This window comes from Haematobia irritans, chromosome 2, assembly GCF_050003625.1.
Source record: "Haematobia irritans isolate KBUSLIRL chromosome 2, ASM5000362v1, whole genome shotgun sequence".
Lineage (NCBI taxonomy): Eukaryota > Metazoa > Arthropoda > Insecta > Diptera > Muscidae > Haematobia > Haematobia irritans.
In genome coordinates this window covers 212,812,580-212,884,668 of record NC_134398.1, presented here as the reverse complement: position 1 = coordinate 212,884,668, position 72,089 = coordinate 212,812,580, and positions in this window count along the sequence as shown.

Here is a 72,089-nt window from a genome sequence, read left to right as displayed (position 1 = left end):
ACCCTCCAAAAATTGACAAAATCCACCCAAAACCTAAAAAAATTGAAATTTTTATATGAAAAACTTCTTTTGGCCATATCTCCTTAAATATGCGTCCTAGAGCGAAAAGGACGATAATTCGTGACCAAAAATTTAAAAATCCAAAAATTTAAAAATTCACTCAAAACCTAAAAAAATTGAAATTTTTATATGAAAAACTTCTTTTGGCCATATCTCCTTAAATATGCGTCCTAGAGCGAAAAGGACGATAATTCGTGACCACCCTCCAAAAATTTAAAAATCCACTCAAAACCTAAAAAAATTGAAATTTTTATATGAAAAACTTCTTTTGGCCATATCTCCTTAAATATGCGTCCTAGAGCGAAAAGGACGATAATTCGTGACCGCCCTCAGAAAATGAAAAAATACACCCAAAACCCAAAAAAATTGAAATTTTTATATGAAAAACTTCTTTTGGCCATATCTCCTTAAATATGCGTCCTAGAGCGAAAAGGACGATAAATCGTGACCACCTTCCAAAAATTGACAAAATCCTCCCAAAACCTAAAAAAATTGAAATTTTTATATGAAAAACTTCTTTTGGCCATATCTCCTTAAATATGCGTCCTAGAGCCAAAAGGACGATAATTCGTGACCACACTCCAAAAATGGAAAAATCCTCCCAAAACCTAAAAAATTGAAATTTTTATATGAAAAACTTCTTTTGGCCATATCTCCTTAAATATGCGTCCTAGAGCGAAAAAGACGATAATTCGTGACCACCCTCCAAAAATGGAAAAATCCACCCAAAACCTAAAAAATTGAAATTTTTATATGAAAAACTTCTTTTGGCCATATCTCCTTAAATATGTGTCCTAGAGCGAAAAGGACGATAATTCGTGACCACCCTCCAAAAATGGAAAAATCCACCCAAAACGTAAAAAATTTAAATTTTTATATGAAAAACTTCTTTTGGCCATATCTCCTTAAATATGCGTCCTAGAGCGAAAAGGACGATAATTCGTGACCACCCTCCAAAAATTTAAAAATCGACTCAAAACCTAAAAAAATTGAAATTTTTATATGAAAAACTTCTTCTGGCCATATCTCCTTAAATATGCGTCCTAGAGCAAAAAGGACGATAATTCGTGACCCCCCTCCAAAAATTTAAAAATCCACCCAAATTCTTAAAAAATTGAAATTTTTATATGAAAAATTTCTTTTGGCCATATCTCCTTAAATGTGCGTCCTAGAGCGAAAAGGACGATAATTCGTGACCACCCCCCAAAAATGGAAAAATCCACCCAAAACCTAAAAAAATTGAAATTTTTATATGAAAAACTTCTTTTGGTCATATCTCCTTAAATATGCGTCCTAGAGCGAAAAGGACGATAATTCGTGACCACCCTCCAAAAATTTAAAAATCCACTCAAAACCTAAAAAAATTAAAATTTTTATAGAAAAACTTCTTTTGGCCATATCTCCTTAAATATGCGCCCTAGAGCGAAAAGGACGATAATTCGTGACCACCTTCCAAAAATTTAAAAATCCACTCAAAACCTAAAAAAATTGAAATTTTTATATGAAAAACTTCTTTTGGCCATATCTCCTTAAATATGCGTCCTAGAGCGAAAAGGACGATAATTCGTGACCAAAAATTTAAAAATTCACTCAAAACCTAAAAAAATTGAAATTTTTATATGAAAAACTTCTTTTGGCCATATCTCCTTAAATATGCGTCCTAGAGCGAAAAGGACGATAATTCGTGACCACCCTCCAAAAATTTAAAAATCCACTCAAAACCTAAAAAATTGAAATTTTTATATGAAAAACTTCTTTTGACCATATCTCCTTAAATATGCGTCCTAGAACGAAAAGGACGATAATTCGTGACCGCCCTCAGAAAATGGAAAAATCCACCCAAAACCCAAAAAAATTTAAATTTTTATATGAAAAACTTCTTTTGGCCATATCTCCTTAAATATGCGTCCTAGAGCGAAAAGGACGATAATTCGAGACCACCCTCCAAAAATTGACAAAATCCGACCAAAACCTTAAAAAAATTGAAATTTTTATATGAAAAACTTCTTTTGGCCATATCTCTTTAAATATGCGTCCTCCAAAATTTAAAAATCCACTCAAAACCTTAAAAAAATTGAAATTTTTATATGAAAAACTTCTTTTGGCCATATCTCCTTAAATATGCGTCCTAGAGCGAAAAGGACGATAATTCGTGACCACCCTCCAAAAATGGAAAAATCCACCCAAAACCTAAAAAAATTGAAATTTTTATATGAAAAACTTCTTTTGGCCATATCTCCTTAAATATGCGTCCTAGAGCGAAAAGGACGATAATTCGTGACCACCCTCCAAAAATTTAAAAATCCACTCAAAACCTAAAAAAATTGAAATTTTTATATGAAAACCTTCTTTTGGCCATATCTCCTTAAATATGCGTCCTAGAGCGCAAAGGACGATAATTCGTGACCACCCTCCAAAAATGGAAAAATCCACCCAAAACCTAAAAAATTGAAATTTTTATATGAAAAACTTCTTTTGGCCATATCTCCTTAAATATGCGTCCTAGAGCGAAAAGGACGATAATTCGTGACCACCCTCCAAAAATGGAAAAATCCAACCAAAACCTAAAAAAATTGAAATTTTTATATGAAAAACTTCTTTTGGCCATATCTTCTTAAATATGCGTCCTAGAGCGAAAAGGACGATAATTCGTGACCACCCTCCAAAAATGGAAAAATCCACCCAAAACCTAAACAATTGAAATTTTTATATGAAAAACTTCTTAAAAATCCACTCAAAACCTAAAAAATTGAAATTTTTATATGAAAAACTTCTTTTGGCCATATCTCCTTAAATATGCGTCCTAGAGCGAAAAGGACGATAATTCGTGACCGCCCTCAGAAAATGAAAAAATACACCCAAAACCCAAAAAAATTGAAATTTTTATATGAAAAACTTCTTTTGGCCATATCTCCTTAAATATGCGTCCTAGAGCGAAAAGGACGATAAATCGTGACCACCTTCCAAAAATTGACAAAATCCTCCCAAAACCTAAAAAAATTGAAATTTTTATATGAAAAACTTCTTTTGGCCATATCTCCTTAAATATGCGTCCTAGAGCGAAAAGGACGATAATTCGTGACCAAAAATTTAAAAATTCACTCAAAACCTAAAAAAATTGAAATTTTTATATGAAAAACTTCTTTTGGCCATATCTCCTTAAATATGCGTCCTAGAGCGAAAAGGACGATAATTCGTGACCACCCTCCAAAAATTTAAAAATCCACTCAAAACCTAAAAAAATTGAAATTTTTATATGAAAAACTTCTTTTGACCATATCTCCTTAAATATGCGTCCTAGAGCGAAAAGGACGATAATTCGTGACCGCCCTCAGAAAATGGAAAAATCCACCCAAAACCCAAAAAAATTTAAATTTTTATATGAAAAACTTCTTTTGGCCATATCTCCTTAAATATGCGTCCTAGAGCGAAAAGGACGATAATTCGTGACCACCTTCCAAAAATTGACAAAATCCGACCAAAACCTTAAAAAAATTGAATATTTTATATGAAAAACTTCTTTTGGCCATATCTCTTTAAATATGCGTCCTCCAAAATTTAAAAATCCACTCAAAACCTAAAAAAATTGAAATTTTTATATGAAAAACTTCTTTTGGCCATATCTCTTTAAATATGCGTCCTAGAGCCAAAAGGACGATAATTCGTGACCACACTCCAAAAATGGAAAAATCCACCCAAAACCTAAAAAATTGAAATTTTTATATGAAAAACTTCTTTTGGCCATATCTCCTTAAATATGCGTCCTAGAGCCAAAAGGACCATAATTCGTGACCACCCTCCAAAAATTTAAAAATCCATTCAAAACCTAAAAAAGTTGAAATTTTTATATGAAAAACTTCTTTTGGTCATATCTCCTTAAATATGCGTCCTAGAGCGAAAAGGACGATAATTCGTGACCACCCTCCGAAAATTTAAAAATCCACTCAAAACCTAAAAAAATTAAAATTTTTATAGAAAAACTTGTTTTGGCCATATTTCCTTAAATATGCGTCCTACAGCGAAAAGGACGATAATTCGTGACCACCCTCCAAAAATGGAAAAATCCACCCAAAACCTAAAAAAATTGAAATTTTTATATAAAATGGAAAAATCCACCCAAAACCTAAAAAAATGAAATTTTTTATGAAAAACTTCTTTTGGCCATATCTCCTCAAATATGCGTCCTAGAGCGAAAAGGACGATAATTCGTGACCACCCTCCAAAAATGGAAAAATCCACCCAAAACCTAAAAAAATTGAAATTTTTATATAAAATGGAAAAATCCACCCAAAACCTAAAAAATTGAAATTTTTATATGAAAAACTTCTTTTGGCCATATCTCCTTAAATATGCGTCCTAGAGCGAAAAGGACGATAATTCGTGACCACCCTCCAAAAATTTAAAAATCCATTCAAAACCTAAAAAAGTTGAAATTTTTATATGAAAAACTTCTTTTGGCCATATCTCCTTAAATATGCGTCCTAGAGCGAAAAGGACGATAATTCGTGACCACCCTCCAAAAATGGAAAAATCCACCCAAAACCTAAAAAATTGAAATTTTTATATGAAAAACTTTTTTTGGCCATATCTCCTTAAATATGCGTCCTAGAGCGAAAAGGACGATAATTCGTGACCACCCTCCAAAAATGGAAAAATCCACCCAAACCCTAAAAAATTGAAATTTTTATATGAAAAACTTCTTTTGGCCATATCTCCTTAAATATGCGTCCTAGAGCGAAAAGGACGATAATTCGTGACCACCCTCCAAAAATGGAAAAATCCACCCAAAACCTAAAAAAATTGAAATTTTTATATAAAATGGAAAAATCCACCCAAAACCTAAAAAATTGAAATTTTTATATGAAAAACTTCTTTTGGCCATATCTCCTTAAATATGCGTCCTAGAGCGAAAAGGACGATAATTCGTGACCACCCTCCAAAAATTTAAAAATCCATTCAAAACCTAAAAAAGTTGAAATTTTTATATGAAAAACTTCTTTTGGCCATATCTCCTTAAATATGCGTCCTAGAGCGAAAACGACGATAATTCGTGACCACCTTCCAAAAATGGAAAAATCCACCCAAAACCTAAAAAATTGAAATTTTTATATGAAAAACTTCTTTTGGTCATATCTCCTTAAATATGCCTCCTAGAGCGAAAAGGACGATAATTCGTGACCACCCTCAAAAAATGGAAAAATCCACCCAAAACCTAAAAAAATTGAAATTTTTATATCAAAAACTTCTTTTGGCCATATCTCCTTAAATATGCGTCCTAGAGCGAAAAGGACGATAATTCGTGACCACCCTCCAAAAATGGAAAAATCCACCCAAACCCTAACAAATTGAAATTTTTATATGAAAAACTTCTTTTGGCAATATCTCCTTAAATATGCGTCCTAGAGCGAAAAGGACGATAATTCGTGACCACCCTCCAAAAATGGAAAAATCCACCCAAAACCTAAAAAATTGAAATTTTTATATGAAAAACTTCTTTTGGCCATATCTCCTTAAATATGCGTCCTAGAGCGAAAAGGACGATAATTCGTGACCACCCTCCAAAAATTTAAAAATCCATTCAAAACCTAAAAAAGTTGAAATTTTTATATGAAAAACTTCTTTTGGCCATATCTCCTTAAATATGCGTCCTAGAGCGAAAAGGACGATAATTCGTGACCACCCTCCAAAAATGGAAAAATCCACCCAAAACCTAAAAAATTTAAATTTTTATATGAAAAACTTCTTTTGGCCATATCTCCTTAAATATGCGTCCTAGAGCGAAAAGGACGATAATTCGTGACCACCCTCCAAAAATGGAAAAATCCACCCAAAACCTAAAAAATTGAAATTTTTATATGAAAAACTTCTTTTGGCCATATCTCCTTAAATATGTGTCCTAGAGCGAAAAGGACGATAATTCGTGACCACCCTCCAAAAATTTAAAAATCCACTCAAAACCTAAAAAAATTGAAATTTTTATATGAAAAACTTCTTTTGGCAATATCTCCTTAAATATGCGTCCTAGAGCGAAAAGGACGATAATTCGTGACCCCCCTCCAAAAATTTAAAAATCCACCCAAATTCTTAAAAAATTTAAATTTTTATATGAAAAATTTCTTTTGGCCATATCTCCTTAAATGTGCGTCCTAGAGCGAAACGGACGATAATTCGTGACCACCCCCCCAAAAATGGAAAAATCCACCCAAAACCTAAAAAAATTGAAATTTTTATATGAAAAACTTCTTTTGGTCATATCTCCTTAAATATGCGTCCTAGAGCGAAAAGGACGATAATTCGTGACCACCCTCCAAAAATTTAAAAATCCACTCAAAACCTAAAAAAATTAAAATTTTTATAGACAAACTTCTTTTGGCCATATCTCCTTAAATATGCGTCCTAGAGCGAAAAGGACGATAATTCGTGACCACCCTCCAAAAATGGAAAAATCCACCCAAAACCTAAAAAAATTGAAATTTTTATATAAAATGGAAAAATCCACCCAAAACCTAAAAAAAATGAAATATTTTATGAAAAACTTCTTTTGGCCATATCTCCTTAAATATGCGTCCTAGAGCGAAAAGGACGATAATTCGTGACCACCCTCCAAAAATGGAAAAATCCACCCAAAACCAAAAAAAATGAAATTTTTATATGAAAAATTTCTTTTGCCCATATCTCCTTAAATGTGCGTCCTAGAGCGAAAAGGACGATAATTCGTGACCACCCTCCAAAAATGGAAAAATCCACCCAAAACCTAAAAAAAAAATGAAATTTTTATATGAAAAACTTCTTGTGGCCATATCTCCTTAAATATGCGTCCTAGAGCGAAAAGGACGATAATTCGTGACCACCCTCCAAAAATTTAAAAATCCACTCAAAACCTAAAAAAATTGAAATTTTTATATGAAAAACTTCTTTTGGCCATATCTCCTTAAATATGCGTCCTAGAGCGAAAAGGACGATAATTCGTGACCACCCTCCAAAAATTTAAAAATCCACTTAAAACCTAAAAAAATTGAAATTTTTATATGAAAAACTTCTTTTGGCCATATCTCCTTAAATATGCGTCCTAGAGCAAAAAGGACGATAATTCGTGACCCCCCTCCAAAAATTTAAAAATCCACCCAAATCCTTAAAAAATTTAAATTTTTATATGAAAAACTTCTTTTGGCCATATCTCCTTAAATGTGCGTCCTAGAGCGAAACGGACGATAATTCGTGACCAACCTCCAAAAATGGAAAAATCCACCCAAAACCTAAAAAATTGAAATTTTTATATGAAAAACTTCTTTTGGCCATATCTCCTTAAATATGCGTCCTAGAGCGAAAAGGACGATAATTCGTGACCACCATCCAAAAATTTAAAAATCCACCCAAAACCTAAAAAAAAAGAAATTTTTTATGAAAAACTTCTTTTGGCCATATCTCCTTAAATATGCGTCCTAGAGCGAAAAGGACGATAATTCGTGACCACCCTCCAAAAATGGAAAAATCCACCCAAAACCTAAAAAATTGAAATTTTTATATGAAAAACTTCTTTTGGCCATATCTCCTTAAATATGCGTCCTAGAGCGAAAGGAACGATAACTCGTGACCACCCTCCAAAAATGGAAAAATCCACCCAAAACCTAAAAAATTGAAATTTTTATATAAAATGGAAAAATCCACCCAAAACCTAAAAAAATTGAAATTTTTGTATGAAAAACTTCTTTTGGCCATATCTTTTTAAATATGCGTCCTAGAGCGAAAAGGACGATAATTCGTGACATTCCTCCAAAAATTTAAAAATCCACCCAAAACCTAAAAAATTGAAATTTTTATATGAAAAACTTCTTTTGGCCATATCTCCTTAAATATGCGTCCTAGAGCGAAAAGGACGATAATTCGTGACCACCCTCCAAAAATTTAAAAATCCACCCAAAACCTAAAAAATTGAAATTTTTATATGAGAAACTTCTTTTGGCCATATCTCCTTAAATATGCGTCCTAGAGCGAAAAGGACGATAATTCGTGACCACACTCCAAAAATTTAAAAATCCACCCAAAACCTAAAAAATTGAAATTTTTATATGAGAAACTTCTGTTAGCCATATCTCCTTAAATATGCGTCCTAGAGCGAAAAGGACGATAATTCGTGACCACCCTCCAAAAATTTAAAAATCCACTCAAAACCTAAAAAAATTGAAATTTTTATATGAAAAACTTCTTTTGGCCATATCTCCTTAAATATGCGTCCTAGAGCGAAAAGGACGATAATTCGTGACCACCCTCCAAAAATTTACAAAATCCACCCAAAACCTAAAAAAATTGAAATTTTTTATGAAAAACTTCTTTTGGCCATATCTCCTTAAATATGCGTCCTAGAGCGAAAAGGACGATAATTCGTGACCACTATCCAAAAATTTAAAAATCTACTCAAAACCTAAAAAAATTGAAATTTTTATATGAAAACCTTCTTTTGGCCATATCTCCTTAAATATGCGTCCTAGAGCGAAAATGACGATAATTCGTGACCACCCTCCAAAAATGGAAAAATCCACCCAAAACCTAAAAAATTGAAATTTTTATATGAAAAACTTCTTTTGGCCATATCTCCTTAAATATGCGTCCTAGAGCGAAAAGGACGATAATTCGTGACCACCCTCCAAAAATTTAAAAATCCACTCAAAACCTAAAAAAATTGAAATTTTTATATGAAAAACTTCTTTTGGCCATATCTCCTTAAATATGCGTCCTAGAGCAAAAAGGACGATAATTCGTGACCCCCCTCCAAAAATTTAAAAATCCACCCAAATCCTTAAAAAATTTAAATTTTTATATGAAAAACTTCTTTTGGCCATATCTCCTTAAATGTGCGTCCTAGAGCGAAACGGACGGTAATTCGTGACCAACCTCCAAAAATGGAAAAATCCACCCAAAACCTAAAAAATTGAAATTTTTATATGAAAAACTTCTTTTGGCCATATCTCCTTAAATATGCGTCCTAGAGCGAAAAGGACGATAATTCGTGACCACCATCCAAAAATTTAAAAATCCACCCAAAACCTAAAAAATTGAAATTTTTATATGAGAAACTTCTTTGGCCATATCTCCTTAAATATGCGTCCTCCAAAATTTAAAAATCCACTCAAAACCTAAAAAATTGAAATTTTTATATGAAAAACTTCTTTTGGCCATATCTCCTTAAATATGCGTCCTAGAGCGAAAAGGACGATAATTCGTGACCACCCTCCAAAAATGGAAAAATCCACCCAAAACCTAAAAAATTGACATTTTTATATGAAAAACTTCTTTTGGCCATATCTCCTTAAATATGCGTCCTAGAGCGAAAAGGACGATAATTCGTGACCACCCTCCAAAAATGTAAAAATCCACTCAAAACCTAAAAAAATTGAAATTTTTATGTGAAAAACTTCTGTTGGCCATATCTCCTTAAATATGCGTCCTAGAGCGAAAAGGATGATAATTCGTGACCACCCTCCAAAAATGGAAAAATCCACCCAAAACCTAAAAAATTGAAATTTTTATAAGAAAAACTTCTTTTGGCCATATCTCCTTAAATATGCGTCCTAGAGCAAAAAGGACGATAATTCGTGACCACCCTCCAAAAATGTAAAAATCCACCCAAAACCTAAAAAAATGAAATTTTTTATGAAAAACTTCTTTTGGCCATATCTCCTTAAATATGCGTCCTAGAGCGAAAAGGACGATAATTCGTGACCACCCTCCAAAAATTTAAAAATCCACTCAAAACCTAAAAAAATTGAAATTTTTATATGAAAACCTTCTTTTGGCCATATCTCCTTAAATATGCGTCCTAGAGCGAAAATGACGATAATTCGTGACCACCCTCCAAAAATTTAAAAATCGACTCAAAACCTAAAAAAATTTAAATTTTTATATGAAAAACTTCTTCTGGCCATATCTCCTTAAATATGCGTCCTAGAGCAAAAAGGACGATAATTCGTGACCCCCCTCCAAAAATTTAAAAATCCACCCAAATCCTTAAAAAATTGAAATTTTTATATGAAAAATTTCTTTTGCCCATATCTCCTTAAATGTGCGTCCTAGAGCGAAACGGACGATAATTCGTGACCACCCTCCAAAAATTTAAAAATCCACTCAAAACCTGAAAAAATTAAAATTTTTATAGAAAAACTTCTTTTGGCCATATCTCCTTAAATATGCGTCCTAGAGCGAAAAGGACTATAATTCGTGACCACCCTCCAAAAATGGAAAAATCCACCCAAAACCTAAAAAAATTGAAATTTTTATATAAAATGGAAAAATCAACCCAAAACCTAAAAAAATTGAAATTTTTGTATGAAAAACTTCTTTTGGCCATATCTTTTTAAATATGCGTCCTAGAGCGAAAAGGACGATAATTCGTGACCACCCTCCAAAAATTTAAAAATCCACCCAAATCCTTAATAAATTGAAATTTTTATATGAAAAATTTCTTTTGCCCATATCTCCTTAAATGTGCGTCCTAGAGCGAAAAGGACGATAATTCGTGACCACCCTCCAAAAATTTAAAAATCCACTCAAAACCTAAAAAAATTGAAATTTTTATAGAAAAACTTCTTTTGGCCATATCTCCTTATATATGCGTCCTAGAGCGAAAGAGACGATAACTCGTGACCACCCTCCAAAAATGGAAAAATCCACCCAAAACCTAAAAAATTGAAATTTTTATATAAAATGGAAAAATCCACCCAAAACCTAAAAAAATTGAAATTTTTGTATGAAAAACTTCTTTTGGCCATATCTTTTTAAATATGCGTCCTAGAGCGAAAAGGACGATAATTCGTGACATCCCTCCAAAAATTTAAAAATCCACCCAAAACCTAAAAAATTGAAATTTTTATATGAAAAACTTCTTTTGGCCATATCTCCTTAAATATGCGTCCTAGAGCGAAAAGGACGATAATTCGTGACCACCCTCCAAAAATTTAAAAATCCACTCAAAACCTAAAAAAATTGAAATTTTTATATGAAAAACTTCTTTTGGCCATATCTCCTTAAATATGCGTCCTAGAGCGAAAAAGGCGATAATTCGTGACCACCCTCCAAAAATTTAAAAATCCACTCAAATCCTTAAAAAATTGAAATTTTTATATGAAAAATTTCTTGTGCTCATATCTCCTTAAATGTGCGTCCTAGAGCGAAAAGGACGATAATTCCTGACCACCCTCCAAAAATGGAAAAATCCACCCAAAACCTAAAAAAATTGAAATTTTTATATGAAAAACTTCTTTTGGTCATATCTCCTTAAATATGCGTCCTAGAGCGAAAAGGACGATAATTCGTGACCACCCTCCAAAAATGGAAAAATCCACCCAAAACCTAAAAAATTGAAATTTTTATATGAAAAACTTCTTTTGGCCATATCTCCTTAAATATGCGTCCTAGAGCGAAAAGGACGATAATTCGTGACCACCCTCCAAAAATGGAAAAATCCACCCAAAACCTAAAAAAATTGAAATTTTTTATGAAAAACTTCTTTTGGCCATATCTCCTTAAATATGCGTCCTAGAGCGAAAAGGACGATAATTCGTGACCACCCTCCAAAAATTTAAAAATCCACTCAAACCTAAAAAAATTGAAATTTTTATATGAAAAACTTCTTTTGGCCATATCTCCTTAAATATGCGTCCTAGAGCGAAAAGGACGATAATTCGTGACCACCCTCAAAAAATTTAAAAATCCACTCAAAACCTAAAAAAATTGAAATTTTTATATGAAAAACTTCTTTTGGCCATATCTCCTTAAATATGCGTCCTAGAGCGAAAAGGACGATAATTCGTGACCACCCTCCAAAAATTTAAAAATCCACTCAAAACCTGAAAAAATTAAAATTTTTATAGAAAAACTTCTTTTGGCCATATCTCCTTAAATATGCGTCCTAGAGCGAAAAGGACTATAATTCGTGACCACCCTCCAAAAATGGAAAAATCCACCCAAAACCTAAAAAAATTGAAATTTTTATATAAAATGGAAAAATCAACCCAAAACCTAAAAAAATTGAAATTTTTGTATGAAAAACTTCTTTTGGCCATATCTTTTTAAATATGCGTCCTAGAGCGAAAAGGACGATAATTCGTGACCACCCTCCAAAAATTTAAAAATCCACCCAAATCCTTAATAAATTGAAATTTTTATATGAAAAATTTCTTTTGCCCATATCTCCTTAAATGTGCGTCCTAGAGCGAAAAGGACGATAATTCGTGACCACCCTCCAAAAATTTAAAAATCCACTCAAAACCTAAAAAAATTGAAATTTTTATAGAAAAACTTCTTTTGGCCATATCTCCTTATATATGCGTCCTAGAGCGAAAGAGACGATAACTCGTGACCACCCTCCAAAAATGGAAAAATCCACCCAAAACCTAAAAAATTGAAATTTTTATATAAAATGGAAAAATCCACCCAAAACCTAAAAAAATTGAAATTTTTGTATGAAAAACTTCTTTTGGCCATATCTTTTTAAATATGCGTCCTAGAGCGAAAAGGACGATAATTCGTGACATCCCTCCAAAAATTTAAAAATCCACCCAAAACCTAAAAAATTGAAATTTTTATATGAAAAACTTCTTTTGGCCATATCTCCTTAAATATGCGTCCTAGAGCGAAAAGGACGATAATTCGTGACCACCCTCCAAAAATTTAAAAATCCACTCAAAACCTAAAAAAATTGAAATTTTTATATGAAAAACTTCTTTTGGCCATATCTCCTTAAATATGCGTCCTAGAGCGAAAAAGGCGATAATTCGTGACCACCCTCCAAAAATTTAAAAATCCACTCAAATCCTTAAAAAATTGAAATTTTTATATGAAAAATTTCTTGTGCTCATATCTCCTTAAATGTGCGTCCTAGAGCGAAAAGGACGATAATTCCTGACCACCCTCCAAAAATGGAAAAATCCACCCAAAACCTAAAAAAATTGAAATTTTTATATGAAAAACTTCTTTTGGTCATATCTCCTTAAATATGCGTCCTAGAGCGAAAAGGACGATAATTCGTGACCACCCTCCACAAATGGAAAAATCCACCCAAAACCTAAAAAATTGAAATTTTTATATGAAAAACTTCTTTTGGCCATATCTCCTTAAATATGCGTCCTAGAGCGAAAAGGACGATAATTCGTGACCACCCTCCAAAAATGGAAAAATCCACCCAAAACCTAAAAAAATTGAAATTTTTTATGAAAAACTTCTTTTGGCCATATCTCCTTAAATATGCGTCCTAGAGCGAAAAGGACGATAATTCGTGACCACCCTCCAAAAATTTAAAAATCCACTCAAACCTAAAAAAATTGAAATTTTTATATGAAAAACTTCTTTTGGCCATATCTCCTTAAATATGCGTCCTAGAGCGAAAAGGACGATAATTCGTGACCACCCTCAAAAAATTTAAAAATCCACTCAAAACCTAAAAAAATTGAAATTTTTATATGAAAAACTTCTTTTGGCCATATCTCCTTAAATATGCGTCCTAGAGCGAGAAGGACGATAATTCGTGACCACCCTCCAAAAATGGAAAAATCCACCCAAAACCTAAAAAAATTGAAATTTTTTATGAAAAACTTCTTTTGGCCATATCTCCTTAAATATGCGTCCTAGAGCGAAAAGGACGATAATTCGTGACCACCCTCCAAAAATTTAAAAATCCACTCAAACCTAAAAAAATTGAAATTTTTATATGAAAAACTTCTTTTGGCCATATCTCCTTAAATATGCGTCCTAGAGCGAAAAGGACGATAATTCGTGACCACCATCCAAAAATTTAAAAATCCAGTCAAAACCTAAAAAATTGAAATTTTTATATGAAAAACTTCTTTTGGCCATATCTCCTTAAATATGCGTCCTAGAGCGAAAAGGACGATAATTCGTGACCACCCTCCAAAAATTTAAAAATCCACCCAAAACCTAAAAAAATTTAAATTTTTATATGAAAAAATTTTTTGGCCATATATCCTTAAATATGCGTCCTAGAGCGAAAAGGACGATAATTCGTGACCACCCTCCAAAAATTGACAAAATCCACTCAAAACCTAAAAAAAATTGAAATTTTTATATGAAAAACTTCTTTTGGCCATATCTCCTTAAATATGCGTCCTAGCGCGAAAAGGACGATAATTCGTGACCACCCTCCAAAAATGGAAAAATCCACCCAAAACCTGAACAATTTAAATTTTTATATGAAAAACTTCTTTTGGCCATATCTCCTTAAATATGCGTCCTAGAGCGAAAAGGACGATAATTCGTGACCACCCTCCAAAAATGGAAAAATTCACCCCAAACCTTAAAAATTTAAATTTTTATATGAAAAACTTCTTTTGGCCATATCTCCTTAAATATGCGTCCTAGAGCGAAAAGGACGATAATTCGTGACCACCCTCCAAAAATGGAAAAATCCACCCAAAACCTAAAAAATTGAAATTTTTATATGAAAAACTTCTTTTGGCCATATCTCCTTAAATATGCGTCCTAGAGCGAAAAGGACGATAATTCGTGACCACCCTCCAAAAATTTAAAAATCCACTCAAAACCTAAAAAAAATTGAAATTTTTATATGAAAGACTTCTTTTGACCATATCTCCTTAAATATGCGTCCTAGAGCGAAAAGGACGATAATTCGTGACCACCCTCCAAAAATGGAAAAATCCACCCAAAACCTGAACAATTGAAAATTTTATATGAAAAACTTCTTTTGGCCATATCTCCTTAAATAATCGTCCTAGAGCGAAAAGGACGATAATTCGTGACCACCCTCCAAAAATGGAAAAATCCACCCAAAACCTAAAAAAATTTAAATTTTTATATGAAAAACTTCTTTTGGCCATATCTCCTTAAATATGCGTCCTCCAAAATTTAAAAATCCACTCAAAACCTAAAAAAATTGAAATTTTTATATGAAAAACTTCTTTTGGCCATATCTCCTTAAATATGCGTCCTAGAGCGAAAAGGACGATAATTCGTGACCACCCTCCAAAAATTTAAAAATCCACCAAAAACCTAAAAAAATTGAAATTTTTATATGAAAAACTTCTTTTGGCCATATCTCCTTAAATATGCGTCCTAGAGCGAAAAGGACGATAATTCGTGACCACCCTCCAAAAATGGAAAAATCCACCCAAAACCCAAAAAAATTGAAATTTTTATATGAAAAACTTCTTTTGGCCATATCTCCTTAAATATGCGCCCTAGAGCGAAAAGGACGATAATTCGTGACCACCCTCCAAAAATTTAAAAATCCACTCAAAACCTAAAAAAATTGAAATTTTTATATGAAAAACTTCTTTTGGCCATATCTCCTTAAATATGCGTCCTATAGCGAAAAGGACGATAATTCGTGACCACCCTACAAAAATTGACAAAATCCACCCAAAACCTTAAAAAAATTGAAATTTTTATATGAAAAACTTCTTTTGGCCATATCTCCTTAAATATGCGACCTAGAGCGAAAAGGACGATAATTCGTGACCACCCTCCAAAAATTTAAAACTCCACCCAAAACCTAAAAAAATTTAAATTTTTATATGAAAACTTCTTTTGGCCATATTTCCTTAAATATGCGTCCTAGAGCGAAAAGGACGATAATTCGTGACCGCCCTCCAAAAATTTAAAAATCCACTCAAAATCTAAAAAAATTTAAATTTTTATATGAAAAACTTCTTTTGGCCATATCTCCTTAAATATGCGTCCTAGAGCGAAAAGGACGATAATTCGTGACCACCCTCCAAAAATGGAAAAATCCACCCAAAACCTAAAAAAATTTAAATTTTTATATGAAAAACTTCTTTTGGCCATATCTCCTTAAATATGCGTCCTCCAAAATTTAAAAATCCACTCAAAACCTAAAAAAATTGAAATTTTTATATGAAAAACTTCTTTTGGCCATATCTCCTTAAATATGCGTCCTAGAGCGAAAAGGACGATAATTCGTGACCACCCTCCAAAAATTTAAAAATCCACCAAAAACCTAAAAAAATTGAAATTTTTATATGAAAAACTTCTTTTGGCCATATCTCCTTAAATATGCGTCCTAGAGCGAAAAGGACGATAATTCGTGACCACCCTCCAAAAATGGAAAAATCCACCCAAAACCCAAAAAAATTGAAATTTTTATATGAAAAACTTCTTTTGGCCATATCTCCTTAAATATGCGCCCTAGAGCGAAAAGGACGATAATTCGTGACCACCCTCCAAAAATTTAAAAATCCACTCAAAACCTAAAAAAATTGAAATTTTTATATGAAAAACTTCTTTTGGCCATATCTCCTTAAATATGCGTCCTATAGCGAAAAGGACGATAATTCGTGACCACCCTACAAAAATTGACAAAATCCACCCAAAACCTTAAAAAAATTGAAATTTTTATATGAAAAACTTCTTTTGGCCATATCTCCTTAAATATGCGACCTAGAGCGAAAAGTACGATAATTCGTGACCACCCTCCAAAAATTTAAAACTCCACCCAAAACCTAAAAAAATTTAAATTTTTATATGAAAACTTCTTTTGGCCATATTTCCTTAAATATGCGTCCTAGAGCGAAAAGGACGATAATTCGTGACCGCCCTCCAAAAATTTAAAAATCCACTCAAAACCTAAAAAAATTTAAATTTTTATATGAAAAACTTCTTTTGGCCATATCTCCTTAAATATGCGTCCTAGAGCGAAAAGGACGATAATTCGTGACCACCCTCCAAAAATGGAAAAATCCACCCAAAACCTAAAAAATTGAAATTTTTATATGAAAAACTTCTTTTGACCATATCTCCTAAAAAATTGAAATTTTTATATAAAAAACTTCTTTTGGCCATATCTCCTTAAATATGTGTCCTAGGGTGGAAAGGACGATAATTCGTGACCACCCTCCAAAAATTTAAAAATCCACTCAAAACCTAAAAAAATTGAAATTTTTATAAGAAAAACTTTTTTTGGCCATATCTCCTTAAATATGCGTCCTAGAGCGAAAAGGACGATAATTCGTAACAACCCTCCAAAAATGGAAAAATCCACCCAAAACCTAAAAAAAATAGAAATTTTTATATGAGAAAATTCTTTTGGACATATCTCCTTAAATATGCGTCCTAGAGCGAAAAGGACTATAATTCGTGACCACCCTCCATAAATGGAAAAATCCACCCAAAACCAAAAAAAATAGAAATTTTTATATGAAAAACTTCTTTTGGCCATATCTCCTTAAATATGCGTCCTAGAGCGAAAAGGACGATAATTCGTGACCACCCTCCAAAAATTTAAAAATCCACCCAAAACCTAAAAAAATTTAAATTTTTATATGAAAAAATTTTTTGGCCATATATCCTTAAATATGCGTCCTAGCGCGAAAAGGACGATAATTCGTGACCACCCTCCAAAAATGGAAAAATCCACCCAAAACCTGAACAATTTAAATTTTTATATGAAAAACTTCTTTTGGCCATATCTCCTTAAATATGCGTCATAGAGCGAAAAGGACGATAATTCGTGACCACCCTCCAAAAATTTAAAAATCCACTCAAAACCTAAAAAAATTGAAATTTTTATAAGAAAAACTTTTTTTGGCCATATCTCCTTAAATATGCGTCCTAGAGCGAAAAGGACGATAATTCGTAACAACCCTCCAAAAATGGAAAAATCCACCCAAAACCTAAAAAAAAAAAATAGAAATTTTTATATGAGAAAATTCTTTTGGACATATCTCCTTAAATATGCGTCCTAGAGCGAAAAGGACTATAATTCGTGACCACCCTCCATAAATGGAAAAATCCACCCAAAACCAAAAAAAATAGAAATTTTTATATGAAAAACTTCTTTTGGCCATATCTCCTTAAATATGCGTCCTAGAGCGAAAAGGACGATAATTCGTGACCACCCTCCAAAAATTTAAAAATCCACCCAAAACCTAAAAAAATTTAAATTTTTATATGAAAAAATTTTTTGGCCATATATCCTTAAATATGCGTCCTAGCGCGAAAAGGACGATAATTCGTGACCACCCTCCAAAAATGGAAAAATCCACCCAAAACCTGAACAATTTAAATTTTTATATGAAAAACTTCTTTTGGCCATATCTCCTTAAATATGCGTCCTAGAGCGAAAAGGACGATAATTCGTGACCGCCCTCCAAAAATTTAAAAATCCACTCAAAACCTAAAAAAATTTAAATTTTTATATGAAAACTTCTTTTGGCCATATCTCCTTAAATATGCGTCCTAGAGCGAAAAGGACGATAATTCGTGACCACCCTCCAAAAATGGAAAAGCCACCCAAAACCTAAAAAAATTGAAATTTTTATATGAAAAACTTCTTTTGGCCATATCTCCTTAAATATGCGTCCTAGAGCGAAAAGGACGATAATTCGTGACCACCCTCCAAAAATGGAAAAATCCACCCAAAACCTAAAAAATTGAAATTTTTATATGAAAAACTTCTTTTGGCCATATCTCCTTAAATATGCGTCCTAGAGCGAAAAGGACGATAATTCGTGACCACCCTCCAAAAATTTAAAAATCCACTCAAAACCTAAAAAAAATTGAAATTTTTATATGAAAAACTTCTTTTGGCCATATCTCCTTAAATATGCGTCCTCCAAAATTTAAAAATCCACTCAAAACCTAAAAAAATTGAAATTTTTATATGAAAAACTTCTTTTGGCCATATCTCCTTAAATATGCGTCCTAGAGCGAAAAGGACGATAATTCGTGACCACCCTCCAAAAATTTAAAAATCCACCAAAAACCTAAAAAAATTGAAATTTTTATATGAAAAACTTCTTTTGGCCATATCTCCTTAAATATGCGTCCTAGAGCGAAAAGGACGATAATTCGTGACCACCCTCCAAAAATGGAAAAATTCAACCAAAACCCAAAAAAATTGAAATTTTTATATGAAAAACTTCTTTTGGCCATATCTCCTTAAATATGCGACCTAGAGCGAAAAGGACGATAATTCGTGACCACCCTCCAAAAATTTAAAAATCCACTCAAAACCTAAAAAAATTGAAATTTTTATATGAAAAACTTCTTTTGGCCATATCTCCTTAAATATGCGTCCTATAGCGAAAAGGACGATAATTCGTGACCACCCTACAAAAATTGACAAAATCCACCCAAAACCTTAAAAAAATTGAAATTTTTATATGAAAAACTTCTTTTGGCCATATCTCCTTAAATATGCGACCTAGAGCGAAAAGGACGATAATTCGTGACCACCCTCCAAAAATTTAAAAATCCACCCAAAACCTAAAAAAATTTAAATTTTTATATGAAAACTTCTTTTGGCCATATCTCCTTAAATATGCGTCCTAGAGCGAAAAGGACGATAATTCGTGACCGCCCTCCAAAAATTTAAAAATCCACTCAAAACCTAAAAAAATTTAAATTTTTATATGAAAACTTCTTTTGGCCATATCTCCTTAAATATGCGTCCTAGAGCGAAAAGGACGATAATTCGTGACCCCCCTCCAAAAATTGACAAAATCCACCCAAAACCTTAAAAAAATTGAAATTTTTATATGAAAAACTTCTTTTGGCCATATCTCCTTAAATATGCGTCCTAGAGCGAAAAGGACGATAATTCGTGACCACCCTCCAAAAATTTACAAAATCCACCCAAAACCTTAAAAAAATTGAAATTTTTATATGAAAAACTTCTTTTGGCCATATCTCCTTAAATATGCGACCTAGAGCGAAAAGGACGATAATTCGTGACCACCCTCCAAAAATGTAAAAATCCACCCAAAACCTAAAAAAATTTAAATTTTTATATGAAAAACTTCTTTTGGCCATATCTCCTTAAATATGCGTCCTATAGCGAAAAGGACGATAATTCGTGACCACCCTACAAAAATTGACAAAATCCACCCAAAACCTTAAAAAAATTGAAATTTTTATATGAAAAACTTCTTTTGGCCATATCTCCTTAAATATGCGACCTAGAGCGAAAAGGACGATAATTCGTGACCACCCTCCAAAAATTTAAAAATCCACCCAAAACCTAAAAAAATTTAAATTTTTATATGAAAACTTCTTTTGGCCATATCTCCTTAAATATGCGTCCTAGAGCGAAAAGGACGATAATTCGTGACCGCCCTCCAAAAATTTAAAAATCCACTCAAAACCTAAAAAAATTTAAATTTTTATATGAAAACTTCTTTTGGCCATATCTCCTTAAATATGCGTCCTAGAGCGAAAAGGACGATAATTCGTGACCCCCCTCCAAAAATTGACAAAATCCACCCAAAACCTTAAAAAAATTGAAATTTTTATATGAAAAACTTCTTTTGGCCATATCTCCTTAAATATGCGTCCTAGAGCGAAAAGGACGATAATTCGTGACCACCCTCCAAAAATTTACAAAATCCACCCAAAACCTTAAAAAAATTGAAATTTTTATATGAAAAACTTCTTTTGGCCATATCTCCTTAAATATGCGTCCTAGAGCGAAAAGGACGATAATTCGTGACCGCCCTCCAAATATTTAAAAATCCACTCAAAACCTAAAAAAATTTAAATTTTTATATGAAAAACTTCTTTTGGCCATATCTCCTTAACTATGCGTTCTAGAGCGAAAAGGACGATAATTCGTGACCACCCTCCAAAAATGGAAAAATTCACCTAAAACCTTAAAAATTGAAATTTTTATATGAAAAACTTCTTTTGGCCATATCTCCTTAAATATGCGTGCTAGAGCGAAAAGGACGATAATTCGTGACCACCCTCCAAAAATTTAAAAATCCACTCAAAACCTAAAAAAATTGAAATTTTTATATGAAAGACTTCTTTTGACCATATCTCCTTAAATATGCCTCCTAGAGCGAAAAGGACGATAATTCGTGACCACCCTCCAAAAATGGAAAAATCCACCCAAAACCTGAACAATTGAAACTTTTATATGAAAAACTTCTTTTGGCCATATCTCCTTAAATAAGCGTCCTAGAGCGAAAAGGACGATAATTCGTGACCACCCTCCAAAAATGGAAAAATCCACCCACAACCTAAAAAAATTTAAATTTTTATATGAAAAACTTCTTTTGGCCATATCTCCTTAAATATGCGTCCTCCAAAATTTAAAAATCCACTCAAAACCTAAAAAAATTGAAATTTTTATATGAAAAACTTCTTTTGGCCATATCTCCTTAAATATGCGTCCTAGAGCGAAAAGGACGATAATTCGTGACCACCCTCCAAAAATTTAAAAATCCACCAAAAACCTAAAAAAATTGAAATTTTTATATGAAAAACTTCTTTTGGCCATATCTCCTTAAATATGCGTCCTAGAGCGAAAAGGACGATAATTCGTGACCACCCTCCAAAAATTTAAAAATCCACCCAAAATCTAAAAAAATTTAAATTTTTATATGAAAACTTCTTTTGGCCATATCTCCTTAAATATGCGTCCTAGAGCGAAAAGGACGATAATTCGTGACCGCCCTCCAAAAATTTAAAAATCCACTCAAAACCTAAAAAAATTTAAATTTTTATATGAAAACTTCTTTTGGCCATATCTCCTTAAATATGCGTCCTAGAGCGAAAAGGACGATAATTCGTGACCACCCTCCAAAAATGGAAAAATCCACCCAAAACCTAAAAAATTGAAATTTTTATATGAAAAACTTCTTTTGACCATATCTCCTTAAATATGCGTCCTAGAGCGAAAAGGACGATAATTCGTGACCACCCTCCAAAAATTTACAAAATCCACCCAAAACCTTAAAAAAATTGAAATTTTTATATGAAAAACTTCTTTTGGCCATATCTCCTTAAATATGCGACCTAGAGCGAAAAGGACGATAATTCGTGACCACCCTCCAAAAATTTAAAAATCCACCCAAAACCTAAAAAAATTTAAATTTTTATATGAAAAACTTCTTTTGGCCATATCTCCTTAAATATGCGTCCTAGAGCGAAAAGGACGATAATTCGTGACCGCCCTCCAAATATTTAAAAATCCACTCAAAACCTAAAAAAATTTAAATTTTTATATGAAAAACTTCTTTTGGCCATATCTCCTTAACTATGCGTCCTAGAGCGAAAAGGACGATAATTCGTGACCACCCTCCAAAAATGGAAAAATTCACCCAAAACCTTAAAAATTGAAATTTTTATATGAAAAACTTCTTTTGGCCATATCTCCTTAAATATGCGCCCTAGAGCGAAAAGGACGATAATTCGTGACCACCCTCCAAAAATTTAAAAATCCACTCAAAACCTAAAAAAAATTGAAATTTTTATATGAAAGACTTCTTTTGACCATATCTCCTTAAATATGCGTCCTAGAGCGAAAAGGACGATAATTCGTGACCACCCTCCAAAAATGGAAAAATCCACCCAAAACCTGAACAATTGAAAATTTTATATGAAAAACTTCTTTTGGCCATATCTCCTTAAATAAGCGTCCTAGAGCGAAAAGGACGATAATTCGTGACCACCCTCCAAAAATGGAAAAATCCACCCACAACCTAAAAAAATTTAAATTTTTATATGAAAAACTTCTTTTGGCCATATCTCCTTAAATATGCGTCCTCCAAAATTTAAAAATCCACTCAAAACCTAAAAAAATTGAAATTTTTATATGAAAAACTTCTTTTGGCCATATCTCCTTAAATATGCGTCCTAGAGCGAAAAGGACGATAATTCGTGACCACCCTCCAAAAATTTAAAAATCCACCAAAAACCTAAAAAAATTGAAATTTTTATATGAAAAACTTCTTTTGGCCATATCTCCTTAAATATGCGTCCTAGAGCGAAAAGGACGATAATTCGTGACCACCCTCCAAAAATTTAAAAATCCACCCAAAATCTAAAAAAATTTAAATTTTTATATGAAAACTTCTTTTGGCCATATCTCCTTAAATATGCGTCCTATAGCGAAAAGGACGATAATTCGTGACCGCCCTCCAAAAATTTAAAAATCCACTCAAAACCTAAAAAAATTTAAATTTTTATATGAAAACTTCTTTTGGCCATATCTCCTTAAATATGCGTCCTAGAGCGAAAAGGACGATAATTCGTGACCACCCTCCAAAAATGGAAAAATCCAGCCAAAACCTAAAAAATTGAAATTTTTATATGAAAAACTTCTTTTGACAATATCTCCTTAAATATGCGTCCTAGAGCGAAAAGGACGATAATTCGTGACCACCCTCCAAAAATTTAAAAATCCACTCAAAACCTAAAAAAATTGAAATTTTTATATGAAAAACTTCTTGTGGCCATATCTTATTAAATATGCGTCCTATAGCGAAAAGGACGATAATTCGTGACCCCCCTCCAAAAATTTACAAAATCCACCCAAAACCTTAAAAAAATTGAAATTTTTATATGAAAAATTTCTTTTGGCCATATCTCCTTAAATATGCGTCCTAGAGCGAAAAGGACGATAATTCGTGACCGCCCTCCAAAAATTTAAAAATCCACTCAAAACCTAAAAAAATTTAAATTTTTATATGATAACTTCTTTTGGCCATATCTCCTTAAATATGCGTCCTAGAGCGAAAAGGACGATAATTCGTGACCGCCCTCCAAAAATTTAAAAATCCACTCAAAACCTAAAAAAATTTAAATTTTTATATGAAAAACTTCTTTTGGCCATATCTCCTTAAATATGCGTCCTAGAGCGAAAAGGACGATAATTCGTGACCACCCTCCAAAAATGGAAAAATCCACCCAAAACCTAAAAAATTGAAATTTTTATATGAAAAACTTCTTTTGACCATATCTCCTTAAATATGCGTCCTAGAGCGAAAAGGACGATAATTCGTGACCACCCTCCAAAAATTTAAAAATCCACTCAAAACCTAAAAAAATTGAAATTTTTATATGAAAAACTTCTTTTGGCCATATCTCCTTAAATATGCGCCCTATAGCGAAAAGGACGATAATTCGTGACCCCCCTCCAAAAATTGACAAAATCCACCCAAAACCTTAAAAAAATTGAAATTTTTATATGAAAAACTTCTTTTGGCCATATCTCCTTAAATATGCGTCCTAGAGCGAAAAGGACGATAATTCGTGACCACCCTCCAAAAATTTACAAAATCCACCCAAAACCTTAAAAAAATTGAAATTTTTATATGAAAAACTTCTTTTGGCCATATCTCCTTAAATATGCGACCTAGAGCGAAAAGGACGATAATTCGTGACCACCCTCCAAAAATTTAAAAATCCACCCAAAACCTAAAAAAATTTAAATTTTTATATGAAAAACTTCTTTTGGCCATATCTCCTTAAATATGCGTCCTAGAGCGAAAAGGGCGATAATTCGTGACCGCCCTCCAAAAATTTAAAAATCCACTCAAAACCTAAAAAAATTTAAATTTTTATATGAAAAACTTCTTTTGGCCATATCTCCTTAACTATGCGTCCTAGAGCGAAAAGGACGATAATTCGTGACCACCCTCCAAAAATGGAAAAATCCACCCAAAACCTAAAAAATTGAAATTTTTATATGAAAAATTTCTTTTGGCCATATCTCCTTAAATATGCGTCCTAGAGCGAAAAGGACGATAATTCGTGACCACCCTCCAAAAATTTAAAAATCCACCCAAAACCTAAAAAAAATAAATTTTTATATGAAAAACTTCTTTTGGCCATATCTCCTTAAATATGCGTCCTAGAGCGAAAAGGACGATAATTCGTGACCACCCTCCAAAAATGGAAAAATCCACCCAAAACCTTTAAAAATTGAAATTTTTATATGAAAAACTTCTTTTGGCCAATCTCCTTAAATGTGCGTCCTAGAGCGAAGAGGACGATAATTCGTGACCACCCTCCAAAAATTGACAAAATCCACCCAAAACCTTTAAAAATTGAAATTTTTATATGAAAAACTTCTTTTGGCCATATCACCTTAAATGTGCGTCCTAGAGCGAAGAGGACGATAATTCGTGACCACCTCCAAAAATTTTAGAAATCCATCCAAAACCTAAAAAAATTGAAATTTTTATATGAAAAATTTATTTTGGCCATATCTCCTTAAATATGCGTCCTAGAGCGAAAAGGACGATAATTCGTGACCAACCTCCAAAAATTTAAAATTCCACCCAAAACCTAAAAAAAAGTGAAATTTTTATATGAAAAACTTCTTTTGGCCATATCTCCTTAAATATGCGTCCTAGAGCGAAAAGGACGATAATTCGTGACCACCCTCCAAAAATTGAAAAATCCACCCAAAACTTAAAAAAATTGAAATTTTTATATGAAAAACTTCTTTTGGCCATATCTCCTTAAATATGCGTCATAGAGCGAAAAAGACGATAATTCGTAACCACCCTCCAAAAATTGAAAAATCCACCCAAAACCTAAAAAAATTTTAAATTTTTATATGAAGAATTTCTTTTGGCCATATCTCCTTAAATATGCGTCATAGAGCGAAAAGGACGATAATTCGTAACCACCCTCCAAAAATTGAAAAATCCACCCAAAACCTAAAAAAAATGAAATTTTTATATGAAAAACTTAAATATGCGTCCTTAAATATGCCTCCTAGAGCGAAAAGGACGATTATTCGTGACCACCCTACAAAAATGGAAAAATCCACCCAAAACCTAAAAATCTGAAATTTTTATATGAAAAACTTCTTTTGGTCATATCTCCTTAAATATGCGTCCTAGAGCGAAAAGGACGATAATTCGTCACCACCCTCCAAAAATGGAAAAAATCCACCAAAAACCTAAAAAAATTGAAAATTTTATATGAAAAATTTCTTTTGGCCATATCTCCTTAAATATACGTCCTAGAGCGAAAAGGACGATAATTCGTGACCACCCTCCAAAAATTTAAAAATCCACCCAAAACCTAAAAAAATTGAAATTTTTTATGAAAAACTTCTTTGGGCCATATATCCTTAAATATGCGTCCTTGAGCGAAAAGGACGATAATTCGTGACCACCCTCCAAAAATTGACAAAATCCACCCAAAACCTAAAAAAATTGAAATTTTTATATGAAAAACTTCTTTTGGCCATATCTCCTTAAATATGCTTCCTAGAGCGAAAAGGACGATAATTCGTGACCACCCTCCAAAAATTTACAAAATCCACCCAAAACCTAAAAAAATTGAAATTTTTTATGAAAAAATTCTTTTGGCCTTATCTCCTTAAATATGCGTCCTTGAGCGAAAAGGACGATAATTCGTCACCACCCTCCAAAAATGGAAAAAATCAACCAAAAACTTAAAAAATTGAAAATTTTATATGAAAAATTTCTTTTGGCCATATCTCCTTAAATATGCGTCCTAGAGCGAAAAGGACGATAATTCGTGACCACCCTCCAAAAATTTAAAAATCCACCCAAAACCTAAAAAAATTGAAATTTTTTATGAAAAACTTCTTTTGGCCATATATCCTTAAATATGCGTCCTTGAGCGAAAAGGACGATAATTCGTGACCACCCTCCAAAAATTGACTAAATCCACCCAAAACCTAAAAAAAATGAAATTTTTATATGAAAAACTTCTTTTGGCCATATCTTCTTAAATATGCTTCCTAGAGCGAAAAGGACGATAATTCGTGACCACCCTCAGAAAATGGAAAAATCCACCCAAAACCTAAAAAATTAAATTTTTTATATGAAAAACTTCTTTTGGCCATATCTCCTTAAATATGCGTCCTTGAGCGAAAAGGACGATAATTCGTGACCACCCTCCAAAAATTGAAAAATTCCCCCAAATCCTAAAAATGAAGTTTTTATATGAAAAACTTCTTTTGGCCATATCTCCTTAAATATGCGTCCTAGAGCGAAAAGGACGATAATTCGTGACCACCCTCCAAAAAATTGACAAATCCACCCAAAACCTTTAAAAATTGAAATTTTTATATGAAAATCTTTTTTTGGCCAATCTCCTTAAATGTGCGTCCTAGAGCGAAAAGGACGATAATTCGTGACCACCCTCCAAAAATTGACAAAATCCACCCAAAACCTAAAAAAAATTTAAATTTTTATATGAAGAATTTCTTTTGGCCATATCTCCTTAAATATGCGTCATAGAGCGAAAAGGACGATAATTCGTAACCACCCTCCAAAAATTGAAAAATCCACCCAAAACCTAAAAAAAATAAAATTTTTATATGAAAAACTAAAATATGCGTCCTTAAATATGCCTCCTAGAGCGAAAAGGATGATTATTCTGACCACCCTACAAAAATGGAAAAATCCACCCAAAACCTAAAAATCTGAAATTTTTGTATGAAAAACTTCTTTTGGCCATATCTCCTTAAATATGCGTCCTAGAGCGAAAAGGACGATAATTCGTGACCACCCTCCAAAAACTTAAAAATCCACCCAAAACCTAAAAAAAATTGAAATTTTTTATATGAAAAACTTCTGTTGGCCATATCTCCTTAAATATGCGTCCTAGAGCCAAAAGGACGATAATTCGTGACCACCCCCCAAAAATTGAAAATTCCACCCAGAACCTAAAAGTATTGAAATTTTTATATGAAAAACTTCTTTTGGTCATATCTCCTTAAATATGCGTCCTAGAGCGAAAAGGACGATAATTCGTCACCACCCTCCAAAAATGGAAAAAATCCACCAAAAACCTAAAAAAATTGAAAATTTTATATGAAAAATTTCTTTTGGCCATATCTCCTTAAATATACGTCCTAGAGCGAAAAGGACGATAATTCGTGACCACCCTCCAAAAATTTAAAAATCCACCCAAAACCTAAAAAAATTGTAATTTTTTATGAAAAACTTCTTTGGGCCATATATCCTTAAATATGCGTCCTTGAGCGAAAAGGACGATAATTCGTGACCACCCTCCAAAAATTGACAAAATCCACCCAAAACCTAAAAAAATTGAAATTTTTATATGAAAAACTTCTTTTGGCCATATCTCCTTAAATATGCTTCCTAGAGCGAAAAGGACGATAATTCGTGACCACCCTCCAAAAATTTTAAAAATCCATCCAAAACCTAAAAAAATTGAAATTTTTATATGAAAACCTTATTTTGGCCATATCTCATTAAATATGCGTCCTAGAGCGAAAAGGACGATAATTCGTGACCACCCTCCAAAAATTTAACAATCCACCCAAAACCTAAAAAAATTGAAATTTTTTATGAAAAAATTCTTTTGGCCTTATCTCCTTAAATATGCGTCCTTGAGCGAAAAGGACGATAATTCGTGACCACCCTCCAAAAATGGAAAAATCCACCCAAAACCTAAAAATTTGAAATTTTTATATGAAAAACTTCTTTTGGCCATATCTCCTTAAATATGCTTCCTAGAGCGAAAAGGACGATAATTCGTGACCACCCTCCAAAAATTTTAAAAATCCATCCAAAACCTAAAAAAATTGAAATTTTTATATGAAAAACTTCTTTTGGCCATATCTCCTTAAATATGCGTCATAGAGCGAAAAGGACGATAATTCGTAACCACCCTCCAAAAATTGAAAAATCCACCCAAAACCTAAAAAAATGAAATTTTTATATGAAAAACTTAAATATGCGTCCTTAAATATGCCTCCTAGAGCGAAAAGGACGATAATTCGTGACCACCCTACAAAAATGGAAAAATCCACCCAAAACCTAAAAATTTGAAATTTTTATATGAAAAACTTCTTTTGGCCATATCTCCTTAAATATGCGTCCTAGAGCGAAAAGGACGATAATTCGTCACCACCCTCCAAAAATGGAAAAAATCCACCAAAAACTTAAAAAATTGAAAATTTTATATGAAAAATTTCTTTTGGCCATATCTCCTTAAATATGCGTCCTAGAGCGAAAAGGACGATAATTCGTGACCACCCTCCAAAAATTTAAAAATCCACCCAAAACCTAAAAAAATTGAAATTTTTTATGAAAAACTTCTTTTGGCCATATATCCTTAAATATGCGTCCTTGAGCGAAAAGGACGATAATTCGTGACCACCCTCCAAAAATTGACAAAATCCACCCAAAACCTAAAAAAATTGAAATTTTTATATGAAAAACTTCTTTTGGCCATATCTTCTTAAATATGCGTCCTAGAGCGAAAAGGACGATAATTCGTGAGTACCCTCCAAAAATTGAAAAATCCCCCCAAATCCTAAAAATGAAGTTTTTATATGAAGAACTTCTTTTGGCCATATCTCCTTAAATATGCGTCCTAGTGCGAAAAGGACGATAATTCGTGACCACCCTCCAAAAATGGAAAAATCCACCCAAAACCTAAAAAATTTAAATTTTTATATGAAAAACTTCTTTTGGCCATATCTCCTTAAATATGCGTCCTAGAGCGAAAAGGACGATAATTCGTGACCACCCTCCAAAAATTGAAAAATCCACCCAAAACCTAAAAAAATTGAAAATTTTTATATGAAAAACTTCTTTTGGCCATATCTCCTTAAATATGCGTCCTAGAGCGAAAAGGACGATAATTCGTGAGTACCCTCCAAAAATTGAAAAATCCCCCCAAATCCTAAAAATGAAGTTTTTATATGAAGAACTTCTTTTGGCCATATCTCCTTAAATATGCGTCCTAGTGCGAAAAGGACGATAATTCGTGACCACCCTCCAAAAATGGAAAAATCCACCCAAAACCTAAAAAATTTAAATTTTTATATGAAGAACTTCTTTTGGCCATATCTCCTTAAATATGCGTCCTAGTGCGAAAAGGACGATAATTCGTGACCACCCTCAGAAAATGGAAAAATCCACCCAAAACCTAAAAAATTAAATTTTTTATATGAAAAACTTCTTTTGGCCATATCTCCTTAAATATGCGTCCTTGAGCGAAAAGGACGATAATTCGTGACCACCCTCCAAAAATTGAAAAATTCCCCCAAATCCTAAAAATGAAGTTTTTATATGAAAAACTTCTTTTGGCCATATCTCCTTAAATATGCGTCCTAGAGCGAAAAGGACGATAATTCGTGACCACCCTCCAAAAATGGAAAAATCCACCCAAAACCTTTAAAAATTGAAATTTTTATATGAAAATCTTTTTTTGGCCAATCTCCTTAAATGTGCGTCCTAGAGCGAAAAGGACGATAATTCGTGACCACCCTCCAAAAATTGACAAAATCCACCCAAAACCTAAAAAATTGAAATTTTTATATGAAAAACTTCTTTTGGCCATATCTCCTTAAATATGCGTCCTAGAGCGAAAAGGACGATAATTCGTGACCACCCTCCAAAAATGGAAAAATCCACCCAAAACCTTTAAAAATTGAAATTTTTATATGAAAATCTTTTTTTGGCCAATCTCCTTAAATGTGCGTCCTAGAGCGAAAAGGACGATAATTCGTGACCACCCTCCAAAAATTGACAAAATCCACCCAAAACCTAAAAAAATTGAAATTTTTATATGAAAAACTTCTTTTGGCCAAATCTCCTTAAATATGCGTCCTAGAGCGAAAAGGACAATAATTCGTGACCACCTCCAAAAATTTTAAAAATCCATCCAAAACCTAAAAAAATTGAAATTTTTATATGAAAAATTTATTTTGGCCATATCTCCTTAAATATGCGTCCTAGAGCGAAAAGGATGATAATTCGTGACCACCCTCCAAAAATTTTTAAATCCACCCAAAACCTAAAAAAAAGTGAAATTTTTATATGAAAAACTTCTTTTAGCCATATCTCCGTAAATATGCATCCTAGAGCCAAAGGGACGATAATTCGTGACCACCCTCCAAAAATTGAAAAATCCACCCAAAACTTAAAAAAATTGAAATTTTTATATGAAAAACTTCTTTTGGCCATATATCCTTATATATGCGTCCTAGAGCGAAAAGGACGATAATTCGTGACCACCCTCCAAAAATGGAAAAATCCACCCAAAACCTAAAAAAAATTGAAATTTTTATATGAAAAACTTCTTTTGGTCATATCTCCTTAAATATGCGTCCTAGAGCGAAAAGGACGAAAATTCGTGACCACCCTCCAAAAATGGAAAAAATCCACCAAAAACCTAAAAAAATTGAAATTTTTATATGAAAAACTTGTTTTGGCCATATCTCCTTAAATATGCGTCCTAGAGCGAAAAGTACGATAATTCGTGACCACCCTCCAAAAATTTAAAAATCCACTCAAAACCTAAAAAAATTGAAATTTTTATATGAAAAACTTAAATATGCGTCCTAGAGCGAAAAGGACGATAATTCGTGACCACCCCCCAAAAATTGAAAAATCCACCCAGAACCTAAAAAAATTGAAATTTTTATATGAAAAACTTCTTTTGGCCATATCTTCTTAAATATGCGTCCTAGAGCGAAAAGGACGATAATTCGTGAGTACCCTCCAAAAATTGAAAAATCCCCCCAAATCCTAAAAATGAAGTTTTTATATGAAGAACTTCTTTTGGCCATATCTCCTTAAATATGCGTCCTAGTGCGAAAAGGACGATAATTCGTGACCACCCTCCAAAAATGGAAAAATCCACCCAAAACCTAAAAAATTTAAATTTTTATATGAAAAACTTCTTTTGGCCATATCTCCTTAAATATGCGTCCTAGAGCGAAAAGGACGATAATTCGTGACCACCCTCCAAAAATTGAAAAATCCACCCAAAACCTAAAAAAATTGAAAATTTTTATATGAAAAACTTCTTTTAGCCATATCTCTTTAAATATGCGTCCTAGAGCCAAAGGGACGATAATTCGTGACCACCCTCCAAAAATTGAAAATCCACCCAAAACCTAAAAAAATTGAATTTTTTATATGAAAGACTTCTTTTGGCCATATCTCCTTAAATATGCGTCCTAGAGCGAAAGGGACGATAATTCGTGACCACCCTCCAAAAATTGAAAAATCCACCCAAAACCTTAAAAAATTCAAAATTTTTATATGAAAAACTTCTTTTGGCCATATCTCCTTAAATATGCGTCCTAGAGCGAAAAGGACGATAATTCGTGACCACCCTCCAAAAATTGAAAAATCCACCCAAAACCTAAAAAAATTGAAAATTTTTATATGAAAAACTTCTTTTAGCCATATCTCTTTAAATATGAGTCCTAGAGCGAAAAGGACGATAATTCGTGACCACCCTCCACAAATTGAAAAAATCCACCATAATCCTAAAAAATTGTACATTTTTTATGAAAATTTTCTATAATTAAAATTTTGAGAAAATTTTCTACAGATATAAAATGTTGAGAAAATTTGCAATAGAAATAAAATTTTGAGAAATTTTTTTATAATTAAATTTTTGACAAAATTTGCTCTAGAAATAAAGTTTTGAAAAAATTTTCTTTAGAAATAAAATTTTGACAAAATTTACTATAGAAATAAAATTTTTGCAAAATTGTGTATAGGAATAAAATATTCACTAAATATTCTGTCGAAATAAAATTTTGACAAAATTTACTATAGAAATGAAATTATGAAATTATGATTTCCATAGAAATACAATTTTGAGAAAAATTTCTATAGATATACAATTTGAAGAATATTTTCTAAAGAAGTAAAATTTTGAGAAAATTTTTGTAGAAATAAATTTAAAATTTTCAATAGAAATACATTTTTGAGAATATTTTTTGCATAGAAATAAAATTTCGAGAAAATTTTAGAAATAAAATTATGAAAAAATTTTCCATAGAAATACAATATTGAGAAAAGTTTCTATACAATTTGGAGAATATTTTCTAAAGAAATAACATTTGGACAAAATTTTCCCATAGTAATAAAATTTTGAGAAAATTTTTATTGAAATATAATTTATACTAGCGTAACCCGGTCCGCTTCGCTGCGCCTCCCGAAGCATATTTGGAGGAATATTTTGCGTTAACTTAGTCAACTATATCCTTCGTGCTGAAAGCAAATTCGAAAAGATTTGAATTCTTTTAAACAAATCGGACTACTTGATTTTTCGTTTATAGGTACAAATACGGCGGGAGAGGGTGTACCTTCTTCTATATATCTTGTGAATTTTAAGAGTGGTTTGTCAAGGAAAGGTATCCTTCTCCTCAACATATCTGAAAATTAAGCACTATATTATAATAACATACAAAGAATTACTGTTTTTCATCCAATAAATCGGAAAAAGCAAAAATAGTAAAAAATTTTACCACATTAACATTTGCTAAAATGTTGGAAAATTATGCACCCTTTACGTTGGCTGCCAATTCCATGTAAATTTAAGTTCTTTACTAAAAAGAAGTCTGGCAGAAGCCTGTGCAAAAATCATAAAATTATGTACCGAGTTCCCATTTACGGACAACCCTCTAATTTCAATTTAATAAAAAAAAAGGACAAAAGGGAACGCTCCCCCCACCTTCGCTCCACTCCGACCTGATATCGGACTATCACGTACCCTATATTAATTTCGCCACTACTCAATGGTCCCTATAAATTCTATCGAAGTAAATCGACAAAGTTTATTTCAATTTTCCCTCCTCCAACCAGATATCGAAAAATCATATACTACGTTCCCTGTAAATTTCAAGTAGATCGGCGATGTTTAAATTTTGCTCTATTGTTTTAAAGGGACGTCACTTTCCCCGATACAATATCGACAAACACCGTAGTGAATAGCACCCTAACCTTCCCTGAAAATTCTTGAAACTTTCCTTCAAGTGTGGGGCATGGAAGGTTGCCTCTTCGTTCATAACCTTCCCCCACTGCCTATGTAAATTTCAAGAAAACTTAAGAATTGTTGTTTTTTGCAGTTTTAGAGGAGGACCTCCTCCCCGACTAAATATCGAAAAGTGATGTAGTGTATGTTTTGTAAACGTCCCAGAAAATGTCAAGCAAATTATAAGCCTAAAAGGGCGGCCTCTCTTCCGTCCAAATATCACAAAATCAGGTATCAACTATTAATATCGTAACCTCTCCCCAGTCCTCTGTAAATTTCAAGTAACTCGGTAAAAGTTTAATTGTATCTCTGTATGTACTTAAGAGAAGCGGATGTCTCCCTTGCCCTTTTATTTTTATTAAAAAATCGAGAACCTGATATAAATTTCATAACCCATTTCTTGCGTAAAATATCAGTCGGGGGAGTTTAGTTTTGTTTGTACTTTCAAACAAAAAAATTCGGGCAAAGGGGTGGTCCCCCTCCCCGACCAAATATCGAAAAATAATGTAGTGGATTTTTGTCTAGATGCCAACCTTAACATTGAATGAAAATTTCAAGCAAATCGCATAATTTTGTTCCAAGTTTCAAAAAGTAGGGCAAGGGGGAGGTCCCCCTCCCCATCCACATATGAAATCATCGGGTACCCCATATTAATTCCATAACCTCACCGCATGTTCTCTGTAAATCTCAGATAATTTAGAGAATTTTAGTTTTTTCACTGTACTTTAAAAAAGTTGATCAAATTGGTGGCCCCCCTCCGCGACCAAATATCGAAATATAAAGTAGCGGATCTTTGTCTAGATGCCAACCCCAAGCTTCAATGAAAATTTCAAGCAAATCGGTCAACTTTGGTCCAATTTACAAAAAGTCCGACGAAGGGGAGGTCCCCCTCCGCGACCAGGTGTCAAAAAATGAGGTACCCTATTTTCACCACATGAACGCCCCCTACGATCTCTGAAAGTTTCAAGTAAATCGGTTCAGCTGTTTAGGAGCCAACTCGGAACATACAAACAAACAAACATAGATTGAATTTTATATATATAGATTTACAAATTTAGAGAAAATTTGCGTAGAAAAAAATTTAAAAAATTTTGAGAAAATTTTCTATAGAAATAAAATTTTAACAAAATTTTTTTAGAAATAAAATTTTAACAAAATTTTTATACCCTGCTCCACACTGTGGAACAGGGTATTATAAGTTAGTGCATATGTTTGCAACACCCAGAAGGAGACGAGATACACATGGTGTCTTTGGCAAAAATGCTCAGGGTGGGCTCTTGAGTCGATATAGCGATGTCCGTCTGTCCGTCTGTCCGTGAACACATTTTTGTAATCAAAGTCTAGGTCGCAGTTTTAGTCCTATCGACTTCAAATTTGGCACAAGTATGTGTTTTGGCTCAGAATAGATCCCTATTGATTTTGAAAGAAATCGGTTCAGATTTAGATATAGCTCCCATATATATATTTCGCCCGATATGGACTTATATGGCCCCAGAAGCCAGAGTTTTACCCTAATTTGCTTAATATTTTGCACAAGAAGAACAATTAGTACTATAGTCAAGCGTGCCAAATTTTTTTGAAATCGGTTCAGATTTAGATATAGCTCCCATATATATCTTTCGCCCGATATGGACTAATACGGTCCAGAAGCCATAGTTTTACCCCAATTTGGTTGAAATTTTGCACAGAGAGTAGAATTGGCATTGTAGCTATGCGTACTAAATTTGATTGAAATCGGTTCAGATTTAGATATAGCTCCCATATAGAGCTTTCGCCCGATTTACACTCATATGACCACAGAGGCCAATTTTTTGCTCCGATTTAGTTGAAATTTTGCACAGGGAGTATAATTAGCATTGTAGCTATACGTCTTAAATTTGGTTGGAATAGTTTCAGATTTAGATATAGCTCCAGTATATAGCTTTCGGCCGATTTACACTTATATGACCTCAGAGGCCAATTTTTTGCTTCGATTTAATTTAAATTTTGCACAGGGAGTAGAATTAGCATTGTAGCTATGCGTGCCAAATTTGGTTTAAATCGGTTCAGATTTAGATATAGCTCCAGTATATAGCTTTCGGCCGATTTACACTCATATGACCACAGAGGCCAATTTTTTGCTCCGATTTAGTTGAAATTTTGCACAGGGAGTAGAATTAGCATTGTAGCTATGCGTGCCAAATTTGGTTGAAATCGGTTCAGATTTAGATATAGCTCCAGTATATAGCTTTCGGCCGATTTACACTCATATTACCATAGAGGCCAATTTTTTGCTCCGATTTAGTTGAAATTTTGCAGAGGGAGTAGAATTAGCATTGTAGCTATGCGTGCCAAATTCGGTTCAGATTTAGATATAGCTCCCATATATATGTTTTTATGATTTCGACAAAAATGGTCAAAATACCAACATTTTCCTTGTAAAATCGCCACTGCTTAGTCCAAAAGTTGTAAAAATGACTCTAATTTTTCTAAACTTCTAATACATATATATCGAGCGATAAATCAAAAATAAACTTTTGCGAAGTTTCCTTAAAATTGCTTCAGATTAAAATGTTTCACATATTTTTTTTACTAACATTGTGTTGCACCCTAGTGCATTAGCCGACTTAAATTTTGAGTCTATAGATTTGTAGAAGTCTATCAAATTCTGTCCAGATCGAGTGATATTTAAATGTATGTATTTGGGACAAACCTTTATATATATCCCCCAACACATTTGACGGATGTGATATGGTATCGAAAATTTAGATCTACAAAGTGGTGCAGGGTATAATATAGTCGGCCCCGCCCGACTTTAGACTTTCCTTAATTGTTTTTTTACTAAAATTGTGTTCCACCCTAGTTTATTAGCCAACTTAAATTTCGAGTCTATAAATTTTGTAAAAGTCTATCAAAATCTGTCCAAATCGAGTGATATTTAAATGTATGTATTTGGGACAAACCTTTATATATATCCCCCAACACATTTGACGAATGTGATATGGTATCGAAATTTTAGATCTAAAAAGTGGTGCAGGGTATAATATAGTCGGCCCCGTCCGACTTTAGACTTTCCTTACTTGTTTTCATCAATAGTTTTGATGGTCTACATCCCAACTGCATGGAGCAGTATTGGCCTGGCAGGGTCTGTTTGCATTCGTTGAGTCTAGTCTGACAATAATGGGTTCGTCTGTATCCATTGGTTTTGACTCTCCAAACTATGTTCTGTTGTTTTTTTTTTATTATTTTTTATAGAGCAAAACATAAGGCTACAAGTCCATGGTAGATGATATATGATCTTCTTCATGGCCAAACTCAATGCCGTTTTTACTCGTTTTAATTAAATTCAATTTATTAAAAAAAAAAATCACTCAAATTTCTCTCTATTCATCTAACATCAAATATAAATTTTATTACATATTCTGGAAAATCGCCACAGTTTTGCATGCAAATTTCGATATGAATACTGACAGAGAGGAGCTTTAATATTCCATTTCAACAAGTCAGAGTTCCAAATATTCAAGATTTAATTAAACCAATTGAAATTTTGTTTTCAATAAACGATGGATTTTATTACAATTTTAGGATTAGCCTACGACCACAGTCGCGTGTACACACACACACACAAAATCGTTATCCTATGTACATGTGATTCATTCATTCACATGACAAAATAGATACACCCGATGAGTTTTAAATAACAACGGTCAATTTCAAACGAAAAAAAATACTTTAATCGAATATTCAGGCAAGAAAAGGAAAAAGAAGAAAAAAGGGAGAGAAACTGAATGACTGGTACAGGAAACCATAAATACCAAGTGTAACAGTTTATTTTTATATCCTCCACCATAGGATGGGGGTACATCAACATTGTCATTCCGTTTGTAACACATCGAAATATTGCTCTAAGGCCCCATAAAGTTATATATTCCGGGTCGTGGTGAAATTCGGAGTCGATCTGAGCATGTCCGTCCGTCCGTCCGTCCGTCTGTTGAAATCACGCTAACTTCCGAACGAAACAAGCGATCGACTTGAAACTTGGCACAATTAGTTGTTATTGATGTAGGTCGGATGGTATTGTAAATTGGCCATATTGGTTCACTTTTACGTATAGCCCCCATATAAACGGACTTCCAAATTTGGCTTGGGGATCCTCTAAAAGAAGCAAATTTCATCCGATCCGGCTGAAATTTGGTACGTGGTGTAAGTATATGGCCTCTAACAACTATGCAAAAATCGGTCAACATCGGTCAATAATTATATATAGCCCCCATATAAACCGAGGCTTGCGAAGCCTCAAAAAGAAGCAAATTTCAACCGATCTTGCTGAAATTTGGTACATGGTGTTGGAATATGGTCTCTAAGAACCATGCAAAAATTGGTCCACATCGGTCCATAATCATATATAGCCCCCATATAAACCTATCCCCAGATTTGACTTTCGGAGCCCCTTGGAAGAGCAAAATTCAACCGATTCGGTTGAAATTTTGTGCGTGATGTTAGTATATGGTATCCAACAACCATGCAGGAATTGGTTCATATCAGTCCATAATTGTATATAGCCTCCATATAAACCGATCTTCAGATTTGACCTCCGGTGCCTTTTGGAGAAGCAAAATTCATCCGATCTGGTTGAAATTTGGTACGTGGTGGTAGTATATGATATTTAACAACCATGCCAAAAGTGGTCCATATCAGGCCATAATCAAATATAGCCACCATAAAAAACCGATCCCGAGATTTGGTGTTGGAGCCACTTGGAGGAGCAAATTTCATCCGAGTCACTTGGAGGAGCAAATTTCATCCGAGTCATTCTGGCTCTCTACGTATCGTGCTAAAGTCCATATCGATTCGTAATTATTTGTAGACTTACCTACACATACCTTTTTTTGCTAATATATACAACGTATGGACTAACTCACAATTTAGAAAACGATGTTAAGAAGTTTTAAGATAACACAAGCCAAGTAATTCGATTGTGGATGACAGTCTTTCGTAGGAGTTTCTACGCAATCCATGGTGGAGGGTACATAAGATTCGGCCTGGCCGAACTTACGGCCGTATATACTTGTTTTTTTTTTTAATACACCTCCCCCCTATTGCTAAGGAATATTAGATTACACTACAGGTCATTACAGACTAGGGATGGCAGGCTGGCAGATTCCAGTACAGTCCATTAACCAAAGCCAAAAATTCCTAGTAGAATCCTAAAAAAAAAAACGTGATAACCCAGTCCCTGTCAGAATACTACTATCACATCTCTTCCATACAATCCCATGCATCTCCATGTAAAGGATTGCATATATGAAGATTGCATCGAAATTCTTCAAATACCTGTAAATTCATATGGACTTTTTAACGTTCCGGTATGTTAAATATTTTTCCGTTTACTACTCTCGCGTTATCTGTTGTACTGATTCTCGATGCGTATGGGCTAGATAGTTGGCTTTTGCATTCCATATTGCATTAGGGTTTAGTTTGCTACACTGCTAAACTAAGTGAACCGTAGCAGTGTTTTCCATAAACCTAGAGTGGATATTGAAGTATTTCCAAGTAACTCATCTCAATGGTCGAGGAACTTAATAGATGGACTCGAATCAGGAAGATACTTCAAAAGTTTTAATAATTTAACAAGTCGAAAACCTATGATAGCACTCTTCTTATTCTATTTATTTTCATAATTTATTATTATTGTACATTTATAAATAAATAAATATTAATAATCTAAGAAGTCTTCAACGCTTCCCCCATTAAATATGAAATTATCAAAATTTAGAAAACTTTAATTGTTGTGAAAGTGGAAGTGTCAAAAGTTTTAAAGATATTTTGCATTTATTGAAAAGTCTATCTAAAAAGAGCTCACAATTTCCTTCCAATAAAAATGGTCATTACCGGTGTCGTAAAACGTTGATTTCCTTTTTATTTTTTCGGGTATAAAAAGTCACACGGTGCCAAGTCAGGATTATGCAGCGGATGACCCATCAAAACATGTACAGTTGAGTGCTCAGAAAATTCAATTGCTTGAGCCGATCTGTGGGAACTCTCATTATCATTGTGAAGAGGATCCGTCTTCGTGCGCGACTTTTGTTGGATTTGGCTCATCTTAAAAACCTATACAGTTGACTGGTTAGGTTAGGTGGCAGCCCGACGTATAAGGTTCACTTAGACTACTCAGTCCATTGTGATACCACATTGGTGAACTTCTCTCTAATAACTGACTGCTACCCGATTTCATGTTAAGCTCGATGACAAGGGACCCCCTTTTTTATAGCCAAGTCCGAACTGCGTTCCACACTTAGAGAAGTTTTGAAACCCCCAGTAATGTCACCAGCATTACTGAGGTGGGATAATCCACCGCTGAAAAACTTTTTGGTGTTTGGTCGAAGCAGGAATCGAACCCACGACCTTGTGTATGCAAGGCGGGCAAGCTAACAATTTTTGTGTGGGATCCAACCATGGTTGCCACAGTTGGTAGGATTCTACCAAAACTGGTAGATGTTTTACTGTTTGGTTGATTGGTGGAATCCTTGATGCAATAAATGATGAAATAAAATTTAGATAAAATTTTCTATAGAAATAAAATTTTGACAACATTTTCTATAGAAACAAAATTTTGTATAGAAATATTTTTTCCTCTGTTGGTTAAGCTAATCTTGTAGTTTTAAATACAAAATTTTCTATGGGAATAATATTTTGTCCAAATTCTACAGAAATAAAATCTTACAGAGGAAGTTTTTTTGTTTGGTAGTTTTTTTTTTTTGCTAAAATTTTCTCCAACTGTTGGTAGATTATTTAAGGCTCGAGTGGCAACCGTGGATCCAACGCGAAGAAAATTTTTTGACGGTCACATGTACATGCAATAACCTCTGGTAGGTTGTCTCAATCTCTCGATAAGTCACATGACGATCTTGCAATGTCAGTTGGCGCACAGCATCAATGATTTCCCGAATAACAACTGATTTTGGACGACTTTCCCGAAATTCAATCAAATTTGGCACGCAGAGCTACAATGGTAATTCTATTCCCTGTGCAAAATTTCAACGAAATCGGAAAAAAAATTGGCCTCTGTGGTCATATGAGCAAGGTTGGCCTGTCACAAACTGTGACTATTGCGACATACATTTGCGACGGTATAATACGTATGTCGTAAACCTACTGTAGAAAACCAAATTTTGAATAGAAGAAATCCTGAACATTTTTTAATTTAGTTTGACAGCATTCGCTGTGAGTTTCTGCAGAAATTTGTGAACGTTTTCCCATGGTCAAGCCTATTTTCTTAGGTGGTATCGAAATTCCCGTTGGTGAGTGTGCAAAATACCTAGGGGTTATATTGGACAGGAGACTGAACTTAAAGCTAAGAAAGGACGAGAAAATCCACGGTTACCCTGTGCTCGTGCAAAAGGCAAAGGAAAATGTGTTCGCACATAACATCGTCTTGAATATCATCGAATTCGCTGCCTAGCTGACGCGACTAAAGTATTTTCAGTTTGCGACTTTTGTTACTTTTTCTACATTTACGACGCGTATGTGACGTTTACGACGTTTACAACTTTGCGACAGTCGCAAACCTAAAAAAGTTTGATACAGACCATCTCTGCATATGGGTGTAAATCGGGCGAAAGCTATATATGGGAGCTGTATCTAAATCTGAACCGATTTCAACTAAATGTAGTACACACAGTTGGAATGTTAATTATACTTCCTGTGCAAAATTTCAAGTAAATCGGAGTAAAAGATTGGCCACTGTGGTCATATGAGTGTAAATCGGGCGAGCGATATATATGGGAGCTATATCTAAATCCGAACTGATTTAATAAAATTTGGCACACTTGACTACACTACTAATTGTACTTCTAGAGCAAAATTTCAACCAAATTGGGGTAAAACTCTGGCTTCTAGGACTATATTAGTATATATCGGGCGAAAGATATATATGGGAGCTATATCTAAATCTGAACCGATTTCAATAAAATTTGCCACTATAGTACTAATTGTTCTTCTTGTGCAAAATGTTAAGCAAATTGGGGTTAAACTCTGGCTTCTGGGGCCATATAAGTCCATTTCGGGCGAATGATATATATGAGAGCTATATCTTAATCTGAACCGATTTCTTCCAAAATCAATAGGGTTCTATTCTGAGCCAAAACATATACTTATGCCAAATTTGTCGATTGGAATAAAACTGCGACCTAGACTTTGATTACAAAAATGTGTTCACAGACAGACGTACATGGCTATATCGCCTCAGGAGCTTACCCTGAGCATTTTTGCCAAAGACACCATGTCTCTATCTCGACTCCTTCTGGGTGTCTCCTTCTGTGTGTTTTACTAAAAGCTTCCTTATTAAATGAAGCCCACCTAAAGGCGGGCTTGGACATTAGAGGGTTAAATAGGTATAACCTCAAACATGCCGAGTTTTATGATAGAGCTCTCAGTTGTCAGATTGCAATACTAGCTTTGCCCAGTCCCGAAATATAAATGGCAACCCTTTTAGTTGAGTTGAGGAACGATTTGATTTTGCGTAAGACTTGAATGTGAGCGCTAGAAATTGTAGTGTCGTTATTATGACGTCACCATCTCCGAACTTCATCTGCCGTTTCGTCTGTCCAGCTGCGTTCTTTGGCCATTCATTTTGTGACCAGTTTGACTGAGGATTCGCAAGCGGATGTCCCCAAAATGGCAATATAGTTGGAAAGATCAGAAAGTTAGTAAGATCAGTTCGTTATTTTAACCTCTAAATACTACTGAACTACGCGTTTTGGTGTAGCCAACAGCTACTGTTTCGATTCGATTCATCAATAAAGTACCTCAAAGATATGATTGTACCATAAAGGATGCTTGTTAGAGATAGATATCACCGTATCCTAACGTAAGGAACTCATTGTTTCATTTCAAGTCTCTGAATTCTCTCTAAACTCTATATACAACTGGCGTTTGGGACTCCACCTAAAAAAAGTTATAAAACTGTTGCTGTTTGCGAAATCCATTTTGATTGCTTGTAACTTGAAAATATTTCCCTAAGCTTCAAAGCAGTAGTTCCTCAAGTAACATATCATGACTGATGATAAGGGGAGGCAGGGTCCATAGGTCCTAGTTTTTCAACACCAGCATTTCAAAAATTCCATAAGGAACCAACGCTTTTGAAGTTTTGGCGCTGTTGATGACATTTGTTATTTCGTCGCAGGAAAATTGTGGTGCGTCATTGTTTTAGAGACTACAAAGGCGATAAATGACAACTTCTTTTAGTTTTTTATTTATTTTTATACCCTCAACTATAGGATGCCTCAAAGAGAAACAAATTTCTTCCGATCCGCCTGAAATTTGGTACATGATGTTGGTATATAGTCTCTAATAACCATGCAAACATTGGTCCACACCGGTTCATAATTATATGTAGCCCCCGTATAAACCGATCCCCATATTTGGCTTGCGGAGTCCCTAAGAGAAGCAAATTTCATCCAATCCGGTTGAAATTTGGAACATGGTGTCAGTATATGATCTCTAACAACATTGCCAGAATTGGTCCATATCGGTCCATAATTATATATAGACCCCATATAAACCGTTCCCCACATTTGACCTCCGGAACCTCTTAAAGGAGCAAAATTCATTCGATCCGGTTCAAATGTGGAACGTGGTGTTAGTATATGGTCTCTAACAGCCATGCAAAAATTGGTCCACATCGGTTCACAATTATATATAGCCCCCAGATAAACCGATCCCCAGATTTGGCTTGCGGAGCCTCTAAGAGAAGCATATTTTATCCGATCCGGTTGAAATTCGGAACCTGGTGTTAGTATATGGTCTCTAACAACCGTGCCAGAATTGGTTCATATCGGTCCATAATTATATATAGCCCCCTTATAAACCGTTCTCCAGATTTGACCTCCGGAGCCTCTTGGAGGAGCAAAATTCATCTGATCCGGTCCAAATTTGGAACGTGGTGTTAGTATATGGCCGCTAACAACCATAGCAAAATTGGTCGATATCGGTCTATAGTTATATACAGACGATATCCAATCGCACAAAAATTGGTCCATATCGGTTCATGATCATGGTTGCCACTCGACCCAAAAATTATCTATCAAAATATTATTTCTATAGAAGATTTTGTCAAAATTTTATTTCCATAGAAAATTTTGTCAAAATTTTATTTTTATAGAAAATTTTGTTAAAATTGTATTTCTATAGAAAATTTTGTCAAAATTTTATTTCTATAGAAAATTTTGTTAAAATTTAATTTCTATAGAAAATTTTGTCAAAACTTTATTTCTATAGAAAATTTTTTTAAGTTTCATTTCTATAGAAAATCTTGTGAAAATTTTATTTCTATAGAAAATTTTGTGAAAATTGTATTTCTATAGAAAATTTTGTCAAACTGAATTATATATGTATTTAATTGATCTTTTTATACCCTTCGTCATTGGATGGGGGTATATTAACTTTGTCACGATTTATATATAGCCCCCATATAAACCGATCCCCAGATTTGGCTTGCAAAGCCTCTAAGAGAAGAAAATTTCATCCGATCCGGCTGGAATTTGGTACATGATGTTAGTATATGGTCTCTAACAACTATACAAAAATTGGTCCACATCGGTCAATAATTATATATAGCCCCCATATAAACCGATCCCCAAATTTGGCTTGCGAAGCCTCTAAGAGAAGAAAATTTCATCCGATCCGGCTGAAATTTGGTACATGGTGTTAGTATGTGGTCTCTACCAACTATGCAGAAATTGGTCCACATCGGTCCATAATTATATATAGCCCCCATATAAACCGATCCCCAAATTTGGCTTGCGAAGCCTCTAAGAGAAGAAAATTTCATCCGATCCGGCTGAAATTTGGTACATGGTGTTAGTATATGGTCTCTACCAACTATGCAGAAATTGGTCAACATCGGTCAATAATTATATATAACCCCCATATAAACCGATTCCCCGATTTGGCTTGCGAAGCCTCTAAGAGAAGAAAATTTCATCCGATTCGGTTGAAATTTGGTACGTGTTGTTAGTACATGACATTTAACAACCATGTCAAAAGTGATCCATATCAGTCCACAATCATATATATCCCCAATATAAACCGATCCCGTGCAAAAGTCCATATTGATTCGTAATTATTTGTAGACTTACCTATACATACCTTTTTTGTCTAATATGTCCATACGTGTTGGACTAACTCACAATTTAGAAAACGATGTTAAGAAGTTTTAAGATACCACAACCCAATTAATTCGATTGTGGATGACAGTCTTTCGTAGAAGTTTCTACGCAATCTGTGGTGGAGGGTACATAAGATTCGGCCTGGCCGAACTCACGGCCGTATATACTTGTTTGATTTAATATATACCACCTATGGACTTATATACAATTTAGAAGAAGGTGTTAGGAGGTTTTAAGATACCTTGCCATCGGCAAGCGTTACCGCAACTTAAGTAATTCGATTGTGGATGGCAATGTTTAGAAGAAGTTTCTACGCAATCCATGGTGGAGGGTACATAAGCTTCGGCCTGACCGAACTTACGGCCGTATATACTTGGTTTATTTTGTAAGATTTACTACATAAGAATTCGTCCCATCTGTTTGTATGGTGCTACGGAACAAACTTTAATGATGTTGCTTGCAAAGGTAGCCAAGCAATGTTTTTCCTCATCTATGGCAAATATGCACATAGACGAATGCATTGCATTGCAAGTTTTCATTTGGATGTTTGGATGGTAGCCTATAGCGGAATGCATTCAACAGAAATACCATAACAATCATGCCAAAGACATACACCACAGATACATACAGACACTTGTCCAGAGACATCCATTCTAGCCCTTTTAGAAGGACTACTTTGGTTGTACGCCGATATCACATTGCATATGGAGTCCAATTCAATTGTTCTACGCAATCACTTTCGGTTGTTGTAATGAGCCAATCTTGTGAAATTTCTCAAGTGGAATTTCAGTTATTGATTGAGGTATTTCAAAAATTTGTGAACAAATTCAAACAGTTTGTATTCAACATAATTGCTAATGGTGAATTTGGTGATCCTTTGACTTTGTGTCAACAGTTTTGGTATTTCCTTGAACGATATGCGAGATTTTGTAATGGAGCTCTACATTTTTTTTCATTTTGACAGCATAGTAAAATGCTCACATTTTAGCCAGCCGAAACATGAGTATTCATGCGTCCGATATTAGATTGCATCTGTAGGAACATTTAATATAGTACATATGATATTCAAATAATGGAAAAAATGGTTTTATCGAGCCTTAATGTTGTATGTCCACAACTTAAAAACTTTTATATGATTTGTCTGACATGAATGATATCGTAAATGGTTTTTTTGATCCTTAAAATCAGAATCATAGAACCACTTCATCTGATTTTCTACACGGACGAAAAAGACTGTTTTTAATATGTTTGGGTGTAAAAATTATATGTTTGGAACTCAAATTTTTTAACACAATATTTTTAAGTGCAAGCATATAATGTTCACAAACTAACATAACATGTTTGGGACATATATGTTAATATGTTAGAACATATTATGTTTGGGACATAAAATGTTTGTAAATACAATATGCATCCTTGGATGCAAACATATATTAATTTAGAAATAGCCTATAAACATATATGTGTTTAGAAAGAGAGACCTAGAGGGTATGCTGCAAGTAACAGAACTGTAGTAACCAATTGGCGCCTTAAAAATATATCCACACAAAAAAATGTTTTCTATCAGTGTATGCCCTAAGGTGAAACATAATATGTTTTAACAATACAAACAATATTTTGTTTGGACCAATCCTGAAAATATATATGCTTGAAGCAAAATGTGTTTGGGGCATATGTTACAGAAGCGATTTTTTTGAAGGTGTAAAGACTATTTTTCATCTGTACACGCAAAAAAATAATTCTTTCTTCCCAAACGAAATTTTAGGCAAACAAAGTTCGTCTCTCATTTGCATTTTGCTCTATGGACGTTTATTTGGAAGAAAAGTATAAACTTTTTGTGATAAACGTTTATTCATTTTCAAGATGTAAAAACAATTTCTTAAAGACTAACTCACAAAAAATCTTTTCTGACTAATTGTATTTTCCCTCACATCTTTCTCACTTCCACGAGGTTTTTTAGTTCTTAGCTCCTTTACCTGTAATACAAACAATGTAGAAGAAATTATTTGATGATATAAAATTTTTAAATTTTACCTTTCGCCTGGACGGAGAATCGAGCCGCGGACCATGCAAACCAACACAGTATCAACTCAGCTATTATTGTCATCAATCGACAATTATCCATATAAGTTATATTTATATAGCATAGCTTGCGGCGCCTACGAGCCGATTAACCAAACTTTATTTAACAGAAACATACATTTTGTTGGGCTCCGTGGAGCAGTGGTTGCTACGTCCGCCTTCAATACCAAGGGTCCTGAGTGTGATCCCTGCTTCGACCGAAGACCAAAAAGTTTATTGTTGTTTTTTTTTTACATATATACCAGATATGTTCGGAAGATTCCGAAAAGGTGGTCATCCTTACATACTACTAACATATATTAAATTTTTACTATGAAACTGTAAAATGTGTCTTATTAAAGAATTAAAGTCAGAAAAGAACAGTGCTTGATATAAACGAAATGTTGGTTCAAAAATATTTTTTTTATTGAAAAAAAAAAAAAAAAAAAAATAACAATTTTGTAACAAACTATTTTGTTTGTTGATAAAACTTTAAAATTTTCGAAGAAATTCAAAAAATAAAAAACGTTTTCGGTACACGTTTTTCAAACGTTTTTTTTTCTTTGCGTTTAATGTCGTTTAGGCTCGACCAAACTTACGGCATTATGAATTTCTATCTTCAAACAATTTCATAGGTTTCGGAAGGGTGAAGAAATGCTAATTTAATTAAACAATTTTTTCTATTTATAAAAAAAAAAAATTCCAGATGAATTAACATGACAATCCTATCAGAATTTTTGTTTTTGACATTCATTGTGGTATGGATGACTCCGTAAATATAATTTTACATTTAAATGTGCTCAGCAGGAATTCACTTTGATAATGAGATGCACCATCTAAAGTTACTGCACTATCGTGTAAAATCAATGACAGGGTGCGGCAAAATATATGTACATCAAATTCTAACAATCATATAAATTATTATTTAATGCTATTTACGCAGTGAGTCAAATCCGAAATTTACCATGAAATACATACTACGAGTACTGAAAAAAATATTATCGTGAGACCATTGACGGGATCATGGGGCTTAAGTCCCTCCCAGAAAAATGTTAGCTTTCCTTGAAAAATGTTAGCTTTCCTTGAATAGTATTATAAGTTAGTGCATATGTTTGCAACACCCAGAAGGAGACGAGATAGACATATGGTGTCTTTGGCAAAAATGCTCAGGGTGGGCTCCTGAGTCGATATAGCCATGCCTGTCTGTCTGTGAACACATTTTTGTTATCAAAGTCTAGGTCACAGTTTTAGTCCAATCGACTTCAAATTTGGCACAAGTATGTGTTTTGACTCAGAATAGAACCCTATAGATTTTGGAAGAAATCGGTTCAGATTTAGATATATCTCCCATATATATATTTCGCCCGATATGGACGTATATGGCTCTAGAAGCCAGAGTTTTACCATAATTTGCTTACAATTTTGCACAAGAAGAACAATTAGTACTATAGTCAAGTGTGCCAAATTTTATTGAAATCGGTTCACCGTCCAGCCCAGCAACGCCCACAGCTCACCAACATCAAAACTCCATCAGACGTCGCTGCCTCTTCAACCCACTCATTGCTCCCATTCACATTTGTATTGTAAATATAATAAGAATTGTCAATAAAGATTTTTGGACTCTTAGAAGAAAATCTTCGACGGCCGCTGGCCTACCTCAGCTCCGTGGTGCAATGGTTAGTATGACCGCCTTGCATACACAGGGTTGTGAGTTCGAAACCTCTTTCAACTAAACACCAAAAAGTTTTTCAGCGGTGGATTATCCCACCTCAGTAATGCTGGTGACATTTCTGAGAGTTTCAAAGCTTCTCTAAGTGGTTTCACTGCAATATTGAACGCCGTTCGGATTCGGCTATAAAAAGGAGGTCCCTTGTCATTGAGCTTAACATGGAATCGGGCAGCACTCAATGATAAGAGAGAAGTTCACCAATGTGGTGTCACAATGGACTGAATAGTCTAAGTGAGCCTGAAATATCGGGCTGTAAAAAGGAGGTCCCTTGTCATTGAGCTTAATATAGAATCGGGCAGCACTCAGTGATAAGAGAGAAGTTCAGTACTGTAATATCACAATGGACTGAATATTCTAAGTGAGCCTGAAATATCGGGCTGCCACTATACGTAACACAACTTCCAATTTATCTCTCGCTCTCCTGGCACTGTTTTCCGAATTCTTGATCTTATTGCAGCTGGATGTATAAATGGGTTTATTTCAATAGATTTTGTAGAAAGGAACTACTTCCTTTAAATCGATCCATATCGTTCTAATAAATCGTAGTGGTTTTAACCATTAGATGCGCAATGTATCTTTTAAGATACAACCTGAAAATGAATTACTTTGTAAAATTTGGACCGAATTCTATGAAATCATATTTGTTGCATTTAAAACATTATAACGCAGTTTTAAACAAGTATATACGACCGTAAGTTCAGCCAGGCCGAAGCTTATGTACCCTCCATCATGGATTGCATCTTCTAAACACTGCCATCTACAATCGAATTACTTAAGTTGCGGTAACGCTTGCCGATGGCAAGTTATCTTAAAACCTCCTAACGCTGTCTTCTAAATAGTATGTAAATCCATACGTGGTATATATTAAATCAAAAAAGATCGAACAAATACGTATATAATTCAGTTTGACAAAATTTTCTATAGACATAAAATTTTGACAAAATTTTCTATAAAAAAAAAATTTTCAAAAATTTTTTTATAGAAATAAAATTTTGACAAAATTTTCTTTAGAAATAAAATTTTGACTAAATTGTCTACAGAAATAAAATGTTAACAAAATTTTCTATAGAAATAAAATTTTAACAAAATTTTCTATAGAAATAAAATTTTAACAAAATTTTCTATAAATTTAATAAAATTTTGACAAAATTTTCTATAGAAATAAAATTTTGACAAAATTTTCTATAGAAATAAAATTTTAACAAAAATTTTCTATAGAAATAAAATTTTGACAAAATTGTATATAGAAATAAAATTTTGACAAAATTTTCTATAGAAATAAAATTTTGACAAAATTGTATATAGAAATAAAATTTTGACAAAAATTTTCTATAGAAATAAAATTTTAACAAAATTTTCTATAGAAATAAAATTTTGACAAAATTGTATCTATATATATAAAATTCAAATTATGTTTGTTTATTTGTTTGTTTGTTTGTTTGTTTATTTGTATGTTCCGGGTTGGCGCGAAAACGGCTGAACCGATTTACTTGAAACTTTCAGAGATCGTGGGGGGCACTCATGTGCTGGAAATAGGGTACCTCATTTTTTGAAATATGGTCGCGGAGTGGAACCTCCCCTTTGTCCGACTTTTTGAAAATTAGACCAAAGTTGACCGATTTGCTTGAAATTTTCATTGAAGATTGGGGTTGGCATCTAGACAAAGATCCGCTACTTTTTATTTCGATATTTGGCGGCGGAGGGGGGCCTCCCCTTTGTTCGACTTTTTTAAAGTACAGTGAAAAAACTAAAATTCTCTAAATTATCTGAGATTTACAGAAAACATGTGGTGAGGTTATGGAATTAATATGGGGTACCTGATGATTTCATATGTGGATGGGGAGATGGACCTCCCCCTTGCCCTACTTTTTGAAACTTGGAACAAAATTATGCGATTTGCTTGAAATTTTCATTGAATGTTGGGGTTGGCATCTAGACAAAAATCCGCTACATTATTTTTCGGTATTTGGTCGGGGAGGGGGACCTCCCCTTTGCCGATTTTTTTCTTTTTTTTTTGAAAGTACAAACAAAACTAAACTCCCCGACTGAAATTTTACGGAAAAAACGGGTTATGAAATTTATATCAGTTTCCTGATTTTTTAATAAAAATAAAAGGGCATAGGGAGACATCCGCTTCTCTTAAGTACATACAGAGAAACAATTAAACTTTACCGAGTTACTTGAGGACTGGGGAGAGGTTACGATATTAATAGTTGATACCTGATTTTGTGATATTTGGACGGAAGAGAGGCCGCCCCTTTAGGCTTATAATTTGTTTGACATTTTCTTGGACGTTTACAAAAGATACGCTACATCACTTTTCGATATTTGGTTGGGGAGGAGGTCCTCCTCTAAAACTGCAAAAAAAATTAAGTTTTCTTGAAATTTACAAAAGCAGTGGGGGAAGGTTATGAACGAAGAGGCAACCTTCCTTGCACCACACTTGAAGGAAAGTTTTAAGAATTTGCAGGGAAGGTTAGGGGTGTTATTCACTACGGTGTTTGTCGATATTGTATCGGGGAAAGTGACGTCCCTTTAAAACAGTAGAGCAAAATTTAAACATCGCCGATCTACTTGAAATTTACAGGGAACGTGGGAAGAGGTGATTAAATTTATACATGATTTTTAAATTGGTATATGACTTTTCGATATCTGGTTGGGGAAGGGGAAAATTGAAATAAACTTTATCGATTTACTTCGATAGAATTTATAGGGACCATTGAGTAGTTGCGAATTTAATGTGGGGTACGTGATAGTCCGATATCTGGTCGGAGTGGTGCGAAGGTGGGGAGAGGGTGCCCTTTTGTCCGTATTTTTTTTTCTTAAATTGAAAGTAGAGGGTTGTCCATAAATGGGAACTCGGTACATAATTTTATGATTTTTGCACAGGCTTCTGCCACACTTCTTTTTAGTAAAGAACTTAAATTTACATGAAATTGGTAGCCAACGTAGAGGGTACATCATTTTCCAACATTTTAGCAAATGTTAATGTGATAAAATTTTTTACTACGTTTGCTTTTTCCGATTTATTGGATAATGTTCCTCCAAATACGCTTCGGAAGGCGCAGCGAAGCGGGCCGGGTTACGCTAGTATTTTATATAAATGCAGCTTCAATAGTCCGTTATGTTAGCATGTATGAAATTCAATTTTCAACTTTGTTTTCTCTCTAACCTTCTCTCAGAGAGTGTCTTTGCATATGATGGGGTCAAATAGTTGAGCATGAGGAATGAAAGGAGCGAAAGTGACGGAACTAGTATCGGTCGTTCATTGGAACTAGTTCGATCCGGAAGGTCATAAGACTAGATCTGATATAATAGTCCTCTTTTTTTTATTTCCAATGAAAACGTCATTTATATACTTAGATTGACTGACTGCAATGAGCCTACTATATTAATGGTGCATCACGATCTGTCACATCCTGTTTGCTTACAAAAATCAAAACTCAAATTTGTAAAACTATTTTTCCTTTCATCCATAAAAGCAGCAGAAAACTTTCCCATATTCTGTTGAACATTTGAATCAAACGCGAATATGTGTTCTCTTAAAGTAAATCAAGCCATGAAACGCATATCCTTGGGTGCTCCCCTAAAAGGAAAATATGCTGAAAAAGGAGGATTATTTGTGGAAGTTGTGGAAACTACTATGAATTTGCAGAAATAAATTATGCAAAAGTTTATGCGAAATATTCGCGTTATATCTTATAAGGTTAATTGGTTTTTTAGCATTTGCATACTCTTGTATGTATGCTGTGGTTGCATTTGCTTGCCATCTTCATCGTATCACAGTATAAATGACAAAAATCATTGCTTCCCCAAATTGGCAAAAATGCGTTTGAAATATACACTTGTGCGTGGGAAAGGTATGGTGTGAATTAACGTAATTTAATTTGGTTTTATGTGAAAACTCCTGTACTTTTTATTTTGAATATTATATGGTAATTTATACGTTCATTTGATTAGTGTTGAGGTGGAGCGTTTTGTATGAAAAGTTTAGCAAATTATATTAAAAAATTTTCCGAAGTTTATGAGGAACAAGAACAAATGCGCATTAGTTAGTTAGAAACAATTGGGTGATAGTATTGACACAGCTAAGAACTTTCCTGGGGTAGAGGGGAGTGAGTCGACTTAACCTCTAAGGAACTTTTAATCATGTGAAAATTTCCGGTTAATTCTCAATTCTACAGTTTGTTCGATTGTTTAAAACGGGTATGGTCAATCCTAGTGTTGTAATTTACCTGACCGCATCATCGTAAAACTGAACATTTTTGAGATTATACGTACGACATTCTAGTGATATTTGTGTTTTTTGCAGCAATTTAAAGGAATGAAATTAAATATTTTCGTGTGATTTTTGTTTACAACATTTGACATGAATTAACTCAACAACAGGGCATCGATGAATTTAATTCAATTTTTTTATACCCTCCACCATAGGATGGGGGGTATATTAACCAGAGATGGTCTGTATCAAACTTTTTTAGGTTTGCGACTGTCTCAAAGTTGTAAACGTCGTAAACGTCACATACGCGTCGTAAATGTAGAAAAAGTAACAAAAGTCGCAAACTCAAAATACTTTAGTTCCGTCAGCTAGGCAGCGAATTCGATGATATCCAAGCCGATGGTATGTGCGAAAAAGTTTCAATTCTTAGGAATGTCCACAATTTTCGGTTTTAGTCCCCACATTTTCCCTATTGCATTTTGCAAGAGTACCGTGGATTTTCTCAACCTTTCTTAGCTTTAAGTTCAGTCTCCTGTCCAATATAACCCCAAGGTATTTTGCACACTCACCAACGGGAATTTCGATACCACCTAAGAAAATAGGCTTGACCGTGGGAAAACTTTCACAAATTTCTGCAGAAACTCACAGCGAATGTTGTCAAACTAAATTAGAAAATGTTCAGGATTTCTTCTATTCAAAATTAGGTTTTATACAGTAGGTTTACGAGTTTTACGACATACGTATTATACCGTCGCAAATGTATGTCGCAAAAGTCACAGTTTGTGACAGGCCAACCCTGATATTAACTTTGTCATTCCGTTTGTAATACATCGAAATATTGATATAAGACCCCATAAAGTATATATATTCTGGGTCGTGGTGAAATTCTGAGTCGATCTGAGCATGTCCGTCCGTCCGTCCATCCGTCTGTTGAAATCACGCTAACTTCCGAACGAAACAAGCTATCGACTTGAAACTTGGCACAAGTATTTGTTATTGATGTAGGTCGGATGGTATTGCAAATGGATCATATCGGTCAACTTTTACGTATAGCCCCCATATAAACGGACCCCCAAATTTGGCTTTCGAGGCCTCTAAGAGAAGCAAAGTTCATCCGATCCGGCTGAAATTTGGTACATGGTGTGAGTATGTGGTCACTAACAACCATGCAAAAATTCGGTCCATAATTATATATAGCCCCCATATAAACCGATTCCCCGATTTGGCTTGTGGAGACTCTAAGAGAAGCAAATTTCATCTGATCCGTCTGAAATTTGGTACATGGTGTTAGTATATGGTCTCTAACAACCATGCAGAAATTGGTCCACATCGGTCCATAATTATATATAGCCCCCATATGAACCGATCACCAGATATGACCCCGGAGCCTCTTGGAAGACCAAAATTCATCTGATTCAGTTGAAATGTGGTACGTGGTGTTAGTATATGGTCTCAAATACCCATGCAAAAATTGGTCGAAATCGGTCAATAAATATATATAGCCCTCATATAAACCGATACCCAGATTTGACCTCCGGAGCCTCTTGGAAGACCAAAATTCATCTGATTCAGTTGAAATGTGGTACGTGGTGTTAGTGTATAGTATCCAACAACCATGTAGAGATTGGTTCATATCAGTCCATAATTATATCTAGCCCCCATATAAAACGATCCCCAGATTTGACCTCCGGTGCCTTTTGGAGAAGCAAAATTCATCCGATCTGGCTGAAATTTGGTACGTGGTGGTAGTATATGATATTTAACATCCATGCCAATAGTGGTCCATATCAGTCCATAATCATATATAGCCCCCATATAAACCGATCCCGTGATTTGGTTTTGGAGCTTCTTGGAGCAGCAAATTTCATCCGAGTGAGTTGAAATTTGGTACATTGTGCTAGTATTATATAGCCGTTAACAACCATGCCTAACTAGGTCCATATCGGTTTATAGTTATATATAGCCCTCAGATAAATCGAACCTCAATCACACAAAAATTGGTCCATATCAAGTGCATAATTCTATATAGCCCCCATATAAGCGACCCCCGTATTTCAATTCTGGTTCCTTACGTACCGTGCAAAAAATTCCATATCGATTCGTAATTATTTGTAGACTTAACTATACATAACTTTTTTCTCTAATATATACCACGTATGGACTAACTCACAATTTAGAAAACGATGTTAAGAAGTTTTAAGATACCACAACCCAAGTAATTCGATTGTGGATGACAGTCTTTCGTAGAAGTTTCTACGCAATCCATGGTGGAGGGTACATAAGATTCGGTCTGGCCGAACTTACGGCCGTATATACTTGTTTTGATGTAGCTCCGTCAAGGTCTAGTGTTTATCGGTGGTATGGAGAATTCCATCCGAAGACGTAATCCACTCCAATACAAATTTCGTGAAGATTGTCAAAAATCGGTTGTTGTTCCGGAAAACATTGATGCTGTGCGACAACTGATATTGCAAAATCTCCATGTGACCTATCGTGAGATTGAGATAATCTTAGGCTTTAGTGCCAATATACATTCAAAACCTCATGAATATTTGACCTCTGAAAGACTTCTTCGCGGGTATGCCACATAAATTGTCATTCGCTCAAAAGTTTGTGTCGAATGATAGAAAGAGATGTTCCACAAATACGATCGAGGTGCTTCATATCATCGTGACAGGTGATTACGAGTGTGAGCCCGAAACAGCAGTGGACTGTATAGGTGTTTCAATATGAGTCAAATCCAAATGCCCGAAGCATTTCCAAGCGAATGATCGATTTTTTTTCAGATTTTATTTATTTGCCAGTTGTCTTCCAAGAAATCAGGTAAACCAACCCCCAGATCACTCTTCACCACGACAATGTGAACTCGCACACGTCGACTCAAACAACTGCAGTTTCGAGCATTCAAAACATCGAATTGGTGGGTTCCTTCGCCGTGTAGTCCGGACTTGCCACCGAATGACTTCATTTTGTATCCCTATGTTGTCACGACGTGTTTTCACCTATACTAGGATAGCTAGACGAGTATCCAGAGTCGTCATATAAATTTAATAATTTTGAACCTTCCTAGGGAGTATGGAATGAAACAAGCGATTTACTGGTTCACACAATATAAAAGTACCTTAATGGGATAATAATGATAATTTAAGATAACGTAGTATAAAGATAATTATTTAACTGGTGATGACCGCATCATCCTGTAGGAAGAGGATGGGATGAGAGATAGGACAAGGATCTACACAAGTACTCCAACTGCTTACTGCGCCAACTCATATGATCGACCAACTCAGACCGTGGTGATGGAACTTTCCTACCGCTGTTATGGGAGTTAACTTCATCAGATACACTACCGGGAGCTCCAGTACCCTATCGGTATTCTTAAAGATGGGTCTATGACTACTCCTTCTCGGTGTTACAAACAAATGCACAAACTTATTATACCCTGTAACACAGTAGTGGTGAAGGGTATAAAAAAAAATAAAATAAGAAGTCAACGTTTTTTGAACCTGGAGAAGCGGTTGATGCGTTCAGAATGCATATTTTTGGGGACATATCAATCCGAGTGGTCAAAAGGCTTCCACAATTGGTTCATGCAAAAGTGTATAGATCATAATGGGGAATATTCTGAAATATAATAAAAAGATTTTCGATTACAAATACGTGTTTTAGTTCTCTAATCCCGAAATACAAATTAAGTCCCATGGAACAACGATCCATTCTAATATATAAATACCACAAGTATTTATTTATTTACTTATAAGTTAAACATCTTCTTCCAATTAAATACAAATATTAGCTCATAAATTAGCATTAATTGCAAACTTAGTAAATATGCTGTAAAAGTTTAAAATAAATTCGACATTACAACCCACACAAATTCTGAGGGAAAGAGGGTTTCATTGCTTGTTATAGTAAATCTCCAACCATTCATACACGTAATATTTGAAAATGGAATATGCATTTTTTCTATCATAGCACTGCCATAAAATGATCACGTTGAATGTCGCCTTTTAAAAAAACTTCGGAATACATCAATATATCAAGGTGTGTGTACATTATCTGTTGTATAGTTCTGATAACGAAATCAAAGAACATCCAAAGATGACGGTGACGGTGACAAAGACTATGGCATACAAGAGTAAAAATCGACATTGACATCACAACGTATTTAACCCAAGGCTCTATATGATTTCTTTTATATAGATTTGCGTTTTTTTCCTTTTTTATGGTTAACTAAAGAAAGGGATAAATAAGAAGAGTGAAACATTTTGTTTTTATACCCTCCACCATAGGATTGGTGGTTTACCGACTTTGTTATTCATTATGTAACACATCGAAATATCCCACATCAGATCCCATGAAGTATATATATTCAGGGTCGTGGCGAATTTCTCACAAATGTTATCTCTGTAGATTTTTTTTCAAAATGTTAGTTCTCTAGATATTTTGCCAACATTTTATTTCTGTAGAAAATTTTGTCAAAATTTTAGATCTACAGAAAAACCTTTTTTCCGAAGGTTCAAGTGTGGTTCATTGTAGGGTTTAATGAACTGCCTGAATTTATTCTGATAATTGGTTGATAGTTTTACTGCAAGTAGAGGATTCTGATGAGGAATGTGGTAATTCCGAAACGTGCGTCCATCCAACCATATTGCAGTCTATAGGGCTTTCCCCAAATAAATTTGACAATCATTATTTTCCTCTGTTGGTTAAGCTACACTTGTAGTTTAGTCAATGCCTGGGTTTAAGCTGAAATCAAAAAAACAACAACAATGATTAAAGAACAAAACGAACAATAACAAAACAAAACAAAATTTATTTTCTATAGAACATTTTGTCAACATTTAATTTCTATAGAAAATCTTATCAAAATTTTATTTTTATAGAAAATATTTTAAAATTTTATATCATAGAAAATTTGGTCAACATTTTATGTCTATACAAAATTTTGTCAAAATTTTATTTTTATAGAAAAGTTTGTCCAAAATTTTATTTCTTCAAAATTTTTGTCTAAAATTTTATTTCTATACAAAATTGTGTCAAAATTTTATTTCTATAGAAAATTTTTTAAAAATTTTATTGCTATAGAAAATTTGGTCAATATTTTATTTCAATAAAAATTTTGTCAAAATTTTATTTCTATAGAAAATTTTGCCTAAATTTTTGTTTCTATAGAAAATTTTGCCTAAATTTTTGTTTCTATAGAAAATTTCGCGAAAATGTTATTTCTATAGAAAATTTTGTCAACATTTTGTTTTATTAAAAATTTTGTCAAAAGTTTATGTATATAGAAAATTGTATCGACATTTCATTTCTATAGAAATTTTTGTCAAAATTTTATTTCTATAGTAAATTTTGTCAAATTTTTACTTCTATAATAAATTCTGTCAAATGTTTACTTCGTTAGAAATTTTTATTTCTATAGAACATGTTTTAAAATTTTATTTCATAGAACATTTTGAAAAAATGTTATTTCTGTAGAAAATTTTGACAATATTTTATTTCTGTAGAAAATGTTGCCCACATTTTATAGAAAATTTTGTCAAAATTTTATTTCTATAGAAAAATTGGTCAACATTTTATTCTATAGAAAATTTTGTCAAAATTTTATTTCTATAGAAAATTTTTTCAAAATTTTAATTTTATAGAAAAGATTGTCCACAGTTTTATTTCTTTAAAAATTTTGGTCTAAAATTTTTTTATAGAAAATTTAGTCTAAATTTTTTTTCTATAAAAATTTTTGCCAAAATTATAGAAAATTTTGACAACATTTTATTTCTGTAGAAAATGTTGCACACATTTGATAGAAAATTTTGTCAAAATTTTATTTCTATAGAAAATTTTGTCAACATTTTATTCTATAGAAAATTTTGTCAAAATTTTATTTCTATAGAAATTTTTTTCAAAATTGTAATTTTATAGAAAAGTTTGTCCACAGTTTTATTTCTTTAAAAATTTTAGTCTAAAATTTTTTTCTATAGAAAATTTAGTCTAAATTTTTTTCTATAAAAAATTTTGCCAAAATTTTATTTCTATAGAACATGTTTTAAAATTTTATTTCATAGAAAATTTTGAAAAAATGTTATTTCTGTAGAAAATTTTGACAATATTTTATTTCTGTAGAAAATGTTGCCCACATTTTATAGAAAATTTTGTCAAAATTTTATTTCTATAGAAAAATTGGTCAACATTTTATTCTATAGAAAATTTTGTCAAAATTTTATTTCTATAGAAAATTTTTTCAAAATTTTAATTTTATAGAAAAGATTGTCCACAGTTTTATTTCTTTAAAAATTTTGGTCTAAAATTTTTTTTATAGAAAATTTAGTCTAAATTTTTTTTCTATAAAAATTTTTGCCAAAATTATAGAAAATTTTGACAACATTTTATTTCTGTAGAAAATGTTGCACACATTTGATAGAAAATTTTGTCAAAATTTTATTTCTATAGAAATTTTTTTCAAAATTGTAATTTTATAGAAAAGTTTGTCCACAGTTTTATTTCTTTAAAAATTTTAGTCTAAAATTTTTTTCTATAGAAAATTTAGTCTAAATTTTTTTCTATAAAAAATTTTGCCAAAATTTTATTTCTATAAAAAAATATGTCAAAATGTTATTTCTATAGAAAATTTTGTCAAAATTTTATTTCTATAGAAAATTTTGTCAAAATTTTATTTCTATAGAAAATTTTGTCAAAACTTTTTTTCTATAGAAAATTTAATCTAAATTTGTTTCTATAAAAAATTTTGCCAAAATTTATTTCTATAAAAAAAAAATTGTCACCATTTTGTTACTATAAAAATTTTGTCAACATTTTATTTCTATAGGAAATTTTGTCAAAATTGTATTTCTATAGAAAATTTGATCAACATTTTATTCTATAGAAAATTTTGTCAAAATTTTATTTCCATAGAAATTTTTTTTTCAAAATTTTATTTTTATAGAAATGTTTGCCCACAGTTATATTTCTTTAAAAATTTTTGTCTAAAATTTTATTTCTTTACAAAATTCGGACAAAATTGTATTTCTATAGAAAATTTTTTCAAAATATTATTTCCAAAGAAAATTTGGTCAACATTTTATTTCTATAGAAAACGTTGTCAAAATTTTTGTTCTATAGAAATTTTTGTCTAAATTTTTTTTCTACAGAAAATTTTGTCAAAATTGTGTTTCTATAGAAAATTTCGTCAAAATTTTATTTCTATAGAACATTTTGTGAAAATTTTGTTTCTATAGAAAATTTTGTCAACATTTTATATCTGTAGAAAATTTTGCCCAAATTTTATAGAAAATTTTGTCAAAATTTTATTTCTATAGAACATTTGGTCACCATTTTGTTACTATAAAAATTTTGTCAACATTTTACTTCTATAGGTAATTTTGTCAAAATTTTATTTCTATAGAAATTTTAGTCTAAATTTTATTTCTATAGTAAATTTTGTCAAATTTTTTATTTCTATAGAAAATTTTGTCAAAATTTTATTTTTGTAGAAGGTTTTATCAAAATTTTATTAAGAAAAGCGGAAGCACGCTCTAAATAAACCCAGCTAACTGCACTCAAATCGATGATTTGACGGTGGCAAAGGAAAAGAGATATGTTTGTACGAATTTATTTCGGCATACGCCGGCTATCATGGGAGCCACCGTGATGCAATGGTTAGCATGCCCGCCTTGCATACATAAGGTCGTGGGTTCGATTCCTGCCTCGACCGAACACCAAAAAGTTTTTCAGCGGTGGATTATCCCAACTCAGTAATGCTGGTGACATTTCTGAGGGTTTCAAAGCTTCTCTAAATGGTTTCATTGCAATGTGGAACGCCGTTCGGACTCGGCTATAAAAAGGAGATCCCTTGTCGTTGAGCTTAACATGGAATCGGGCAGCACTCAGTGATAAGAGAGAAGTTCACCAATGTGGTATCACAATGGACTGAATAGTCTAAGTGAGCCTGATACATCGGGCTGCCACCTAACCTAACCTAACCATCATGTAAAACCTATTTTCGGAAGGTTCAATTGTGGTTCATTGTTGGATTTAATGAACCGCCTGAATTTATTCTGATAATTGGTTCATAGTTTTGCTGCAAGTAGAGGATGCTGATGAGGAATGTGATAATTCCGAAACGTGCGTCCATCCAACCATCTTGCAGTCTATAGGGCTTTGCCCAAATAAATTTGACAAACATTATTTTCCTCTGTTGGTTAAGCTACACTTGTAGTTTAGTCAATGCATGGTTTTAAGCTGAAATAAAAAAAAACAACAACAAGAACAAAACCAACAATAAAAAAACAAAACGAATGACAAATTTTATTTCTATAGAAAATTTTGTCAAAGTTGTATTTCAATAGAAAATTTTGCCAACATTTTATTTCTATAGAACATTTTGTCAAAATTTTATTTCTATAGAACATTTTGTCAAAATTTTATTTCTATAGAACATTTTGTCAAAATTTTATTTCTACAGAAAATTTTGTCAAAAAATTTTTTTTTTAGAAAATTTTGTCAAAATTTTATTTATATAGAATATTTTATCAAATTTTGTCAAAATTTTATTTTTATACAAAATTTTGTTAAAATTTTATTGCTATACAACATTTTGGCAAAACCGAATCGGACAGCACTCAGAGATAAGAAAGAAGTTCACCACTGTGGTATCACAATGGACTGAATAGTCTAAGTGAGCCTGAAATATCGGGCTGTCATTATAGCTACTATCGAAATTTTGAATTGTTGACCATTCCTAATTTCGATGTCGTCATCGTATTTTATACTACTTTCAGTTTTATTTTTGTAGTGTAGTAGTTTTTTGTTGTGTAGTAATCCATTTCCCTAAGTATAGCCCTAATAAAAGCTCTTCACTTTCTACAAAGAACCCTTTAATATTTTGCAACATCATATACAAAAGCATGCAGGCCTTATCATACGAGCTATTCCAGGATCTTATCCTATTGCCTGAATATGTGCAACGTGATGTTTTGCCGCCAGCCTAACATGAATACCCACACAATGATGATATTGTGCCACCTGCATATGAGTGGTGGTAGAGACATCATACAAGTGCATCATTCACATGTCTATATCTGTATGTGTGTGTGTGTGAATTCTTCCGTTATTTGTTTGTGTGGGTATGGTTATGGGTGCCATTTGGAGATGATTGGTGTTTTAAAATAATCTATGCTTTTTGTACGTGTAAAGGAATCATAATAGCATATCGAACATAACAGTCAGCCGGAGGTATTGTTGATGTTGCCAAGGATTCCTTTGTACCGGTTCGGTAGTAGATTCTTTGCCTTAATGGTTGATGTTGATGCAGTAACAACCATGACTTTTGTTGCCTTAACTGTTGCACATGAAGTGCTTGTTGTCGATGTGCTCGTTCGTTGTAGTTGTCGATTTTGTTTTTTTTTTGTTGTTTTCTACAAAAGACTTCTGTATGTGTACACAGTAAAAAAATATGACCGACATGTTTCTAATTTACAAGTTCCTTGAAATTGAAAAGGTGGTCAATAAATAAATTAAGCAATACAATTAAATGTATTAATATACAGTAAATCCTTTTAAACTTGGCCACTCTGAAAAGCGGACTACCCCCAAAACATGGAAAGTTGTCAGAGGACGTTTGTTATATTAACACATTAGAATTAACATCCAAACCTAGACACCTCTTAAAGGTGGACAAAATTTAGGCGGCAGGGGTGTTAGAATAAAGAACATCTTTGGGAGAACATTTTTTGGAGTGATTTAAAAGTTTTTTCTTTCGAAGAACTTCCAAATTTTTTTAGCATGGATGTTAAGTTCATCGCTTTTGTGGCAATTTTGCACTACTTGCGGAACCAAAAAGAAAATTTTCACTATTATTTGACGACGCTTTGGGATTTTTTTATAAAAAATCGACAGAAGAAATCTGTGTCTTAATTTTAATTTTGTTGAGCCTGGATTTAAAGTTAAAAGGTGATACGGTCAAAATTTGGTCAAGGGAAAACGCGTGTAAATCGGTGAAATCGTTTATTTAAAAAAAGTAAATTTCTTTTCCAAGTTCAATTAGTATAAAAAAATATTCAGTTAGGAAAAATATTCAGTTAGGCTTTCGCTTTTCCAAATCCGAATTGCCGGGCCTCACGCTTGACACCTGCCATCAGATTTTGTACAGCCTTCTTGTCCACCTTCTTCGCCGCAGAAAGCCAGTTTGCTTTGAACTGCTGCTTGTCCTTAGCAGTTTTTTTGGTCTTCTTTAGGTTCCGCTTGACAATAGCCCAGTATTTCTCAATTGGGCGGAGCTCTGGCGTGTTGGTAGGGTTCTTGTCCTTGGGAACCACCTGCACGTTGTTGGCCGCGTTCCACTCCATGGCCCTTTTACCGTAATGGCAAGATGCCAAATCCGGCCAAAACAGTACGGAACAACCGTGTTTCTTCAGGAAAGGCAGCAGACCTTTATTCAAGCACTCTTTCACGTAAATTTCTTGGTTGGGAAAATGCTGCTTTTCAAGCCAAAGGTACAGATGGCTTGCCAAACCAGATATTTCTTTGCGAACTTTGACAGTTTTATGTGCTTGAAAATATCTGCTACCTTTCCCCTTCCTTTTGCCGTATAAAACTCCTATCCCGGAAGCTGCTTGTAGTCCGCAGTCAAACTTCGTCAGCATCGTCGTGTACAGCCTTTGGCAGTCGTATTTTGTTTATCATCGCGATTTGGAGTCACTACCTTCTTGTAAGTCGATAGTCCGGCTCGTTTTTTGGCTCGATGCACGGTTGTAGACGTACACCCAGCTTATTTGTGGCATCTCGGAGAGAGAGGTTAGGGTTTCGCTTGAAACTACCGGCAACTCTCTTTGTCGTCGCAGCGGCTTCCGGTTTTCGATTTCCCCCCCGATCCAGACTTCCTGGCTGTCGACAAACGTTCCCCAAACACTTTAATTACATTAGTAACGGTTGACTTGGCAACTTTTAGCGATTTTGCCAGCTTTGCGTGCGAGTAGCTCGGATTTTCGCGATGCGCGAGCAAAATTTTGATACGCTGTTCTTCTTGCTTGGACGGCATTTTGACAACTGAAGAGTGAATTCCAAAATCAAACTAGGAGCAACATTCTACACACACACACCTTCAATGAGGGGTGTTCAGGTTTTTTAAATGCAAAATTGAAAGAAATACGTAAAGTTTATATTGACCACCCTTTAGAGAGCTCCATAAAAAATGTTTATATTTTGAAGAAGCAACATCCTTGGCTCGTAATCAATATTAAAAATCCCTAAAGTAAGGTCAAAGTCTTTGAATTTAAGTAAACTTTATTTTGAGTGTTAATTAACATTGAAGTTATATATGGAGAATTGAATTGGCTTGTAGATAATTTCGGAAAAAGTATTAAAACTAATTTAAAATAAATTATTGTTTTGCATATATCAAATAATTTAAATTTACCATCAATTCAATTATTAACATTTCTATCTGTGTATGTGTGAGTAATTGCTTTAGGTTATGTTAAAGGTTCTATTGAACAATGAAAAAAAAAAAAAAAACATTGAAACACACTGATAAAGGCCCCCTGCAGTTAGAGAAAAATATTTTAATTTCATTCCTTCGTAATTGTTCGGATAAATTTTTTTACTCCATACACTGAAAACAATAAAGCTCATATCGTCATTGTCTAATTTATTATGGGTGAACTGCGGTCCATGTGTTCTCTCGAGCCTTTAGAATTTTCCAGTAATATAACTTTCTCATGCTTTTAGAGTGTACAATTTTATATCGTGGCATGTAGAAAAAATATCATCGCATATCGATACCTTGAAATCATACAAAATTAAATGAAAAATAATAAATTTCTAGAAAATTTAGTTTTGTAAACATTTCAATTCTTTACAATAACATTTTTCCTATAGATTTTATCTGAAGTGTTTATTATTCTTTAGCCTTCTACCTTTCTTCAAAAGTCTATGTTTTTCCATAATATCCTATGTCGATTTAGCCTACTATGATTACTAGGTAGAGCTGAGGAAGTTGAATGTGTTTACACAATAAATTGAAATCGACAACATTGAAATCAAAAATCCATTCATTTGGAAGTTGTTAAAAGATGAAAAACCTTCCGTCGTTGCAAACAAACAAAAAAAAAAAGAAACAAAATTCACACTTCATTACAATAAATATTGTGTTACAGCAAAATCATTAAATATTTACATTGTACAAATGTTGCAATAATGCATATTGAATTCTGCATTTATGATGAACTGCAGTTTACTGTGTAATAGTAGCCTTGTGTATGGTGTCATTAAAGGGCGAAAGAAAAAAATTATGAGTCACTAAAAACGCATGTATATATGGGACTTTAAGTTCGGCCGTGCTGAACCTAAAATCCCTACTGCCATGGTCACATATAAAAAAAAACTTTGGAAGATCATCGTCGTAGGGGATTTTAAGAATATCTATAGCATTTTTGGACAAAAAACGTAAAAAATCATCAAAATTTCTTTAAGATACAGATTTGTACCAACCATCTTTGTTAAGTAGAATTGAAGTTTAGGTGAAGGTCCTGGCAACCAGTCCTAATGTTACTTTTTATATTTTTTGTAAATTAATTTACACTAAATAAATAAATAAATAAATGAACAAAAATAAATAAATAAAAATTTGAAGTCGTAAATTTAATCTAAAGAATTCCAGACAGTTTTTGGAAAAAAAGAATATCCTCTGAAAAGGTGTTATCCACTACTTAATTTTCTAAATTCAGATGTGATTTCACGCTGAACAAAATATTGTTTTGAGTCTAAAGATTTCATATCCTAAAAATAGAAATGCGAATTTTGTTTAGTATAGTAGACTCATTTCTCTGGTATAAAGATTTTTATACCTATCACCATCGACTTGTGATGGAGGTATAATAAGTTTATCGATTTCCGACTACATAAAGTACGCTACGGGAAATTGGTGCATACTCGCTTGATATAAAATCTTATGAAAGATTCCTAAGAGTTTTTCCGAGACTGGTTCACGTGGACCTCTCTATGGAGTGCTAGGTTAGGTTAGGTTAGGTTAGGTGGCAGCCCGATGTATCAGGCTCACTTAGACTTTTCAGTCCATTGTGATACCACATTGGTGAACTTCTCTCTTATCACTGAGTGCTGCCCGATTCCATGTTATGCTCAATGACAAGGGACCTCCTTTTTAAAGCCGAGTACGAAGGGCGTTCCACATTGCAGTGGAACCACTTAGAGAAGCTTTTAAAACCCTCAGAAATGTCACCAGCATTACTGAGGTGGGATAATCCACCGCTGAAAAACTTTTTGGTGTTCGGTCGAAGCAGGAATCGAACCCACCATCTTGTGTATGCAAGGCGGGCATGCTAACTATTGCATCACGGTGGCTCCCTCTATGGAGTGCTACTACTAAAATGTCCCAGGACATGCCGTTAGGAACGAGTCCAAGACGTGTCCTAACATAAAGTGTAAATTTACCCCGTCAATGACAAACCCATGTTAAAGTGACCGGCCCATTCCATACGTCTTGACCAGAACTAGGACCGGTTCATACACACCAGGGACTAGTTCTGTAACGGTCCTGTAGTTGATCCATTTCCCGTAAGGTATATATAGTGAGCAAAAGAAAAGTTGTACAGCAATATGAAATAAATTGTGAAACGACATGGAAAATATGAAGTGAATATTTTGTATACCTTAAATTAAAGTTCGGATCTCAAGCTTTAATTAAATGTATAATAAATATATATTTAGTTCATATTTTCCATATCGTTTCACAATTTATTTCATATTGGTGTACAACTTTTTTTTTTTTTGCTCACTGTAAGTTCTTGATCATGGAGAAATTCTAAGGCGATACAACCCTACCCGTCTTTCTATCCGTCTGACTGTTGATATCGCAATCATCTTCAATAATGAAACAATCGTGCTGAAATTTTGAATAAACTCCACTTTTATCTGCAGGCAAGTCGAGTTCGAAAATGAGCTAGGTTAGATTAAGTGGCAGACCGATGTATCAGGCTCACTTAGACTATTCAGTCCATTGTGATACCACGGTGGTGAACTTTCTTCTTATCACTGAGTGCTGCCAGATTCCATGTTAAGCTCAATGACAAGGGACCACCTTTTTATAGCCGAGTCCGAACGCGTTCAACATTGCAGTGAAACCACTTAGAGAAGCTTTGAACCCCTCAGAAATGTCACCAGCATTACTGATTTGGGATAATCCACCGCTGAAAAACTTTTTGGTGTTCGGTCGAAGCAGGAATCGAACCCACGACCTTGTTTATGCAAATTGAAAATCTGAAGGTATTTTGCCGAATATGGTATGTATGTGTGCATGCTTTGATATAGCCCCGAAATAGGTCGATCTCCCGATTTGAATTATTTATTGTATAGTTAGCCAAATTTTTATATTCCTGAAATTCAAAATTTAGAGGTATTTTAGGTCCATAAACAGGTATAGCGAATATGGTGTGGAACGCTCCATGTCTTGGTAAAGCTCCCATGTATTAAGAATCTCGATTCCCATACGAGTCCTGCACACAGTTGTCACTCGAGTCAAAAATAATCTACCAAAATTTTAAGAAAATTTTACCAAAAAACTTTCAAATAAAAAAATCTAATTTTGCAGTGTTCGATAAAAGTTTTGTGGTTATTATGGAAAAAGTTTTTTTGGTGTTATTACTTTATTTTAATATTAATTATAAAGAAAATTCTATCAAAATTTTACTTGTTCAAATTTTATTTCTATGGAAAATTTTCTTTAAATTTTTCTGTTTTATAGGAAAATTTGTAAAAACTTTATGTTTATAGAAAATGTTGTAAAAATTTTATCGCTATAGAAAATTTTGTCAAAATTGTATCTCTATAGAAAATGTTGTCAAAATTTTATCTCTGTAGAAAATTTTGTCAAAATTGTATCTCTGTAAAAAATTTTGTCAAAATTGTATCTCTATAGAAAATGTTGTCAAAATTTTATCTCTATAGATTATTTTGTCATATGTCTATAGAACATTTTGTCAAAATTTTATATATATAGAAAATTTTGTCATAATTTTATATTTATAGAAAAATTTGTCAAAATTTTATATCTATAGAAAATTTTGTAAAAATTTTAGCTCTATAGAAAATTTTGTCAAAATTTTATCTCTAGGAAATTTTATCTCTATAGAAAAATTTGTCAAAATTTTATATCTATAGAAAATTTTGTCAAAATTTTATCTCTAGGAAATTTTATTTCTATAGAAAATTTTGTAAAAATTTTATCTCTGTAGAAAATTTTGTCAAAATTTTATTTCTATAGAAATTTTTCTTAAAATTTGATTTCGATAAAAAATTTTGTCAAAATTTTATCTGTATAGAAAATTTTATCTATTTAGAAAATTTTGTCAAAATTTTGTCAAAATTTTATCTCTATAGAACATTTTATCAAAATTTGATCACTATAGAAAATATTGTCAAAATTTTATCTCCATAGGAAATTTTGTTATAATTTTATCTCTGTAGCAAATTTTGTCAAAATTGTATCTCTACAGAAAATGTTGTCAAAATTTTATCTCTATAGAATATTTTGTCAAAATTTTATGTCCATAGAAAATTTTGTCAAAATTTTATATATATAGAAAATTTTGTCATAATTTTATATCTATAGAAAAATTTGTCAAAATGTTATATCTATAAAAAAAATTGTCAAAGTTTTATCTCTATAGACAAATTTGTCAAAATTTTATATCTATAGAATATTTTGTAAAAATTTTATCTCTATAGAAAATTTTGTCAAAATCTTATCTCTATAGAAAATGTTGTCAAAATTTTATCTCTATAGAAAATTTTGTCAAAATTTTATCTCTATAGAAAATTTTGTCAAAATTTTATCTCTGTAGAAAATTTTGTCAAAATTTTATTTCTATAGAAATTTTTCTCAAAATTTTAATTCGATAAAAAATTTTGTCAAAATTTTATCTGTATAGAAAATTTTATCTCTTTAGAAAATTTTGTCAAAAATTTTATCTCTATAGAACATTTTATCAAAACTTGATCACTATAGAAAATATTGTCAAAATTTTATCTCCATAGGAAATTTTGTCATAATTTTATTTTTATAGAAAATTTTGTAAAAATTTTATATCTTTAGAAAAATTTTTCAAAATTTTATCTCTATAGAAATTTTGCTCAAAATTTTAATTCGATAAAAAATTTTGTCAAAATTTTATCTGTATAGAAAATTTTGTCATAATTTTATTTCTATAGAAAATTTTGTCAAATTTTTATTTCTATAAAAAAAATTGTCAAAATTTTATTTCTATAGAACATTTTGTCAAAATTTGATCACTGTAGAAAATATTGTCAAAATTTTATCTCTATAGAACATTTTTTCATAATTTTATTTCTATAGAAAATTTTGTAAAAATTGTATCTTTATAGAAATTTTTTTCAAAATTTTATCTCTATAGAAAATTTTGTCAGAATTTTATTTCTATAGAAAATTTTGTCAAAATTTTATTTCTATAGAAAATTTTGTCAAAATTTTATTTTTTATAAAATTTTATCTCTTTAGAAAATTTTGTTAAAATTTTATATCTATAGAAAATTTTTTCAAAAATTTTATCTCTATAGAAAATGTTTGAAAATTTTATCTCTAGAGAAAATATTGTCAAAATTTTATCTCTATAAAAACTGTGGCAACCGTGGTCCTGTATCCCTCAAAATATTATGAATTAACAACCATTTTTGAATGACACTATCATTTGGCTGAAAATACAGTAAGGGAAAAAGTAGTGAAACACCAGAGAAACATATTTCTTGAGAAATGAAATCGACCTAAAATTCGGCCCGGCCTTAAAATACGGACTTTAGCCGTATTTATTTGTTTTCTAGTCCAAAAGGCAATGAGGTCGTTTTGTCCTTTTACCCGCATTTTCATAAAGGTCCGTTAGTGTTCCGTTAACTAACCAACTTTTAAACCGTATTATGAACGAAGCTGTCATCTTGCATATATATATCCCGTATGCCAGTTAGGAACTTAACTGACGAACATTTTTCAGTTAAAGTTAACTGGAGAGGAGATATTTGCAATTTACTTGCTGTTAGCTGACAGTTAAAGCCTAACGAAGTTACATGAAAATGGCCGCTAGTGAATGATTGGCTTAAAACTGGGTATATTTACATGAAAGAAAAAAATCTTCAAAATTAATGAAATTGTCTTTAAATTTGTGGACTTTTTGTATCATGTGTGAAATATTTTTATTATGATTACAGAGCAAGAGAAGGTTAAAAATTAGGACATGTTATATTAAAGACGATTTCTACTTTAAACATAAATAATTTTTACTTCAAAGTAGTCATTTCTTTATATGGCCTAAAAAAAAGATTTTGAATATCAAGTAAATTGAATAAAAAGTTGAGGCGTTTATATGCTCCAGGAGTCATATCAGAATATGGTCCTTTATGGTGACTATACCAAAACATGGACCGAGCTGTGACAAATTTGATATTTCTCTTGAAAGGGCTCAAGTAATTCTATATTTTAAAATTCAAGCAAATCGGGGATGATATGTTTATATTTTGGGGCTACATCAAAATCTAGACAGATATAGCCCATCTGCGAACTTGACCTGCTTGCAAACCAAAAATGATTTTGCGCCAAATTTCATTACGATAGTTTCATTATTGATGCTGTAGCTTGATTACAAAAGTCAAACAGATGACACACATCCATGGTTGCGTATACTTAACGTTAATAAAAATCATACGTCCCCATGAACAGAAAAGAATACTACAAACAATTCGTTTAGTTTCGCAGCAAAAACAAATCGTGGCCAAAGAAAGTGATGAAATAGTGATTTTAGCATTCCGAAGTGGTGCAAAATTAGCCCAGAAGCAATGAATGTTGGTATGGGCTTATCATAGGGTGGAAGTGATATTTTAACAATATTTTTTATGCTATTTCAGTATTTTTGAAATCATCGAAAATAGGGAAACAATTACAAACAAACACTTTTTCTAAATTTTTTCGAATTGTACTTCTACGTAAAGATTTTCTGAATAATATTAGGTAATGTTTTATTGCAAATTCTATATCTGTCGAGAAATGAATGACAATGCTTTTCAAACATATTTTGGAAATTTCTATTATTTTATTAATCCTTGCTTTGTTTTTTGCAAAACAAATTATTTTTGTATCAGCTCAAAACAACTTCTTTGTCATTCTGTTTGTAACACATCGAAATATTGGTTTTAGAACCCACAAAGCATATATATTCAGGGTTGTGGCGAAATTCTGAGTTGTACCATCGATGTGCGTCTGCTAAAATCACGCCACCTTTACGATATCCCCCATATAAACCGATCCTCAGATTTGGATTGCGAACAAATTTCATCCGATCCGGTAGAAATTTGGTACGTATATGCCGTCTAACATCCATGCACAGATTGGTTGATGTGGTTCCATATTACATACTAGCAAACTTCATACTATCTAGATGAAATTTTGTACGTGGTGTTGGATATTGCCATGGATAAATTTGTCTGACTTGGTCACTACAAACAGATCCCCAGATTTGATTTTCCTGAAAATTGCATCCCATCCACACGTGGTTTATATCGGTTCATAAATCGATACCCAGATTTTAATTCAGCCTCCCTGGAAATAAAATTTAATTCGCAATTTAGTATATGATGTCAAAAAAACCTTGTCAAATTTAACTTCTATAGAAAATTTAGTAAACAATTTATTTCTTAGAAAACTTTATTTCTATAGAATATTTTGTCAAAATTTTATTTCTATAAAAATTTTGTCAAAGTTTTATTTCTATAAAAAAAAATTGTCAATATGTTATTTCTATGGAAAGTTGTGTAGAAAATGACGGTGGTATATGCAAAAATCCATAATTACGGTTGCCACTTGAGTCAAAAATAATCTACCACAATTTGGAGAAAATGTTACCAAAAACTACTAAATAAAAAATATTACTTTTCAAAATGTTAGTACTATAGAAACTTTTGTGAAAAATGTATTTCTTAGAAAATGTTGTCAATTTTTTTTTCTTAGAAAACTTTGTCAAAATTTTATTTTTATAGATTTTTTTTTTTAATTTTATTTCTATAGAAAATTTTGTTAAAATTTTATTTCTTTAAAAAATTTCTGTGGCACTTTCGTCAATATGGAAAATTTTGCCAAAATTTTATTTCTATAGTAAATGTCGTCAACATTATATGTCTATAGAAAATTTAGTAAAAATTTTATTTCTATAGAAACTTGTGTCAAAATTTTACTCCTATAAAATATTTTGTCAATATGTTATTCCTATAAAAAAAAATTAAATTTTATTTCGTAGAAAATGTTGTCAAAATTTTGATTCTGTAGAAAATTTTGCAAAAATGCTTTTTTTTT